The sequence below is a fragment of the Desmodus rotundus genome, chromosome 8 (assembly GCF_022682495.2).
Source record: "Desmodus rotundus isolate HL8 chromosome 8, HLdesRot8A.1, whole genome shotgun sequence".
In the NCBI taxonomy this organism is placed as follows: domain Eukaryota; kingdom Metazoa; phylum Chordata; class Mammalia; order Chiroptera; family Phyllostomidae; genus Desmodus; species Desmodus rotundus.
The window spans coordinates 93,671,902-93,743,513 of NC_071394.1; the positions used below are offsets into that span (position 1 = coordinate 93,671,902).

At 46.8% G+C, this 71,612-nt stretch overlaps 2 protein-coding genes across 2 annotated transcripts; one reads left to right on the top strand and one right to left on the bottom strand.

Moving 5' to 3' along the window:
* Positions 1-14,380: 14,380 nt before the first annotated feature.
* CAV3 (caveolin 3) lies at positions 14,381-27,148 on the top strand. Its single transcript, XM_024556760.3, has 2 exons — positions 14,381-14,606; positions 25,666-27,148. Exons 1-2 carry the CDS (start codon positions 14,493-14,495, stop codon positions 26,005-26,007), a joined length of 456 nt encoding a protein of 151 aa, XP_024412528.2. The 5' UTR covers positions 14,381-14,492; the 3' UTR covers positions 26,008-27,148.
* A 6,006-nt stretch (positions 27,149-33,154) lies between these two features.
* On the bottom strand, positions 33,155-53,063 carry OXTR (oxytocin receptor). Its single transcript, XM_024556752.3, has 3 exons — positions 52,932-53,063; positions 50,979-52,047; positions 33,155-33,454 (listed from the first exon to the last, which is right to left on the bottom strand). The coding sequence occupies exons 2-3, from the start codon at positions 51,895-51,897 to the stop codon at positions 33,213-33,215; spliced, it is 1,161 nt and encodes a 386-aa protein (XP_024412520.1). The 5' UTR covers positions 51,898-52,047; positions 52,932-53,063; the 3' UTR covers positions 33,155-33,212.
* Between the last annotated feature and the right edge of the window lie 18,549 nt (positions 53,064-71,612).

The window sequence follows — 71,612 nt, forward strand, 5'->3', positions numbered from 1 at the left end:
ATCTCATTGTGGTTTTAATTTGCATCTCTCTGATGGCTAGTGATGCTGAGCATCCTTTCATATGTCTCTGGGCCCTCTGTATGTCCTCCTTGGAGAAGTGTCTGTTCAAGTCCTTTGCCCATTTTTTAATTGGATTGCTTGCCTTCTGAGTCATGTGGGTTCTTTATATATTTTAGAGATCAAACCCTTGTCCAAGTTATCATTGTAAAATTTATTTTCCCATATGGTTTGTTCCTTTTTCATTTTGCTGATGTTTTCTTCAGCCCTGCAGAACCTTTTTAATTTGATGAGGTCCCATTTGTTTATTCTTTACTTTATGTCCCTTGCTCTAGGGGACAAATCAGTGAAAATATTGCTGCATGGAATATCTGAAATTTTCCTGCTTATGTTCTACTCTAGGACTTTTATAGTGTCATGACTTATATTTAAGTCTTTCATCCATCTTGAGTTTCTTTTTGTGTATGGTGTAAGTTGGTGGTCAAGTTTCATTTTTTTTGCATGTAGCTGTCCAGATCTCCCAACACCATTTGTTGAAGGGGCTATTTTTATTCCATTTTATGCTTCTGCCCCCTTTGTCAAATATTAATTGACCATAGATACATGACTTTATCTCTGGGCTCTCTATTCTGTTCCATTGATCTATGTGTCTGGTCTTATGCCGGTACCAGACTGTTTTGATTACATTGGCTTTGTAATATAGTTTGACATCAGGTTTGTGATCCCTCCTACTTTGTTCTTCTTTCTCAAAATTGCTGAGGTTACTTGGGGTCATTTATGGTTCCATATAAATTTTTGAAATGTTTGTTCTATGTCTGTGAAATATGTCATTGGTATTTAAATAGGGATTGCATTGAATCTGTAAATTGCTTTGGGTAGTATGGACATTTTGATGATGTTAAATCTTCTAATCTATGAATATGGTATATGCTTCCATTTATTTGTGTCTTCCTTAATTTCTTTTTTCAGTGTTGTGTAGTTTTCTGAGTACAGGTGTTTTACCTCCTTGGTTAGGTTTATTTCTAAGTACTTTATTTTCTTGATGTTATATAGCAAATGGGATTTTTTTCCTGACTTGTTTCTCCTATTTTGTTCTTCATCTACAAAAATGCCTTCGATTTCTGAATATTGACTTCGTATCCTACTATTTTGCCAAATTCACTTATTAGATCAAGTAATTTTTTTGGTGGAGTCTATAGGATTTTCTATGTATACTATGATGTCATCTGCAAACAATGACAGTTTTACTTCCACCTTTCCAATTCAGATGCCTTTTCTTTTCTTGTCTGATTGCTGTGGCTAGGACTTCCTATACTATGTCAAATAGAAGTGGTAAATGCAGACATCCTTCTCTTGTTCCTGATCTTAGTTTTTGCCTGTTTAGTATGATGTTGGCTGTAGGTTTCTCCTATATGGCCTTTATTATGTTCAGGTATGCTCCCTGTACTCCCACTTTGCTGACTGTTTTTATCATAAATGGGTGCTGTACCTTATCAAATGCTTTTTCCACATCTATTAATATGATCATGTGGTTTTTGTCTTTGCTGTTGTTTATGTAACGTATTATGTTTATTGATTTGCAAATATTGCACTACCCTTTCATCCCTGGGATGAATCCCACCTGATTATGGTGTATGATCTTTTTAATGTATTGCTGAATGTGGTTTGCCAATATTTTGTTGAGGATTTTAGCATCTATGTTTATCAGCAATATTGGCCTGTAGTTTTCTTTCTTAATTGTGTCTTTATCTGGTTTGGGGATTAGGATGATGCTGGCCTCATAAAAGGAGTTTGGGAGTCTTCCCTCCTTTTGTATTTCCTGGAATAGTCTGAGAAGGATAGGGGTTAGCTCTTCCTTAAATGTTTTGTAAAATTCTCCTGTGAAACCATCTGGTCCAGAGCTTTTGTGTGCCTGAAGTTTTTTGAACTGTGTATCTGATAGGTGGCTATCTCTTTGTTCCTTAGTTGTATTTTTTCTGGAACTCTGATCTGTTCTTTCATTTGGGCCAGTTTTTTTCTTGTCTTGGTGTGCTTGTTACATAGTAAGGGGCAGAGCTTTAGGTATTCACCAGGGCAGGGCAACCCATATTGCTGCGTTGTGGCGCTGTATGTGGGGGAAGGGTTTGCGTGGGAACAAGGCCACTTGCTCCACTCTCTACCGGTTTTCAGTCACTTCCCCTGCTACCCACAATCAACTTGGGCCCTTCTGGTGCTGATTCCTGGGTGGGTGGGTTTGTGTGCATTCTAGGACCCTGTTGGTATCTCCAATGAACTCTCTTGTGAGTCTTGGAGCTTCTCCCATTGCTGCCTCAACCCCCACAGGTGTTTTCAATCAGAGGTTTGAGGCTTTATTTCCTTGCACTTGAACTCTGGGTTGGGCAGTCTGTCTTTCTCCCCAGTTGTTCCTCCCAGTTTATCTGCATGCAAATGTGGGACTGCCCAGTCTGCAATCCACCACCTTGCTGGGTCCTCCAGCCACCACCTTGCCGTGAGTCCTCTCTGCCTGGCTGCCTTTCTCCACCCCTCCTACCAGTCTGGAGGAATGTTTCTTCTTTAACTCCTTGGTTGTCGGACTTCCATACAGTTCGATTTTCTGTCAGTTCTGGTTGTTTTTGGTTTTTAAATTTGTTGTAGTCCTTCTTTTGGTTGTACAAGGAGGCAAAGTGTGTCTACCTATGCCTCCATGTTGGCCGGAAGTCTGTTTACGTCTTCTTGACGGTTCTTCCCTTGAGTATTATGAAGTGTCCTCTGTGTCTCTTTTTATGACCTTTGTTTTGAAGTCTATTTTGTCAGATATAAGTATTGCTACCCCAGCTTTTTTTTTCTGTCCATTTACTTGCAATATTTTTTTTTTCAATCCTTCACTTTCAGTCTGTATAGGTCTTTGTTCTGAGGTGGGTCTCTTATAGGCAGCATATCTGTGGGTCATGTTTTCTTATCCATTCAGCTACCCTATATCTTTTGATTGGTGCACTTAATCCATTTACACTTAAGGTTATTATTGATAGGTATTTATTCATTGACATTTTTCCCCTTCGTACCTGTGTTCCTCTCCCACTCTTTTTCTTCATCTTCTTAAAACAGTCCTTTAGCATGTCTTGCAGTGCTGGTTTGGTGGATGTGTGTTCTTTCAGCCTTCTTCTGTCTGGGACACTCTTTATTTTGCCTTCCATTTTAACTGAGAGCCTTGCTGAATAGAGTAGTCTTGGTTACAGGCCTTTGCTTTTCATTACTTGGAATATGTCTGTCATTTCCTTCTGGTGTGTAGTGTTTCTGTTGAGAAGTCAGCTGCTAGCCTTATCAGAGTTCCCTTGTATTTTACTTCCTGTTTCTCCCTCACTTCCTTTAAGATTCTCTTTTTGTCTTTAAATTTTCCCACTTTAATTATGATGTGTCTTGGAGTGGGCCTCTTTGGGTTAATCTGGATTGGGACCATCTGTGCTTCCTGGACTTTTGTGACTTTTTACCTCATCAAATTAGGGAAGTTTTCCATCATTACTTTTTCAAGCAGGTTTTCTAACCCTTGCTCCTCTTCTTCTTCTGGTATCCCTATTATACAGATATTATTATGTTTCATGTTGTCCTGCGTTTCCCTTAACCCCTCTTCATTCTTTCTGAGTCTCTTTTCCTTTTCTTGCTCTTTTGGGGAGTTTTTTTCTACCTTGTGCTCCAGCTTGCTGATTCAATCCTCTGCTTCATCTAGCCTGATTTTGATTACTCTGCTGTGTTCTTCAGTTAAATTGTATTCTTCATTTCCTCTTGGCTCTTGTTGATAGTTTCTATGTCCTTTTTAATACTGATGTAATTCACAGTTAGTTCCTTGTAGCTTCCCTGTAGGTTTTGGTAATTCTCACTGAGCTCATTGAGCTGCCTTACAACCATTGTTTTGAACTCAATATCTGATAGTTTACTTCCCTCTATTTCATTTAGCTCTCTTTCAGGGGATTCCTTTTTTCCTTTCAGTTGGGGGTTGTTTCTTTGTCTTCCCATTTTTGGGGAGACTCTTCTTGTTTGCTTCCGCTTCTTAAGTTGATCCATTTTGACTCCCTGTCTTTGTGGTGTGAACGTCTATGATAGGAGACCTATGAGATTCAGTGGTGCAGTCTCCTTGATCTCCTGGAGTTGATGCTCTTGGGATATCCTTTATGCCATTTATGTTGGCTCTCTGGATGTAATTGGGTTTGGGTTGTTGTTGGGTCATTCTTTGGAGGGTCCTTCCCTCCAGCTGATTGACTGAGGGTCACTCTGCCCACCACGTCTTGTATGCTGCTGTGCAGGTGCTGCCAGAACAAAACCACAAAGCCAAGGCAACAAATCCACACCCACAATAATAACTCCCCTCCCCAGCAATCCCACTATCAACAGCAAATGAACCATTATTAATAAGAGTGTAAAGGAATTAAGACTATTATGAGAAAAGAGAGTGAATATGAGATGACCTACTGAAAGAAAAATGATTTTGAGAGGGTAGAGGGAGGAGCACTAATAAGTGTTGGGAATTGGAGCAATGCAAAGAAAGTAAAATTTACATCATAAATAAAAAAGGGTATGAAAAAGATGGGGTGGAGTAAGAAAAGGGAAGCATATAGTGTTAGGTTTAAATGGAATAAAATAAAATTTAAAATAAGACAAAAAAATAAATAAATAATTTTAAAAATAGGAGCCAAATTGGAGAGAAAGATCCACCACAGCACTATCAATAACACATGAGCTAAAATTAATATAGGTTGGATGGGAATAAGAGGGAAGGAAGGAACGAAGGAAGGAAGGACGGAAGGAAGGAAGGAAGGAAGGAAGGAAGGAAGGAAGGAAGGAATAAGATATGTCTTTACAAATGGGAAGTAGTTTTGAGATTATAGAGGGAGAGGGAATACTAAGAGTAAGGAACATAAACTAGGCTAAGACAGGAAAAATTAAAATCTGAGATAAAAAGAGAAAAGGGTAAAAGGAGAAAAGAGAAAGGGCAGGATGAAAGAGAAAAAATAAAAACAGACTAAGACAAGGGAAAATTAAAATTTGAGACAAAAAAAGAGTAGGAGAGGGAAACAATAAAATTTGAGATTTGAAATACAAAATAAGTGAAGATCTAGAGATACAATTGAAAAAAATGCAACAACAACCACCCTATCCACAACCAACAAGCAAAGACTGCTAAAGGTAGAAAGAGAGCATGGGTATTTTAAGACTGGGAAAGAGGATGTGAGATGGCCATTGACAAGAAAATTGGTTTTGAGAGGCTAGACAGGGGAGAAATAGTAAGAGTGTGAAATGAAAACAAGTTGTAGCAAGAGAGAAAACAAAATTTAAAACAAAAATAATGAGAAGAAAGAAGGTAAAATGGGGTAAGAGAAGGGAGGGGGAAATATGTGAATTGAAATAAACTATAGTATAAAATCTAGTGACTTAATATGCATAAAGCTGACGGACAAGAAATGAATGTTAAAAAGCTATACAGGAAATAAAGTATAGCAAATCATGGAGAAGACCACTGTGGATTTTGTCTCAGTAGCATCTAGTATTTACCAGTGTTTTTCCTCTCTGGATCCACCTCCGGTGATGTCAGATGTTGACCCCATCTGACCTTAGGCAGCCTGTTTGAGCCTTCCAGGGATCTGTTGTCTGGCTGTCTCCTTCAGTTGTTAATCTAGTCACTCTGCACTAAACAATCAGGCATAAGCACCATAGGGCAGGGCAGAGTTCCTCCTGGGGTGGGGGCTATTGTTTCCCCTCAGGCTGCTGCTGCTCAAAGGGGAGTGGTCTGCCTGAGCACAATGGCTACTGACATGTGGGGTTAACTCCGCACTGGGATCCCTGAGTATACTCTCTCAGCTCTCTCAACAAAGCTTCTGTCCCCAGTCTCTCCTCAGGTATCTCTACCCCACTCTGCCCCCAACTTTGCCTGAGCCCCGGGGAAATAGCTACAAACAAAAATTTGTGCATTGGCCCTTTAAATGTCTCTTTGCCTCTCCAGCCCTCCATCTCTGGCAGAGAGTAACCCTGCCGCTTTTCACCACTGGATGTTATCTATGTACTTTTGGGGCTCTGGTGCTCTAGGCTGGGGATCCCAGTTTAGGGCTTAGACCCCACACTTCCCAGGGGGATGCAACAGGTTGCTTGATTATCCCACCAGCGCCGCCGCCTGTGGGCATCCAGCCAGCCCGCTCACATCTCCACCACACTCTCTACCAGTCAGGTTGTGCCGAAGCTGATTATTCTGTCTGTCTGAGGTTATAAGGCTTCTCTCTTGCCATCGTTCAATTGTTTGTTCTGGGTGATTTCTCCACAATTTAGTTGTAATTCCAGATTGGTCCTGACCTCCATTAGCATGACCTCCATTCACTCCTCTGCCATCCTCTCCCCAAATTCCCATTCACAGAATTTTCTGGCTGTTTCTACTCTTATTTTCTTCCCAGATACAAATCAATGTGGCATTACCTCCACATTGTGTGGGGTAATTTATTCACTCAACAAATAACTAGAGTGCCCTAAGGGTGCCAGACACTAGTCTCCAAAAAGCTAAATTCAAAGGAACAACTTATTCCCAGTTCTTATTCATTTTCCCTGAAGTAATTCCTTCCCAAAGTCTCTTTTGTTCTCTGAAAGAATCAGTACAGTTAATTCCCCAGAACATACTGTCAGAAACCTTGAAAGGCTGAGTACCTCCCAGGTAACCTGAATTTTTTAAAAGGAAAGACTCTCCTGTTCAAATCCCTTTAGATAAATCCACCCCCATCCACCAAGCCTGCCCTGGGGCAGCACAGAAGGCCACTAGTTTTCCCTCCACATGCCCTCTCCTTTAATGCTTCCGTCCTCCTTTCTCAGTTTGCAGGCTGACTTCCTCCCACCTCCCTTGGTCTCCTTGCCTCAACTCCAAAGCTACTTTCTCCTCACTACCTCTCCCAGGCAAGGTGACTATGCCCTGCCTCCATTGTGTTTTTCCCCACACCACTACACCAAGCAATTCTGTGACTCCAGCTGAGTGTCCTATAATTCAACTTAATTCTGACACTACCTACCTGGAGTTAGCCTCAGACCCCACAGGTTAAGGGCTCAGTCCTACAAGACTGTCCCCCCACATACATTTCAGATGCTGATCACAAATCTGGGTTGTCACCTGGGCTTCTGACCAACTGCCTAGAGATTGGAGGTCCCCACAACCCCTTCATTGGGTTCCAGTAGTTTGCCAGAGCAGCTCACAGAGCTCAGAGAAGCAGTTTACTTACTAGATCACCAGTTTATTACAAAAGGATATAACTTAGGAACAGCCAGATGGAAAAGATGCACTGAGCAGGGTGTGGAGGAAGGGAATGGAGTGTCCTTGCCCTCTCTAAGTACACTACCCTCCCTGAATCTCCACACTTTAACCAACCAGGATGCTCTCAGATCTTTGTCCTTTGGGGTTTTAATGGAGGCTTCATTACATAAGCAGGTTGATTAAATCACTGGCCACTGGAGACAGAACTCAATGTCCAGGAGGTTGGGGTGTGGGACTATGCCAGGAAAGAGGACAAAGACCAAATTATTTATTATTATAAGTCACAGTATCATACCGCCCCTTCCCCACATCCTTAACACATCCTTCTTCCTCAACTTCCTTGGCTCCAGAGAACCAACCAACTGGACCACTCTTTGCCTGGTCCACTAAATGGGGATAAAATCAAGGTCTGTCCAAAGGGTATCCTATTTCCCCTAAGAAAATTAGTCCCTCCTATGCAAAAGCACACAAACAGCAGGTGTATACATGCATGTTGGTAACAAAACAACTTAATGTCAGCTCTGTAGCATATTAAAATGAAATATTACAGTGATATCCTCACCTATCTGAGCAAAACAAAGACTTCCTATATATCTGAACAAAATAATGACCAACTGCAAACCACAAAAATTATCTTTCAAAAAGAATGGCTTTTATGTATTGGGCAGAGGTGCCAAGTCCCTCAGATAAATGCCACCTAAGGAATCAGTCTCCTTTGCTGCCTGGGTTTAATGATACTACTGAGTGTCTCATAATGTTTCCTCCTGGCTGAGCAAGGACTATTCTTTTCTAACCTTCTGACAGTGATTTCCTACACAACCTATATCTTCATTTCCTTTGAGCTGGGGTTAAATATAAACTAGTAACGGTTGGGACATTTTATTTCCTTCCAGCCCCTCTGCAGCTAACCCTGCACTTCTCATCTGGACACCAGCCTCAGTAACTACCAAAGGCCATCCCCCTAATTTCCGATCTGTCAAGATTCCTTCACATTGAAAATATACATCGTGTAACTCTTCTTGTCTGAGTTCCGGAAAGGATGTGCTATTCCCCATGAAAGAACTAGCACAACTAAGCAATTTCACAAAAATATTGGCCTTTTTGTTCTCAGGAAGTCAGCTGTTCTTCTTACTCACACTAGCTGTTTTAGCCCCTGTCATTTTTAATACTAAACTTGGCCCCTTCTTCTCCATGACAACAGGCACGCTGGGACACACAAAGCTTTATGAAGAGGATGAGGGGTCGGTCATAGGCAGGAGTCACACTGCATAGTAGATGGCACTCCCCCTCCACCCCGAATCCCCACCACAAATCCCTTCACTCCCTCAGTCGGTCCCCCAGCCCCAATCCATGCCCCTTGATTCCCACGCTGTCTGCGACTGCTCTCATGCTACAATGGTAGAGCTGAATCACTGTGACAGAGACAGCACAGCCTGCAGAGCCTAAAACCTGGGTCAACTTCATGGGCGTGCAACCCACAGGCCCCCCCAGCTTAGAAGACGTCCACGAGCTTGGTTAAATGCTCTGCCGCTGACGTCTTGAAACTCTTAATCGTTTTTTACCAGGGCCCTGCATTTTCATTTTTCACCAGATCCTGTAAATTATGTAGCCAGATCTGCCTAATATATTTACTGTCTGACACCAAAGTTTGCCTGTCCCTTGGCTTTTTCAATCCTAGACTGCCTTTCACTCTCTGCCTTAATAAATCTGGCCTCAGGAAGCTCACCCCTTCCTGAAGCAACCTGTTACACCTCTGGAACACTGAGAGTCAGTTTCTCTGGTACCATAAACAGTAATCCTACTAGCTATCACTATCTAAAGAGCCTACTATGACCCAGGCGTTAAGTGAGTGAAGCCAGACTTCCATTTAATCACCAGTCCTTGGAACCATCCAGAATAAATCTCATCCCTAAAACCTTAAGGGATTTCAGTTAAATTCTTCTGTTCCTCCTCCCTGAATCTTCTCTTTCCAGCCCAAAATTGTTCTGTTTCTCCTAAGATGTTTCAAGTTCCTGCCCCATCTTTCCCTCTTTCATTAGGATCTAGTTTCCCAAGACCCCTCTTAAACCATGGAGCTCAAACAAGGCTCCAAGCCTAGTCTGGCCAGTGCAGAGTTGAGCAATACAGCCACCTCCCTCATTCTAGGTGATATATCTCTCTTAACATATCCTGACATCGCATTGTCCTTTTGGGAAAGCATTCCAAAAATCTCCAAAATATCTGGTAGGAATTGGTTACCAAACTCTGGAAAGAAGAGATATTTTCTTATCTTCATTAAATAGATGAGTAAAGCAAAACCTAGGGGAGAATGACCTGCTGACTGGCATGTGGCCAATTGCTCCCAGTTCTCTCTCCAAATCCCCAGCTCCCCCCTCCACCAACCAAGATACTTTAACAGTCAGTTTCTTCATCTGTAAATGCAGAAAATGTGTCGTCCAGGTGCGTAATGCTGTGACTTGTCTTCTAAATGCAAGCTCTGAAAGCCAGATAGTGAACAGAAAATAGAAGCTCTCTGCCTAGATCTAAAACTCCTAGGGGGAAAAAAAGGTTCTTTCTCTACTGCTCACCCTAGTCTTACCTTTTCATAAGTGATAGATCTTGCTGGTTAATGGCAGCTCTAAATATGACAGTTAATTGAGACTTTAGATTGAAGGGCTACGACTTTCTCAGTGATTTGGACTATATCATCTTTCCTATCATTTCCTCTTTTCACACTCCACAAATTTGCATCTTCTTGCACATCCTATTTTTAAAGATTTTTCTCTCTTCCCCAAACAACAACAACAACAACTGCCTTTAAAATAAGCAGCAGAGTCCTCCACAAAACCGCAGGCACAAAGTGGGCTTTGGGAAGTCACTGCCCCTCCTTTACGGTGTTCTCGTGTCAGGAGGGCCACCCGAGGGTGGACTCGAGAGCTCCCTCTTTCAGTGTATTCTTCACACCATTTTGTCCACTGGCACATGGGCCTGTCCATGCCCTGTTGGGTTTGCTCCCTGTGTGTGAGAAATGTGGCAGGTTTGCCATCCACACCTGACAGGTGAGAACACCAAGCACAGAGAAGGTAAACACCTGACCAAGGTCACAAAGCTGGTTAGGAAAGACCTCAGGATTTCCTTGGCCTCAGGATGTTCCTGGGTTAAGTGCACTTTCCACTACCGTATTTTTCAGGCTATAAGACACACACCCCCAAATATGGGAGGAAAATGGAGATGTGTCTTATGGTCCAAATGTAGTTTACCTGGCTCGCTGTGGGAGGGGAGGCGGTGGTGGAGCAGGGGTTTTTTTCCTATTTTCCTCCTCTAAAACCTGGGTATGTCTTATGGTCCGGTGCATCTTATAGTCTGAAAAATATGGTACATCATCTTTAGATTGTTGTAAGGAAATGAGAGACAGCCCTGCCTGTGGTGTTTTCCTCTGTTCACTCTGCCTCTCTGATTCCAATGATTCTTCTGGTCCAGCTGAAGTGCCACTACCTTCAGAAAGCACTCCCTGGTCACCTCAGGCCACAGCAGTTCCTTCCTCTGAAATGCAAAATCTGCATGAGCCGCCCCACAACTGTGGCCCTCATCACTGGTCCTCAGCTCAAAGCTGCAACACTGTCATGTGACAAATGAACCAACCTCCACACACCATGGTGTTTGAGCATGACCCCAGCACTCGGGGAACCTCATCAGACAGTAGTAGCTTTGACTGCTAGCGTCCTGGTCCCTATCACTATTGTGACTATGAAACAAGCTGCCTCCAAATTTAATGACATTTTTTTAAAAGTCTAATGCTCAATAAATACAAAATAGAATAATAATTATATGTATACAAGAGTTAGAAACTAAAATATTAAATATCAAACAGTACTAACTCTTCTATGTTATACTGAGTTTATTTTATTACATTATTTTAGAGAGGGAGGGAAGGGGGGAGGGAGGGAGAGAGAGAGAGAGAGAGAGAAAAACATTGATTTATTCACTGGTTGCTTCTTGTATGTGCCCTGACTGGAAATTGAACTCGCAACCTTGACTATCAGGATGATACTCTAATCAACTGATCTACTTGGCCAGGGCATGTATACATATATTTCAATCTTAATGACATATAATTTAAAGATATTTTTTAAAAATCTTTAATGTCTAATACATCATTGCCAGTTCTCACTACCTGTGCATAATAAAAGACTGGAGTAAAATAAAGATTACAAATAACATCAATCATAAAAAAAAAAGTCTAATGCTCATGGACACTGTGGTCTATATATTTTTTAAAGGCACAGGGGAAAAAAAACAGCTTGTCTCTGTTCCATGACGTCTGGGCTGCAGCTAGAAAATGCGCAGGTTTAGGGGTGACTTGAAGACAGGACTGGAGTCCTCCAAAGCCTCATTCACTCACACGTTTGAAGGTTGATGCTGGCTGACTGCTGTGGCGTCTCCACATGGGCAAGTTTGGGCTTCCTCACGATGTGGCAGCTGAGTTCCAAGGGCAAGAGTCCTGAGAGGACAGAGCAGGAAGCTGTATCCTTCTATGGCCTGGCCCAAAGTCACATCATGTCAGTTCTGCTGAAGTCTGGAAGTCAGAGTAATCTGCACCCCTGTCCAGGTTAAAGGGGAGGAATGCAGGCCCATCTCTTGGTGGAAGGAGTGTCGGTCCCATTGTAAGTGCTTAGATGAAGCCATCTTTGAAAAATACAATCTTCTGTAATCATTACTATTATCAGCTACCCTCACCTGCCCTTTAGGGTGAGCCTCTTCTAGGTAGCTCCCCACCCCTTGGGACAATACCATTGGCCCCAGATTTGGTTGCCCTAGATTTTCCCATGTCTGGTCCAGCAGCGGACAAAGCTCAAGCTCAGGCAGATCCCTGCCATGTTCCACCTGAACACAAGCAACAACACTTTCTTTGTCCCAATTGCTCTGTAGGAGGAAGTACAAAGCCCTAGGGCAACGCCCAGACAGAGGGAGGGAAAGAAACAAACAAACAGGCAATTCCTAAGACATTTAGCAACAGGGTTTTCTACTTGCCAATCATTTATCCCCAGTGACACTGTGGGGACTGACAATGTGCTTAGTCAAAAATCTACGTTTCTAGCCTCCTTTGCCAAGATGGGGGACCAGTGAGAAATAAACAGAAGTTGTCAAGGGGACTTCTGGAAAAGGTTTCTAATGAAGCTGACTCAACTGGCAGATGCCTTATCCTCCCCCTGCCCTTTCCTTTATTGTCTAGACTCAGATATGATGGCTGGAAGAGCAGCAGTTTCCTCTGCCTGTGAGGTGGCTTTGAGAATGGCATGACAGAAAGATGGAGGTCTGGGTGCCTAACGGCGTTCATGGAGGCACCACAAAAGTTCTGAACTACCTATATGTACTGAGAGAGAGAGAGCAAGTATGTACCTTGTATAAGCCACTGTTATTTTGCATCTTTATTATTAGGAAGTAGCTAAACACAATTACTGATAGAGTGCTTACTGCCTCCAGATTTTGATTAGTCTTCCTGCCTCAAAACTCACCCACTTCCAATTGCCAGTGATGTTCCTCACACACACATCTGATAAAGACCCTCTGCTGCTCTGAAGCCTTCAATGGCTTCCCAGCACCTCTAGATCAAATCCATACTCTTTAGTACGACACTCAGGATCCTTCACACCCAGGCCCCAGAGCAGCCATGTCTCTGGCCCTGCCCCCAGACAACCCATGCTCCAGCCACCACACACTTATCAGCATTCTAGTTCACACCAGCCCTCTGATATCTATAGTCTTCCTGCCTGAAATGTTCTATTTGATGAACTCCTGCTTGTTCTTCACATCTAATTCTAAAGTCACCTCCTCCAGGAAGCCTTCCCTGATGACTTCAGTGTAAGCCATTGCCTCCTATGGACTTCTCAGGCAAGTTCTTTGTAAAATACCTCTTATCTGAAGCACTTACTGCACTGTATTATAATTACTTATTTTTTATCAGTCTGTCCCCCTACCAGGGGTGTCCAACTTTTTGGTATCTCTGGGCCACACTGGAAGAAGAAGAGTTGTCCTGGGCCATACATTAAATACATTGCAGTGCATAATCACAAAAACAATCTCATAATGTTTTAAGTAAATTTACAATTTTATGTTGGGTCACATTCACAGCCATCCTGGGCTGCACGCGGCCCATGGGCCAAAGGTTGGACACCCCTGCTGGACTATGAGTTCCTTATGGCAGGGACAGAGCCTGATGGGTATGCTTAGCCCCGGCTGTTAGCAAATCCTGAATGAATGAGTAGGTGGGTGGATGACAACTGGGGACTCAGAGTCTTCACTTTTCATGCCGTGGAGGCTTTGAGTGATGGCTGAGTCAGAAGAGGATACAGAAACACTGAGCAGACACCTAAGCGATGTGCACCCCAGTGGTGCCCGTGGTCCAGGAGTACCCTGGAAGCTATCACTAGGGGTAGTACAAAGGGCAGCATAAACATGGGCTTCACATCTTCTCCATGTGGCGAGAGGAAGGCAGAACAGGGTGGGCAACCCCATCAGTGGTCTCCTTCCCTGTCTCACCCTCAGGCCCCACCCCATGCCACAGCCCATCAACTCTGTCCAGGGAAAAACCCCAGAAGTGGGAAAATCTCAGCCCTGCTCCAGGATACCAAATAGTAGGGCCAGGCACAAACTACTCTAACACAAGTCCCTCCCGGCCAACATTTCAGGTCCTTTGTGAAGCCCTTTCTCACACATGAGCTTGTCTCCTCCTCTCCACAAAGGTAAGCAGAGCCCCGATTATTATTGTTAAGGCCCCATTTTACAGGTGTGGGGACATGGTGGCTCAGAGAGGAGAGGTGTGTCCAGCTCAGACAGCCAGCAAGAGGCAAAGCTTGGGCCCTACCCTCACCCCCACCCCCAGGAGCTCAAATGCTGACGCAGTGGGACAAATTCCAGGACCTCACATTAACAGGCAAGCTATGCTGCCTGGTGGCAGTAGGGGATGCCAGGGCCCCTGCTCCTCGCGTGAGGCTCAGTGCCCGCAACAGCCCCCTTTAAGGGCTGCTGGGCCATCCGGCAGAACTCCGGTCTTAATTTTAGCTTGGAGGCCTGCCACAGAGGCTTTAGTGAGAGGCAGGCTGAAGTTATGTGGGACAGCTGTCAGCTGGCATGCTGGGTGGGGCCTATTTAGCCAGCAGGGGCACAAGTCTGGGGACACTGAACTGGTGTCCCTGCCCTGAGTCTTTCCCACCCGACCAGCCACACGGCTCACATCGCCCACGGGTCTCCCAGCTCCACAATGATGTCCGAAGAGCACACAGACCTGGAGGCCCAGATCGTCAAGGACATTCACTGTAAGGAGATCGACCTGGTGAACCGAGACCCCAAGAACATTAATGAGGACATAGTGAAGGTAGGCTTGGCGGCCCTGCCCAGGCGCCGCCTGCCCACAGTGGGTCGGGTTTGCAGAGCTTTGGGCACTGGATGAGGGAGGGCTCCACTCCACACACAATCAGCTTCCTCTGTCTTCTCCAATCCCTCCCTGACAATCCAGCTTGTACAGCCCCAAAGAACCTGTACATAAACAAGACCAAAGAGTTAGCCGCACATGCGTGCCCCAAGCATTGACTGGGGCAGGGAAGGCACGTCATAGGGTCTGTACTACTCTGAAGCTCTTCCCATTAGCTCCTGGCCCTTGTCCCAGGATAAAGACAAGGCAGCCAACTTGGGCTCTTTTCTGTACCAGGGGGCATTTCTGTGGCCTCCCCAGCGGGCACTGGGTTCATCCCTGGAGGCCGGGTTCTAGCAGGGATGGTGGCCCTCCCAGGGGAACTCACCACTTCTGCCCCCTGTAGCACTGCCCAATGTCTCGCCCCCCGGTGTGGGGGCCATGCCCAGAGCTCATGCCAGCTCCCTGCCTGACCCCTAGTCCAGTGGCCAGGCCAGGGCAGAGGCCTCTCAGAGGGCACCCATGGCCCTGAAAGGAAATGCTTAGATGAGGGCTGGGTGGGCAGCATTCAGGGAGTCCCCCCGCCCACAGCCACTGCCCGAGTCAGGCCCCTTTCCTCGCGTGACTGCCTCCAGGCCCACACCCTCACTCCACCCTCCACTCAGTACCCACAGGGATCTTCCTACAGCAGAATTGCTGGACGCAGGGTGCCCACCACAGCATTGGAGTCACTGGAAGGGCTGTTAGAAGGACGGGTGCCTGGGGCCTCCTGGGTCCTACTGAATGCCTCAAACTCCAGAGAAGCACTCTGTGGTGGAAACACAATGCAACCCATTACACAGTCATCCAGTGCCACTGTGCATTTTCTAGCAGCCATGATTTTAAAAAAGGAAAACCAAACAGGTGACATTCATTTTTTTTCATATTTTTCATTTAACCCAATACATCCACAATAGTATCATGTCAACATGTAATCTATATAAAATAATTATCAGTGAACTACTGCCCAGTCTTGCTTCATCTTCAAAATCCAGTATGTATGTTAGACTTGGGGTACATCTCAGTTCAGACTCTAAATTTTTATTGGGAATTCTTGTTCTATATTTAATTGCATAGAATGTACAGTTGAAATGCCCATATTGATTCACTTGCCCAAAATGTTCCAAACTTTCTTAATAGTTTGCCAATCCTAGAACTGCGTATCAGCTTTCATGTGGCCACTGATTACACAGCGTGGCTAAGGACTTGTCCTAGGGCGGCCCTGCACTGCCATCCTTCAATAGGACACTTCTCATGCTGGAGAAAGTCTGACTTCTCCCATGGCTTTCAGACCTCAGCATGATCTTGGCCCAAACCTTCTTCTCCCACCTTCCAGCCCCCATGCTAGGAGCTAGCCACACCAACCAGAATACACTCCGGGGTCTATGCCAGGAGCACCCGCCTCCTCACCTCCACATGGTAAAGGCCCTACTTAGCCTTCAAAACCCAACTCAACTGTCACCTCCTCCAGGGAGCCTTCCCCAACTCTTCCAGGCAGTTGGTAGCTGGCTTTTCTGTGCCCTCACTTTAACTCAGGGCATTTCTCTAGAACAGCTCATACAACGCTATTATTGCATATGTGTATGTGTGTGTATGTGTGTATATGTATTTGTATATGTATGTGTATATGTGTAAATATGTATATGTGTGTATATACAATCATTAATGGTAGAGATAGAATAATTACAGCACAATGTGAAAAGTGCTATGAATTGGAAGATTAGGGAGCAAACTTTGCAAGCTGAAAAGTACTATATAAAAGGAAAACAGTTTTTGTCATGGCTTGCACAGTGTGGTCTCGAAGGAATAGTCCTGAACTTGACTTACGATCTTGTTTCAAATCTAGGCTCTTCTACCTAAAAACAATGACCCTGGGCAAGATATCTAGGTTTTCTGAGTCTGAGTCACCTCTGTAAAATTAGCATAATATCATTCGCCTCCACCAGATAAAGGAACTCAGAGCAGCTCTGTGCGATAGAAATACACTGTGAGGACTAAATGAAACAAGGAATTTGAAAGTGCCTGACACAGTCCCCAGCTCAAAGCAAAGATGAGATCAATGTGAGCTGAGTGGGAGCCTGGAGGAGCTTGCAGGGTAAGAGAACTAGGCCAGAACCAGTTTTACACCCAGACTCTCCTGTGGTGGTCCCCAGCTGGCTGCTGGGAATGGAGAAGAGGACCCCAAGGGAGAATGTTGTTTTCAAAGGAGACCCACAATAGGTGACAAGTGGAGAGAAGCTCTAGGGTCCTACTGAACCAGGAGTGAGCCGGCGCCAGGCACTAGGCCCAGATTATAAGCCAAGGGAGGGATGGGGGACCCCACAGATGTAGCTGCTCATGTATCTCCTCTGGTGGTGAGCCCCAGAAATATGTCTCTCACAGGTGAAGAAAGAGGTCCCACAAATAATCTCATCAATATTATTTGGTATGGTTACTGGACGTTCCCTGGCTTGGTTTATTTAATTTTTTCTTTCATTCTTAATGAGAAATGAAAATGTTTTGAAATTTAGAATGGGTATCTTAAAATGAAATCAGATAAATACCACAAAACAGGCTCAATCACACTTCAGGGTGGTGCAGTGGTCTGTGAAAGAATCCAAGGAAGGAAAGGGGGAGAGAAGAGCACGTATCACCTGGGTGTGTTTCATCGATTGGGAAAAGGTAAGCTGGGAGGAGGAGAAAGGAAAGGGGAGTGAGGGTGTGAGGGTGACAGGAGGAGATGAAGGCTAGGGAGGCACCTTTCAGGGGTGGTTTCATGAGTGGTGACAGGCTCCACGAGGCCTACGATGAGTGATACAGTAAGATGACGAAATAAGACTAGGCTACCGAGACCCACGTTCTGTTCCCAGCTCTGACACTAACTTGCTGTGTGATTCTTGGCAAACTCCTTTCCCTCTTTGGGCCTGAGTCCCTGGTGTAGATAGAGGCTGGGTGGAAAAGAGGGAGACCATCCTCTCTACCAGCCGCTGAGGTTTCATACAGAAAAGCCAACAATGAAAAGTAGGGAAGAGATCCAATGTGTCCGTGGATTTGCTCCCCAGCAGATGAGAGGTGCTCCCTTTTGAGTTTCCAGAGTTGAAACCTCCCTAAACTTCCCCAAGCAAGACCTGGTGCTGCCCTTGAACCAGATTGGAAAACAAGTACTAAAGACAGAGGGGAGCCCTGTACAGCCCAACAGACTTGAACTGCAGTCTCCAAGGTTCCGGGCTAGGCCTAGGGTAGAGGGTGGGCTGATAGAGGACTAGAGCTGAGGAGCTAGGAAAGCACACCCCATTCCCTTTGCTGCCCACCATCACCACCATTCATGGAATGTTGATTCCACGGTTCCTTACTGAGTGCCTGCTGTGTGCCAGGCACTGTGCTGTCTCAGAGGAGACAGTGAGGGGCAGCAAAGCCCCCCTGCCAGGCTCTGGTGGGGGATGAATGTGTGCCAGTGGTCCTAGGGGGTCTCCAGCTCACCAGTGAGGACACCTTTCCTTTCAGACCTAAGTTGTAAAGCCTCCAGCCCTCTTCCCCATGAATTCCCGCAGGACTCCAGACCCACCCTAAAGTCCAGAGCTATTTCTGAGAGGGCTCAGGGTTGTCTCATCAGTGCCATGCTCTCTCCCTATCTCACACACCGGCTCCCAGGTGCTATCGCAGTGACACTTGAGCCCAGAGGGTCACACAGGCCCTTCAGTTTCTAGCTCCAACCTCTCTCTCCTGAGGCACTCAAAGTCAGCCCTTCCAACAGGCCCAGGGACAGACATGATCCCAGCCCACACCTGCCACCAAACACCCTCCTCCTGCAGAAAAAACACAACAGCTTTTGCTGTAAACACCCAGAGGACCCAGCAGCCCACCAGTTCTACAAGCTCTGCTCCCAATATGGGCCCATCTGGACATCTTGTTCCAGAAAGATCAAACTGACCTGTACTTCCTCCTTTTTCTTGAGAAGAATCCAATCCAGCATATAAGATGAGACTGAACTAATGAAAATATAGAGGAGTTGCTAAACGCCATAAATTAGTGCCAACTGAAGTGTCACGGGAGGGTAAGGGAGGAAGACATTACTTTCATCTGGGAAAATCAGGAGCCAGCTTCATGAAGTGGGGGGAGGGGAGGAATGTTATCCAGATGCATTAAAAAATGGGAAAAATTTTAAATGTAAAATGGGGAAATAAGGCTTTCCCAGAAGAGGAAACAAAATAAGCAAAGGCCACATCATTGAAAAGAATGTTGGGCAGAGTAAGCACATGTGAGGGATGGGTATTGCTCCTCCCCAACATGTGTCCACAGCAGACATGACTAATGGATCACAGCACTTTTCCAGGAAGCCATGGGCCATAAGCTAAGCAGAGTTGGCACACAGATTAAACCTCTTTGCTACCCTGTCTGCAGGAGAACAAGGGAACTAAGGCAAAGCATCTGAAAGGGAGTTTGTAGGAGAGAAGACAGAAGGGGCAGGTTGAAGTTGAATTATGGAAGTTCACCCAACCTGCCAGTCATTCCATGTTGGCAATTCTTTCTTTTCAGAAACGTCTTGCCCTCTGTCAAGTACCTCTAGGAAGGGCTGCATTGGACTAACTCGCACTGAGGTATTTGTAATTTAGTGTTATGGGGAGTTCTGTATATCAACTAGTCTAGAGTTCTTCAAAATATGGTCCACTTTCTTGGGGAGCTTGTTAAAATGCAGATTTCTGGGACCAGCCACCAGAAATTCTTGTTCAACAGAACTGGTAAATGGTTTACATTTTCAAGTGCAAACAAGTTCCCCTTATCCTATAGAAGATAAACATGGAGTCCAGAGTTATCAATAGATTTCCCTAAAGACACACTGTATCAGTTATCTATAGCTGTGTAACTAATCACCCCAAAACTTGATGGCTGAAAGTAACCATCGTTTGATGATCTCTCACAGTTCTGTGGGTTGACTACACTCCGCTGGGCAGTCTGCTGGTATTCCTGGCAGCAGCTCCCGCAGCTGCAGTCAGATGCTAGCTGGGGCTGCAATCACCTGGGGCCTCTACTGAGCTGGGATGCCCAGGATGGCTCTCTCCTATGCCTGGTGCCTTGGCAAATACGACTGGGAGGCAGGGCTCAGTACTGATGCTGGGATGGCCGGGCCTCAATCTCTGTGTGGTTTGTGGCCTCTCCCTTAACATGGCCTCTCCACCACTCTCTAGAACAGGGTATAGCAATGGACTTCTAACCCCACTGATGTCTAGATTAGGGTATAAAAAATGAACTTCTCATATGATGGCTCAGAGCTCCCAAAAGCGGAAGCTGCCAGACTTCCTTAAGGCTTCATTCTGGAAACAGCACAGCATCCCCTCTCCCTTGTTCTGGTAGTTAAAGCATGTCACAGAGCAAGCTCACACTCAATAAGGATGAGGCTATGCAAGAACATAAATGCTCAGTCATGACTAATTGGAGGTCTCATCTTTGGAGACTAGCTAATCACCCACCAAACACTGGTGCACAGCCAAGCCTAGAACTCAACCCAGGGCTATTTCTACTTGCTCTTCATTCTACCTGCACCAACTTTCCTGCAGGCAGAGGGCACAAGAGATGATAGGAAGAGATGGGCAGGAAGGAAAGGACAGGGCTCATGAGATCTGGTGGGAGTTCTTCTGACAGGGTCCTTTCTCTTGTCCTGAAGCCCTCTGTTATCTCAGTCTCTTGACAGCTCTTTTACATGAACCCACATCTCTTTACCACCCAGCCCAGGTGCCCTAGATCCCCCTTGTAGGGTGGTCTGGACCTCAAGCTCCAGTGAATCCCTAACCCATCCTCCTGCCCTCAGAACTAGCCTGTGCCTCTTTCTGTGCCTCAGCTCCTACTGGTGTGCCCAGTCCCACGATGACTGTGGTCAGGGAGATGGCAGAGGAAGTCCAGGATTTGATGTCAGGCCAACTTGGGCTCCACCCATGCCTGTCCATTGCATACTAGGTGAAATACTCAATATAAGATACATGGCCAGAAACCAACATCTACAAGGGCCAAACTGTGGGTGTTGCTATGGTTATCCCAGATTGTACAGAATTCTGTTGTTGTTAGTACCAATTATAACACAAGAAGCAAAGCTTTGCCATTTTCAGCTGTCTTGCTGCATTCCCCTCATTTTAGCTTCCTACTTTCTAGGCCAGTGTTCCTCAAACTGTCTCAGTGAGGGCTAGCTTTATTACTATTATTACAATCTGTTTACACACCAATACTTTTGTAAAATTTCATAAAAGTTAATTACTAGAAAAATCAAATGAAAAAAGGCATCCACAAGGTAAGCTTCAATTTTTAGTGGTATTAGAGTCAACAGACAAAATTACTGGGTCAAATTGCTGTGAATATTTCTAATTGCTCACCGTCAACTTCTGTGCCTGCCTTATTGTGGGGGGGTGACTGGCTGAGGACCACCCTTTAAGTAGCAAGGTAATGAGCGAGAAAACCAAGACATAGCAAAGCTAAACCACCCTCCTGTGTCTTCTGTCTCCAAAGCTAACTCTGTGTCACAAGGGCTCTTGGCCCAATCCTCTATGTGTAGAGTGAAGAACAAAAACAAACAAATCCCAGAGGCCCAGACAGGGAAAGCCCCGTGCCCAGAATCTCACAGTTACTCAGTGAGTAACTCAGTAGTAACTCAGGGGTTGAGTGGAGACTGGAACCAGAGGTCTACCCTCCTGCTAGGAGCTGTTTCTCCCACACAGATACCCCAGCAGAATTGTCCAGGGCCCTGGATGCCCAAGGCTGAGTCATATGGGAATGTGGGGGAGGTATTTTTGACAGGGGGTGGCTGCTGGCCTCTCCCGCATCCTCCAGGACACCCAGCCCTGCCGTCTGCACCACCCCTGCCCTCTTAGAGACTGCGGGGGCTGTGCTGGCTGGTTCTGATTAATCAACTGGCTCTCTTGCTGTTCCAAAAATAAATAAGCCAGAGAAGGGGACACCAACTGAATGAGCAGCCACATTCCCACCCTCCCACCCTTGACCCCTCCCTCCAGCTGTACACTGAGCCCTGGGGCTATGCTGATGGATCCAGCCCCCCATCCCACCACCCTCCCCAAAAAAGCCATCTCCCCATCTGCTTCTGAAAACAAATTAAGAAATGAAGTCACTGTGTGTTTCTGATACACGGGCACGACTGCCCTGGGCTGTCTGAGCCAGGCCTTATAAATACCTCCCCAAACTAGCCCACTGTGACCAACCCTGTCTCCGTGCCTAATCCCAGTTAGGGGAACAACAGCCTGCTCCCAACGCAGCCCACGTCTCTGAGGGCACGTTTTCTGAATCACAGAAAACAGGTTAGTTGTCCCGTGCATCAGGCCCAAAGGCAATTATTGGAAATAATTCAAATATCAGTACTAATGGCTTCTGCAATAAAATGATAATTCAAAGACACAACAGAGAGATCATTGGGGATAGAATTATTACCATAAGCAAAAAATTAGGGAAAAGAGGACCCATCCATTTTATCAGTGCAGGCCAAGGTACTTGTGCACACACATATTTATAACTAAGTAGGCTGAGAAATTGTTCTTATGATCTCAGGTATCAACAGATTTTCTGAAATGTGTTTGCATAGGAACTGCAAAGCAAGTGATCAAATAATTGATATCACTGAGCACAATACCATAGGCCAGGTATTGTGCTAAGCACCGCCCAAAAAGTGGAGTGCCTGGCACAGAGTGGATGCTAAACGAGTATTTGTTGGGATGGATGGATGTATAGATGGATGGATGAATAGATGAAAAGTTATTTTGATTCCTCATAGCAAGCTTGTAAGAAGTAGAAAACCCATTTTACAGATGAGAGAATGAAGCTCGAAGAGGTTAAATTATTTGCCAACGTCATTCATCCGATCAGCAACTGCACTGGTGTGCAAACCCAGGTTTGGGGCTCTAGCTTTCTGGTGAAGCAAGCCCTCTGTAACCACCACCACCAACAGCAGCTAACAGTTCTTAACCAGGTGTTCTGTGCTAGGCAGTGTTCTGGGTATTCAAGTAGTTAACTTATTGAAGCCTCTGACAAACTTTTTAAGTCCAGGAGAATGCGGCATAGAAAACTTCAGCCACTTGCTGAAGGTCACAGACCCAATAAGCAGCAGAGCTGCACTCAAACCGTAGTAGTGTGGCTTCAGTTGGGGCTCTTTTCCATTCTGGCGCCTCTTAGAGGCCAGACGCAAATGATCAAATGTGTTGAATGGAGGAATGTGCTGGGATAAATGAACAAAGCAGGCTGGGGACATTGCTGACTGCTGGGAGCAGGGCACATACCTGGGAAGAAGGGGCCGGGGTGCTGTGTTGGGGCAGGTCTCTGGCTGACAAGGACCAGACCCCAGAGGGGGCAGTTTCCTTCCCTGACAGCCAGCATCTACCTCGGGGTCTGACCCTGGCTGGAGCTGTGTGAGGCACTGAAATTAATCAGGATGCTTAGATTTAATCCAGGCCCTGCCTCTCTCCTCTGGGCTTGTCTGCCTACCTGTAAGGTAAGGAGGCACCGCTGGGTAATCCGTAAGTGGGGACGCACCCTCCTCAGGAGCAGCCACAAGAAAGGCAAGAGAGGTCACAGGTGCTCAGTGCGAGAGAGTAGGAAGGAGGGAGTGTTGGCTGGGACACAAGCAGGGAGGTGGGTCTACCCAAGTGCCTCCCCCTGCTGGCGAAGTCCCTGAGGCCACAGCCTGCTCCAGAAGCCAGCCTGCGTGCTAAGAGGCATGAGGCACAGGCTAGGGATTGGCCACAATGGAGGAGGGGCAGGCAGCAGAGAGCAGAGCACCTTGATCATCAGGTTCCTGGCCCCAGGAGTTTGACTGAACCTCAAAAATCATGGTGGGTGTACCCAGGTCAAGGCTGGAATGGTCCTGGGTCCATAGTCCCCAGCTCCCCTGAAAAGCAGCAACTGGATTTTTGCCACATATAACCAGATGTAGAAGATGCCAGCACTTTCTATCCACTCTTCAAAGCCATGAGACTTTACCCAACCAACTTGGGTTTTCTTTTCCAAATATCCAGCACACCACTTTTCCATCTCTGCCTCCCAGCTCCATAGTCCCCCACATTCCCAGCCAGCCTCCACCTCCTGGAAGCTCTCCAGGAATAAGTGCCATCCTTCCCATGAGATGAGGACCATATGCATATTTCCATCCAGGGGGCCTTATGAGGCTAAGACTAACTAGGGGTCCTGGCAGGCCTTACTGACTCCCTGAGTCAGCTTTTCCACTTTGCCTGCAGCCTGAAATCTCACCCTTCAAATTTTGTTCCCTGTTACCATGCCACCCTAGGTGGGGCCTCATCCAGAGCTGTCCCCAGGGGGCTCCAGGGACCTAAGGCATGGCACAGGAGCCCAGAATCTAGTCATGTGAGAAAATCAGGCCTCAACTTGTATGTACAACATGATTATGTCCACTCCCTCCCCCCAAAAAAGTTACACTGGAAAGAAAAACACCCAAGCAGTAACATTTTTAGTACCAGAGAAATACAAATTGGAGATGCTTTTGTTTTCTTTTTGCTATTCCCCTAATTTTCTGCAATGTGGCTATATTATTTTATAATGAAAAGTAATTGTAATAATACTATTGTGCATGAAGGAGAGAATTGCCTCCCCCCAAAAAAGTGGGGATGGGGACCCACCCTGGAAGACTGAAGTTTGAGCTCAGGCCCCACCAGCCCCCATGGGGGGCCCCGTCCCATTAGCCTATGCAATCATGTAGCCCACTTTTATTAAGTCATCCCGAGAACACTGAAGATGGTCACGATCCCCATTTTACAGACAAGATAGCTAAGGCTTAGTGATGCTAAATGACATCACACATGAGGAAGCAGCTAGAACAGTGCACAGTGCTTACTGCATAGCAGGGGCTCAAGAAATGTTAGTTAAGTGACTTAGCTGGAGGTCACCCTTTTTTTTTAAGTCCACTTATTATGCTCCCACTTCCCAAATGAGGTCTCAGTCCCCATTTTAGCAGGATGTGTGAATCGGATTCCCTGAGCACCCATGTTCCTTCCAGCTGCAAAGAGGAGGGACGTTGTGGGCAGTGGGGGGAGGAAACCCGAGGTCCCTGCAGAACTAGGTCAAGGAAAACAATTCTGCCTTCTTCACAAGGCCAGCTTGGCCACCCTAAGATGCCAGCCTCCCTCACTAGCCAGAACGGTGTGGCCCTCACTTTGACACGTGCCAGACCCTGAAATAGCTCTCAAACCCGTGCACCTCTCTTACTCACCACCACCACTCCAACCCAGGCCACTGCCCAGTCCTGCCTGGACTGCTACAACAGCTCCCGACTGGCCTCTATGTCCTTCCTCACCACTGCCCCACCTCAGTGGCCAGAACAAATACTCTCTGCTCACTGTATGGATGCTTGTCCTACTACCTCTCCAGCCTCACTCCAGTCACCTAGGCTTGTACTCAGCTTTCTGGAAGCACCTGCACCTCCCCAAGAGCACACACTGTCCCACCAGCTCCTGGCTCCTAGCAATTACTCTCCTTCTGCCCAAAACACTTTTTTCAGCCCACAATCTTTCCCTCTACCTGGCTACTTCAGGTATCAGCTTAGCTAGACATCTCTTCCTCCAGAAAGACTTCCCTTGCCACAGGCTGAGTTCAATGTCCTCCTGTGGGTGCACACAGCCCCCGTCCTTCCTTTACCAAAGCACTTATCACTGTGGCACAACTACCTGCCGTAAGCTCTAGGACAGAAGGAATCTTGGCCTGTCCATCGTCTTAACAGCAGGCACCCAGTGAATCTTTTCGGCATGACTATGACTGTCCAACTCCCTAGGACCACAAAATAATAGCATTTGAGAGTTGTGCCTCTAAGCCTGCCACTGGCTTAGCTTTGGAAGCAAGTCCTTCAGCTGCTCGTGCCTGCTTACCCAAACCCGTGAGGTGAGGGTTCCAGTCTCCATAGGGACCTGCTGGGTCAGGAGCCCTCCAGGGGTTTCTGAGGCTCACACACCAAAGTTTGAGAAGTGGGTGGGTACCGTGATTGAAGATCCCCTTCCTGCCCCTGCAGGTGGATTTCGAGGATGTGATTGCGGAGCCCGTAGGCACTTACAGCTTTGACGGCGTGTGGAAAGTAAGCTACACCACCTTCACTGTCTCCAAGTACTGGTGCTATCGCCTGCTGACCACGCTGCTGGGCATCCCACTGGCCCTGCTCTGGGGCTTCCTATTTGCCTGCATCTCCTTCTGCCACATCTGGGCAGTGGTGCCATGCATTAAGAGCTACCTGATCGAGATCCAGTGCATCAGCCACATCTATTCGCTCTGCATCCGCACCTTCTGCAACCCGCTCTTTGCCGCCCTGGGCCAGATGTGCAGCAGCATCAAGGTGATGCTGCGGAAGGAAGTATAAAGCCACGTGGAGCAAGGTGGGGGGTGGCCAGGCAGGGGGAGTCAGGCCAGGCTGGCCCCACGGTACTGCTCCACAGGAACTGCTGGCAAGCTCCTTCTCTGTAGGGACTGCTATTCCCCCCCACGACAGGAGCAGAGCGCTTTGGGAATACAGAAAGGAAAGACAGCCCTGCCACAGAAGCACAGTGGCTCACCACGATACCCCCATGACCAGGCATGTGAGAAGATCATTTGCTAAGAGGCAGCTACTGCAAGTCTTTGTGTTCACGTATACTGTAACAGCACAAACCAGCGCTCGGTTCCCACCGGGGGTCGACCTGTCCACATGTGCCACCCAGGAAATTCACCAGTGACTGTCGGCGTTGGGATGGTGGCTCCAATAAAGGGTTTTGGCTGCATTCAGAGAATGCTGTGTTTTGTGCGTGTCCATAAGGCATGTGCATGTCCTGATTGGTTCCAAAAATATGTTTTGCTGCCCTGAGAAACAGATGCAGGACAAGTTGGTTAGCCCTTCTTGGCCAAATCCAACAACCACAACAGAGTTTGGTTTCTACTGGGGTTCTTCTTGTTAGCTGGGTATCTACTCCCCTGTGTTCCTTAGGAGATTATTTCCTGCTGACTTATGTTGCCCCAGGACCAGCTGGTGGTCAACAATAGAGGAAAATAGCCTCTGGGGGCTAGAAGGGGTAGCAGACCCTCCCTGGCACCACTGAGGTGAGGGCCTGGGTTCAAACCTCTAGTAACCTCCCCCATGGCTCCCCCACAAGCCCCCGGCATTGCCAGATGTGATGAGGGCATCGTGTCCAGTGTGTGCGTGCGTGGACTCACAATGCCAATAAGAAGCAATAGAAAGGGCATGTCTCACCTCCTCCCCAGCCCCCAACAGGATAAAAAAACACACTCAGCAATCTAATATTCTTTAGGGATGCTTTTCCCAACTGTGTTACCAGAACTTAGTCCTCAAAAAAAGGAGGGGATGGCTTTTCTGGTTAAATTTGTTTAAAAAATGCTATGTATTTCTCTTAAAGATTTTCAGTAGACATCAGCATGTTAAAGGCTCTGAGAACTCCTGCAGTAAAGAATCTTGCTTAGGCCACTATCTCCTAATCCTATTTGACTTTTTTCTTACTGCGATGCCCACTTAGGTCTCATCAAATCCAGGTCCCACAGCACTTTTCTAATTTTCAGAGACATCACCTTTTTGGTGCCTGGCCATGAACCCAAGGGGTCATGGGGCAGTGTGGAGGAATGGACCCACATGGACGGGAGAGGAGGTACGGGCAGCCTGGTTCCCTGCCTCTCCCCCCATTGCCTTCTCTTGCCCCAGTTTTGTCATCCACAAAATGATCTCTAATGTCCATTTCAGCTCTCAAATTTTACCCATTTCTGTTTTTCCTAATATCATATGAAATTTTCAAACACAGAGGACATTTGGAAGGCTTTGTGGCGTCACCTACACACCCACCATTTAGGCTCCACAATGCACACTTTACGGCTCCAGTTTTGTCATATCTCTATCTGTCCACCTAGCTCGTCTTTCTCTATGCATTTTAATATCAGCTGCAGGAATCAGTATATTTTGCTCCTGAATACTTCATAATCCATTCCTTAGATTTTTCCCAGATGAGAAAGTTACAGCCCAGAGAGTTCAGCAGACTTCCCATAAGGTGCACAGCTAACCAGCATCTGCTCCCAGCCCGCTGCCCTTTGCTCTGCCCCGGGGACTCTGCGCATTTGCAAGTGGACTCAGAACCGTGAGCCCAGGCTCCCCCTGCTGAAAAGGACTGAAGCCAGTATTACCGACATCCTCCTCAAAGGGCTGGCCCTTCCAAACGCCTCTTGAAATCATTAGGCCATCAGTTTCAGACTTGGAATCCTGGGTTATGCAGAGAATTTTTTATCACCTTGGCATTTGCTGACACCTGATTTGACTACGACTCCAATTTTTCGAGCTCGCTGTCTTTCACTGGGAGTGGAGTGTGGCAGGTGCTCAATTACTGGTAAAGTTCACAGAACTAGAGAAAGGACACACACTCAGACACAGGGACGTCTGAGGAGTTCTGCTCCTCCCAGGAATCCCCTTGAGAAGCAGAACACAGAACTGCACAGCAGGGGTGTGATGTGAATGGGCCAGAGGAGGGAGGTGGAGTCCCTCTCCCTCTTTATGCTGCATCCAGGTCGGGAAGGACTCTTGCTTCAAAGGAAGGTTTGGGGCCCCAGCTCCAGAGTGTGTGTGCTTCAGCAGCGGTGCCCAGGAATGAACACAAATCCTTTTGTGATTTCACAGGCGGCCCCCACATCCCACTTGAGGAAACGCTCGTTAGAGTCCATTCAAGGTGACAATCTAGAATCCCATTAACTCCAGAGTTAAGACTGTGGCGCACTGTGGATGTGGCTGCATCATACGAGAGGTTTGTTTCTGGGATTCAGAGCATTTTCTCACAGAATTCTGATTACTGAGAGTACTTGTGCCCAGAGACCACAGGACCAGGACCCCCACTGCCCCTGCTGCGTCCACCATCCCCAGCAGCGGCCCAGGTGCTCCTCTCTAGTAATCAGACAGAGATGAGACGCCTGCAGCCCCACAAGGGAATTCAAGTCTGCCAGATATGGTCTCTGTTCTTGGGAGGGAGAGAACAGGCAAAACAATGTATGGAAGAAAAAAAAACAAGTTTATTCAGTGCCTTTTAAAAAGCAGCTAATGAAGCAGACATCTCATTACTGGCCACACTATTCACCAATGGGCGCAGTGAACTAGGGTACCACAGAAAGTCACCACAGTAGAACAAAATCAAGGAATTCACATTTCGCATTAAGTGGTGTTTCATTCCAATCAAATTCAAAAAGGTTAAGCAGTTTGAAACCAGGGTCTTCTTAAAGGAAGCCTCCTATAGTCTCAACCTGTAGACCCGGTCTCGAAAGGACACCAGGTTGTGTGACAGATTTTTTCAGGGCTGAAAGAAATACGGCTCAGAGTCTTCAAGTATTCACATTTCACTGTTGACCACCAGAACAATAAAACATTCCGGACGAAAATCAGTGTGCTCCGACTTACTGGCGCCTCCAGCCACACGCTGGGTTTGCAAACCGGAGGATGGAATCGACTGAAGCGTTCTGGGCCCCACACTCTTTCTTTCAGGCTATTGTTGAAGAAAGACTAAGGGACAGTGAAAATATTCTCCTGGAAGAGCCTGGAATGGAAGGGCTGTATGTGCAGGTGCGGTGCTGAAATCAAATGTCGCCGATTTGCTGCGCCATAGCGAGACCCGAGGTACCACCCGGAGCTTTCACAGAACTAGTCCAGTATCCCAGCTGGTTCCGGTGCCTAAGAACCTCGCAACCCTAGGGTTCTCAGGAAGGTTGTGCCTGGTCAGAAAAATCTATGCGTCGCTGTCTCCTTGATCCCCAGTGGCTTTTGTAGGCTGCGAGGATGGCAACCTCCCTGGGGACAGCAGGGACGGGGCATCCCTGGCTGGTGAACAGAGGCTCAAATGCCAACAGAGCCCACCGTAGCTACATGTGCCGCCAGAGCGCCCGCACAGCCCTGGATGTGGACGGTGAGACTCCCACCCCGCATGCTGGTAGCTTCCCAAGGAGCAAGGACTGGCCGGTGCCGGTCACAGCGACCCTGCTCCACGCCCCTGGGCCACAGATGACAGTCACTGAACCACAGATGGCAGATCTTGAACCAAATGCTGCGACTTTGAACGTTGGCATTTCAGTGCGTGTCTCTCTTCTCCCTGAACACCGAGACCCTGCTACCTCACCATCCTGTGCACACGGTGTGTGCGTGCGTGTGCACATACAGGTGTGCACTGCGGTGTGGAGGGGAGAGGAAAGCATGTAGGGAGAGAGTAGCCGTCAGGAAATGTCCTTACTGTGTCGCAATGAGTCCAAAAATGTGTGTAGAAATTTAAAGTTTTCAAACTGCCCCAGAGTGCCATTGAGCTGGCCAGTCTGCCTGAAAACACCTGATCTGTAATGTCCTGTATTTAACATCACGTCCTACCTCAAGGCTGAGAGGACATTTGAGAGCATGTTTACCAGGTGAGTTAAGCCTTTGAGACCCTTGGTGAATTGTTCTTCTAGATAAAACACACCACTCGCAGCCATGAGGCATCACTTGTGCCTTCTAGACCAGGATCGGCGTGTCATCACCGCTGGTCCTTTTGGCCAAACTGGAAATGCCGTCTCTTGCAGAAAAACTAAGTTAGGAAAACTGTGGGGTTCCTCAAAATGGTGAGTGATATACAGAAAGGAAAGTGCTAGGAGGTAAGAGATTCCGAGGAATTCATCCTTCAGGCTGAATTCGGCTGGTAAAAAATTTTTGTTTAAAGTGTTCAGTGCAGTGGTTTTAGAATATTCTCAAAAGTGTGCACCATTCACCACTGATTCCAGGATATTTGCATCACTGAAAAAAGAAACCCTGTATCTATTAGCAGTTACCCCCCATCCAGCCCCAGCCTCCAGCTCCTGGCCACCACTATTCCATAATCTCTCTTTGTAGAATTGCCTCCTCTGGATATTTCAATAGATGGAGTCGTGTAAGTAAGCGGCTATTTTCAAAGGCTTCTTTAACTTAGTGTAATGTTTTCAAAGTTCATCCATACTGTAGCATGTAACAGTACCTCATTTCTTCTTACTCTGAATAACATGCCATTACACAGGTACACCACATTTTACTTGTCCATTCACAGTTGATAGATATTTAGTTTATTGCCATTTTTTGGCAATTATAAATCGTGGTGCTGTGGACATTTATGGACAAGTTTTCATGTGTATGTATGCTTTAATTTCTCTTCAGTAAATACTATTTCTAGTGCTCCGACTTTGTGAGGAACTGTCAGACTATTTTCCAAAGTGGCTGCACTATCTTACATTCATTCTCACAGGCCCTGTACAAGCGTCCAGCTTCTCCACACCCTCGCCAACACCTGCTATCGCCCATCTCTTTTATGATAGCCGTCCTAGTGGGCATGAAGTAGGATTCCACTGTGGTTTTGATTTGCTTTTCCCTAATGAATAATAATGCTGGGTATCTTCTTATGTGCTGATTGGCCAGTTATATTATCTTCTTTGGAGAAGATATAAAAATATGACTATTCAAAAAATATGTCTATTCATTTGCTTATTCAAATACATAATTGTGTTCACTTTAAAAATTGGCTTATTTGTCTTTTTATTGTTACGTTGTAAGAGTTCTTGATACATTCTGGATACAAGTATATGATTTGCTAATATTTTCTTTCATTCTGTGAATTCTCTTTTCACTTTCCTGACAGTGTCCTTTGAAGCATAAAAGTTTTGTGCCCCATTTTTATGAGGTCCAGTTATCTCTTTTTCCTTTCCTTGTCTTTTGGGTGGCGTATCTGAGAAACCATTGACTAATCCAAGGTCACGAAGATTTATGCCTGTGTTTTCTTCTAACATTTCTGTAGTTTTAGCTCTTATGTTTAGGTCTCTGGTGCATTTTGAGTTAATATTTATATAGAGTGTGAGGCAGGGGTCTGGTTTCATTCACTGGCACGTGGCTAGGTAGTTGCCCTAGCACCACTTGTTGAAAACACTACCTTCCTATTAAATTCTCCTGTCACACTTGTCAAAAATCAATTGGCCATAAATATAAGGATTTATATGTATACTCTGTATTCTATTCCATTGGTCAATATGTTTATCCTTGTGCTAGTACCAAACTGTCCTTATTACAGTAGCTTTGTAGTAAGTTTTGGTAGCAGGAAGTATGGATCTTCTTTTTCAAGGTTTATTTGGCTGTTACAGATCCCTTGCATTTTCATATGAATTTTAGGATCACCTTATCAATTTGTACAAAGAAGCCAACTAGGATTTTGATAGGAGTTACAAAAAGTCGATAGACCAATTTGTACATTATTGTTATCTTAACAACATTTAAGTCTCTGACACATGAACACAGGATGTCTCTCCATTTATTTGTTTCCTTCAATTTCTTTCAATAATATTTTGTAGTTTTCAGTGTATAAGTCTTGTATCTCTTTCACTAAATTTATTCCTATTTTATTCTTTCTGATACTATTATAAATTAAATTATTTCTTTTTTAAAAATCTTCACCCAAGGATATGTATATTGATTTTGGAGAGAGGGGAAGGAAGAGAAAAAGAGAAAGAGAAAGAGAAAGAGAAACATCAATCAGCTGCTCCCTGCATGAGCCCGAATCAAGGATCAAACCAAATCCACAACCTAGTTACGTGCCCTGACTAGGAGTTGAACCCACAACCTTTTGATGTACAGGGTGATACTCCAACCAACTGAGCCACCCAGCCAGGGCTAAATTAAATTATTTCTTAATTTTATTTACATATTGTTAATTGCTAGTGGAAAGAAATACAGTTGATTTTTGCATATTGACCTTGTACTCTGCAATTTTGTTGAACTCATTAATTAGTTCTAATATAAGTGTGTGTGCAAATTCCATAGTATTTTATATACATAAAATTGTGTCATCTACAAACAGTTTTACTTCTTTTCCAATTTGGATGCTTTTTCTTTCTTTCTCTCTTTCTTTCTTTCTTTCTTTCTTTCTTTCTCACTTGCTACTTAGATATTAGTGTGTTAAACGTTTTTAATCCAGGTTTTAATTGACTTCCTAGACCAAAACATCTCATAAGAGGATTCCCTGCTCCTAGGACCATCCTCTGACAAGCTGGTACCCAACGATGCTGGGATAGATCCACTCAAAGGCAAACACAGACTGAGGAGTCAGGAGGATATGAGCACCACTTCCCCGTTTGAGGTCTCATTCCCACTTCTTACTCCCAGCTCAGGACACTGAGCTTCCAAACATAATTGGTCACCAATCCTATACCTAACCCTTTTGCAAAATCACAGAATAAAGGAGAAAAAGATACTGGAGTGAAATTACAAGTCCAGGGAACATAAACAACTCATCCAGCAGCCAGGGCAGCAGTGGAGTCAGGGGAGCAGAAGTGCCTGCAGGAACTCATGGGAGATCCAAGGACAGTCTGGTGGCTGAGTCACCCTACCATCTGCCCCCATGGAGACCACTTCCCCACCCCCTGTCAGCACCCCCCACCCCACGCAAACTGCTCCAAGGTGTGGAGCTGTACAAATGGAGAGGTACCTTATACACATACATACAAGGCCACCAAGGGACAGACTGTCCATGTCACACAACCTGATTGAAGGGAGGCAGTCCAGCCTGAAGCTGGTCACACGGAGGATAGCTGCGTGCAACTCCTCTGGCTGGAGCTGTGCCGGCTCAGGAAAAAGCTGGATGAGTTGCTCTTTTTGCTTGTCTCTCCTGGCCGGGAGCCCCTTAGGTAGCTGGAGGAGCAGCAGAGGAAGCGCTCTGCCAGCTCGTGGAACAGGTGGCCTGTGAAGAGCATGTAGATCCAGGGGTTGCAGCAGCTGTTGAGGCTGGCCAGAAGCATAGCGATGATGAAAGCCGAAGCTGCAGGGAGAAAGGAGAACAGGGCATCAGGACTGGAGTGTTAACACCATTTCCTGAGAGCTGCCTTCTTCCAGTACCAGGAGCCAGGCCACAAAGACTGAGTACTAAAGAGACAAAGTCTGCACATCCTTGCTCTGGTTGTGCACTCAGCCTGCCCCCCAACCCCTCCCAGGCTCAGCCAGCCCTGGAATGCTCCCGGTCTTTTCTCTCATCAAACGTTTCCACGCTGCGTGCTTCCAGCAGCAGGAGCTGTCCTCCTCACAGCCATTTATTCATTCATGGCTCACCCAGCAAGCATGAGTGCCTACTTCTCAGAGCCAAAGAGCACAGAGTCCGGCAGCTGTCAGACCGCATTCATATTCTAGCCCCATCAGGGACAAGTGATTTCAACTCCCCCCAAATTGCTGTTTCCTAATCTCTAAATGGGGACAAGAGTACACAAACCTATGGGAATGCTGCAAGGACTAAAGAGTGCCTGGAACACAGTGAATGCCCAATACATTGGTGGCTGCCATCACAGCCACATGCCAGGAACCAAGGCTAGGCGCTGGGAACACACATACAACCAAAAGAATGAGGAGCACCATGAGGTGAGCACACCAAGGAGGGGTGCCACTCTCTAAGAGCGAATCATGGCCAGCACCTCAGAAACCAGCACTGAAGCTGATGCCTAAAGGATGCTCATGAATTGTCAGGCAGAGAAGGGAGGAAGGGTGCTTTAGGCAGGAGGAACGGCACAGGCAAAGGCATGGTGGCCAGAAAGTGGATGCTATCTTCACAGCTGAGAACATTGCAGGAGTTTCTGTGAAGATGCCCCTAAGAGCACAGCTTCCACATGACAATGGATTTATACAAACAAACAAAAACAGTGGCATAGCCATGACTGATGTGACAGTGGAATGGACGTCCTTCCACAAACCAAAAGGTGGCTGGTTTGATTCCCAGTCAGGGCCCATGCCTGGGCTGCGGGCCAGGTCCCAGGTTGGGTTGTGTACAAGAGGCAAGATCATTATTTCTCTCACACATGGATGTTCTTCTCCCGCTCTTTTTCTCTCCCTTCTCCTATCTCTAAAAAATAAATAAATAAAATCTTAAATCTTAAATCTTAAATCACAAATTTAAGCTTCAAAGAAAACGAAAATTCCTAACCCCAAATACTTCTAAGTAGAAGGGAAAAAAATCTGGATTTCTTTCAATGGACTTAAATTGGACAAACTTCAGACATCTCCCACCAACAAAGGAGAGGCAACACCTCCAGAAACCCAAGAAAAACAACATTCCCAAGAATTCTGTTCACAACCACATCCTTATGAGTGCAGGCAACTGCGAAGGCTCGAAAACTCCAATAGCCTTTGGTGTTTTCTGAGAAAAAGTTCTCAAAAAATAGCTCCAGAATTCTAGAGCTAAATCCAGGAAAGGGCTTTTCATGGGGATGCTGGAGTTGCAAGATGTAGGTGCCGCTGTGGGTGAGAAGGGGCCACATACTAAACCTGACCATCTCGGGGGCAGCTGCCTGGTGGGCCTCGCAAACTCAGAGACCAAGAGGAAACACACAGGCTGGTCTGAACATAGAAATTCCCGACTAAAAGTGTGTCCTGGCGGTAGTCACATCCTAGGCCTGAGCTTCCTTGACGAAGGTCAGTCTTTACCTTAAGTGAGCCTATGTAGTCTTTTTGTATCCAAAAGCACACATCTTTGGAATGTCAGAGTAACCTCCTTCTCCAGACGACTTAGGGCACAACCTCCCACCGGGGCACAAGACCACAGAACCCCTCTCTGGTACCTTGTTCCCTGAATACCGTCTCTAGTGCTGCAAATTGAACTACCCTGTACCCACCAATGTACAATAAGTGTGTCCATTTTGCTTTTTATCCAATACTGGAGATTTCCCTGCTTTACTTTCTCTCACCCCCTTAATCTACCAACAGTGGACTTCATGTACGTCTCCTCCTTTGATTCTGATGTATAAAATAAACTGCAAAACGGCCATTCTCCAGAGCATTTTCTCAACCCATTGAGATTTTGCTTCCTAGCAACTGTGGTGAGTCTGGCTCAAATAAACTCATAACAATTCTCTATCAATATGGTATGGACGTGTCTTATGTCCACAGCACCATGAAGGCAGAGCAGAGTTGTTCGTCTGCAAAGTGCCCAGCACCAAAGGGAGGAGGGCTATTGTTTGTGAGACAAATTCGCTGGTTCTCAAAGTGGGGTCCCCAGATCACCTGGCACTTGATAGAAAAGCTGGTTCTTAGGCACCACCCTGAAACCACTGGATCAGACTCCTGGGGGCATGGTTGAGTGACTTGTTGTAAACAGCCCTTCAGGGGATTCCGATGCACACCCGGGTTTGAGAGCCACTGGTCTGATGACTCTGTATACACGTGGAACCAAAACAAATTACAACAGACCAAAAAATAAAAAAATCTTGTAAAAGAAAAAGTTTAGAGAGTAAAAGAGAGAAATCGAATCCTGAGACTCAAATTATTTTTAGAAGAAAAGAGAGCCCTGGCTGGTGGGGTTCAGCTGGTTGGACTGTCATCTGGTGCATGGAAGGGTTGCAGGTCTGATTACCGGGCAGGGCACATACCTGGGTTTCAGGTTTGATCCCTTCAGGGGCACATACAGGAGGCAACCAGTGAATGTTTCTCTCTCACATCGATGTTTCTCTTTCTCCCCCCGCCCCACCCCTCTCTACAAAGCAATGTAAAAATGTCCTCAGGTGATGATAAAAAAAATTAAAAGAGAAAGAGTAAAGGGGGGGAAAGCCAATAATACTGAATTCTTCACTTTCTACAAAACAGAATGAAAAAAAATTTGCTCTGATTTGAATGGGCAAGAAGAAGATGAATTTAAGTTTAGAAATTCTGGTGAAATATCACCAAGACTGCGAATAGGATGTCCTCAACATCATAATTAAACATATAAAATGTAAGAGGCAAAATCAACACATAAAAGCCAAAAATTTAAAAGGCATCGAAAAGTAAACTGTCAGACACTGGGGGAAGAATGCAGGTGTAAAAGGCTACCTAATGGGACAGAAGTTCAGGCTTGGACAGAAAGGCACTGGGTTTTACCTAGCTGTGTAGTTATAAAAAATCTGTGGTGTAATCTTAGTTGTTCATTTAAGCTTGCCTCACTCCTTACACTTGGATCTTTTAAATTTACGTATCCTACTTTAAAAAAAAAAAAAACATAAACAACAAAAAGGTAACGATTTCCCGATTTCCCGAGCTGCTAGCCAGCCTGAGTGGGAGGAGCTGGGACCATGGCCAGCACCTCTGCCCCCACCTGGTGGCCACAGACACAAATAACCTGCCTGGCCCCACTCCTGCAGAACGGATGACCCTCTCTAAGCTGAACCGCTCACATCAAGTTGCCAATGCTACGGACACATCTGGACTTTTTTTATGTGACAAATATATCCTGATCACCCAAGATTTGAGTCCCCAGTGGTGGGATTTCAAACCATCAGCAGCAAACAGAGCTATTTGGGAATAAAAACAGGGGCTTTGGAGGACATTTCAAAGGGAAAAAGCAGCAGGAATAAAGACATGTAAGTAAGAATGTCCGAGGGCATTCAGGGACTGCCAGGGCTGGGCAAGGGAAGTTTCATGGACGAAGAGACTGGAAAGAGCCAGGCTGAGGAGGACCCTGAGTCCAGGCTGAGTCTGGACTTTAATCTATAAGCACTGGGGAGCCACTGATGGTTTCCAAGCAGACGAGTGACTGCACGTCACCTGCCCTCTGCACTCACTGTGTCTTGTTTAGGCCACAACACTGCCCTTTCACAGGATTGCAGAGGAGCAGGAACAGAACAGGGCATGGAAAATACTGTCCTTGCATTTCACGGTTATGTGTCCAGGGAGCACATGACAATGTAGCAATGTCACCCATTTGAATTACCACTCAAGCTTACACAGAACAGGACAGCCTTATCCCCATTTTATAGCTAAGGTAAGGGAAGCTCAGAGAAGGGAAGTGACTTCCCCAAGGACACACAGTAAGTCACCCTATGTTCCTACCTGAATGTAACGAAGTCTGATTCCTCTTAAAACTAGGTCAGCAATCACACATGGCAGGTTGAGTCCAGGCAGCAAATCCTCTCCTGGGTGGGCAATCACCCTCAAGGTGTGATTTGAGGAATAGAGTCAGAGAGCAACTTCCCTCTTCCCACAACAGATGTAAGTCCCCTCCGAAGCCAAGCACTGCTTACTCCCCAAGGATGGTCTTTTAAAGTCCAACTGTGAGTGAAAAGAGAAACAACTGCCTCCTACAGAGCGCCATCCTTCCTGGCGGAAGTATCTCCTGGCCTAGACCAGGGGCCAGCGAACTACAGTCCAAGGGTCAAGCCCCGCCTGCAGCTTATTTTTGCAAATACAGTTTTTGTATTCATTCACATCTCGTCTACGGCAGCTTTTGCATTACAGGGGCAAGGCTAAGTAGCTGTTACAGAGACCTTATACCTGGCAAGCCTAAAATATTTACTGTTTGGCCTTTTACAGAAAAAGTTAGCCAATCTTGATGCCAATAGGAGGGGCAGATGTTTAAAGACATAGAAAAAGGTTCGGAAATGGGAGGGGTTCGGAAAAGGTTCGGAAAGTGTCATACTCAGCCCACTTCTCCCCACGTTACCAGGAGCAGAACTGCTTTCAAGCTACCCAGGCCTGGCTCTGCCACTTCACAACTGTGTGTTCTTGGACAAGTTACCTATTGTCATCTGTGAAATGGAAATAATAAAAAGAACTTCTTTACCAAATCATTGTCAAGTTTAATTAGACGGGATTCCAAGTGCTCACCATGATTCCTGGCACTCCACACTAGTGAGCACTTAATAAAGCTTAGCTGTTGTCATTATTACTAACTACAATGGTGTGTATGTGCACAGTAAATGTTAGTTTTCTTGTCAGCACCAGGGCCAGGGCCAATTCGCACCTGTGAAACAGTGGGGGCGGCTGCTGCTTTGGGCTGCTCTGTGTCCTAGAACCTGAGGCAGCCCAGGCTTGGACATGGAACACAGGATACTCACAAGGACTTTGGGAAAATTGAAAAAAAAAAGTGCAAAAGGGCTTTGTGAATGGCAAAGTGTTTATTCAAGTAATTAGCATTATTATTATTAATGGATATGAAACATTATTAACTGCATAATCTTTTTATTGATTTGAGATGGAGGTAGGAAGGAGGAGAGGGAGAGAGAGGGGGGCTAGTGGAGAGAGAGAGAGAAAGAGAAAGAGAGAAACATCATCAATGTGAGAAACATCGGTTAGCTGCCTCCCACATGAGACCCAACCAGGGATCTTACCCACAACCTAGGCATGTGCCCTGACCAGGAATCAAACCTTGGGATTTTTTTTTTGGTACACAGGACAACGGTCCATCCAACTGAGCCACACCGTCCAAGGCTGACTAACTACATAAGTTTTTAAAGCCCCAGGTCTGGCTCCTGGTCCCAGGCCAATTTTAAAAAACTGCCCTTTGCCCTTTTTTCAATGATTTCAAAATATTTTTAAAAAAGAAAAATCAAAACTCAGAGCCCTTAGATTGAGTTAAGTGTCACCAAAAGAACTTTAGATTTTGGAAAAATCTTACTCTGCCAGTGATGTAAGAAACCCAAAAGGGAAGGTGGCAGCAGCTCTCCAACTGACCCTCCATAAAAATAACACCTTTCCCCCAGGACCAGCCCTGAGTGTCTGCACACTGCCCTCTGGTTCCTGCCTAGAAGGGAAGGCAAGTGGGAGGCACTGATCCAGGGACTGGCCCTCACACCTGCCTGACCTTAAGCTCAGAGGAGGAGGGGGCGGATGACAATGTAGCAATGTCCTATACTACTCTATTGGGTGCCAGCCACTGAGCCAGCCCTGGGGACCGGCCCTCAAGGGATTTACAAATACCTGAGGGAAAGAGAGAGAAGTACAAGACAGACACTCTATTACAGGGAGTTGCAGCATCTGGGGGAGGGGCTGGTGGGCCCAAGACTGGGGACCACAGGTGATCTTCAAGGAGGGAACTCCAAGCAAGAAAGGTGAGTATAAATGGCCATACACCAAAAGCAGACATCCCACCCTGGGCGACTATATCCCAGGAGACAAAAACAACTCTATATGGCCACTCAGCACCGTGATTCACAGAGGGGTGGGCAGCTGAGGGCCATCCAGGGCTGTAAGCCCAAGCCTTCAATCTACCTACCAGCCCAACTTTACTCAAACCCCAAGAACTCCCCTGTTCAGGTCTCCAGGCACTCCCTCCACTCAAATTTTCAGTGAAGGCCCAAATTAGCTGAGAACAGCTGACATGCAGCTGCCCAAGGCCTCTCTGGGCTATGTTGTTCCTGAGGCATTTCACAAACAATTCAAAAGCATGACTCATCTGACATCTCTCATCTGAATCAAATCAAGCTCATCAACTTTTATACTCCAGAAACCATCAGTAGGTCCAAGGCCTCCCCACCTCTCCCAAATCAACACCATTTCCCCTCTTCCCCTCAATTCCTGCTACAGAAGATGAGGAATTCAGGTCTAAGTCCCTTGTTTCTATAGGGGCTGTGTAGAATTTGGGAGTTGTAGTCTAAGGAAAACTTTTTTTTTAATGTACACATATATAAAGATTGAAGACCAATATGTAGTACAGAGTGCCTTCTTTGAAAAGATTACTGAGGACTTCCAGTCAGGATGGTGGCATAGGCAGACAGGGCTCACCTCTTCGCATGACCACATCAAAATTACAACTAACATATAGAACAACCATCATTCAGAACCATCAGAAATAGAGTTGAATGGAAGTCTGACAACTACAGATTTAAAGAAACCACATCCATCCAGACTGGTAGGAGGGACACAGACACAAACAGGCTGGTCCCACATCCATGTGTGGTGCATAAAAATTCAGGAGGGATATCTTAGGAGTGAGGAGTCCCAGCCCCACACCAGGCCCACAGCCCAGGGTTCCAGTGCCAGGAAGATAAGTCCCCACAACTTCTGGATGCAAAAATCAGTGGGGACTGAGTCGGTGGAAGACACTGCTAGAGCCCCAAATACTTCCTCTTGAAGAACCCACACACAGACTCACCTACTCAGACTCACTCCCTCTGAGCTCCAGCACTGGGGTAACAACTTGAAAAGCACCAATGGCATACAGGGAGAAACTGAAATATCTGGCATCAAGGTGAGCAGAGGCCATTGATCCTTTTCTAAACCTTCCCCCTACAAAGTCAGCAAACTAGTGCCATATCTGAGACTACATCAACCTGGCTACACTGTTTGACCTGCCTTGGAGATCCCCAGAGACGCCACCCCACCCAAGCTGCTTTTCCATATGCATGGCTGGTCTTGGCTCATGCTGCACAGCTCCCTAAATCCTCTCAAACAAGCAACAGCTGGCCTCAGTGAGCCCCAGGCCTGGTTCTAGCAGTAGCCAACCTAGATTCACAGCTTGGCTTCACCTGAGAATCGCCAAGTCCAGCACAAGTAGCAGTCATCTCAGATTGCTTTATAGCTCAGGCAGTGTGGTCCTGGGCAAAACACACATTGGGGCTGACCTTGACATGCACAACCTTGGAAACCCCAGCGCCAGCATATCAGTGGACAGCTACAGACCACATCAGAGCACCACCACCCTGACCCTGAACAATTGATCCTCCATGGAGGGCAGAGGTTGGTGGTAAGTGGTCACAGCCAATCCCTGCAGCTGACTGCCAGCAACAGCCAAGGCTCAACTACAAGAGGAGAGTGTACTCAGCCCATATGAACAGTGCACCTCGAGTACCCAGCATGGGTGATAGGGGAGATTGTGCCACTGGACCTTACAGGACACCTACTACATTAGACTATACTACCAAGGCATGGAGTCAAAGCAGCTCTTCCTAATACATAGAAATAAACACAGGGACGCTGCCAAAACAGGAGACAAAGAAACATGGGCCAAATGAATGAACAGATCAAAACTCCAGAAAAAGAGCTAAACTAAATGGAGATAAGCAATCTATCAGATGCAGAGTTCAAAACACGGTTTATAAGGATGCTCAAGGAACTTAGTGATGACCTCAACAGCAAAAAATGATCCAGTCAGAAATGCAGGATACACTAATTGAAATAAAGAACAATTTACAGGCAAACAACAGTACAGTGGATGAAGCCAAGAATCAAATCAAGGATTTGGAATATAAGGAAGAAAAACAACTAATCAGAACAACAAGGAGAAAAAAAGAATCCAAGAAAATGAGGATAGGTTAAGCAACTTATGGGACAACTTCAAGCGTTCCAACATTCACATTATAGGGATGCCAGAAGGAGAAGAGAAAGAACAAGAAATTGGAAATCTATTTGAAACAATATGAAAGAAAACTTCCCTAAATTGATGAAGGAAATAGACATGCAAGTCCAGGAAGCACAGAGAATCCCAAACAAGATGGATGCAAAGAGGCCCACTCTAAGGCACCTCATAATTAAAATGCCAAAATTTAAAGATAAAGAGAGGATCTTAAAAACAGCAAGAGAAAAGCAGTTAGTTACCTACAAGGGAGTTCCCATAAGGCTGTCAGCTGATTTCTCAAAAGAAACTTTGCAGACTATAAGGGATTGGCAAGAAATATTCAAAGTCATGAAAAGCAGGGACCTTCAGCCAAGACTGCTCTACCCCACAAAGCTATCATTTAGAATCAAAGGGCAGAAAAGACTAAAGGAGCTCATTGTCACCAAACCATTATATATGAAATGTTAAAGAGACTTATTTAAGAAAAGGAAGATTAAAACTGTGATCAATAAAATGGCAAAAATACCTATCTATCAACAATTGAATCTAAAAAACAAACTAAGCAAACAAGAACAGAGATAGAATCATGGATACAGAGAGTGTTTTGATGGTTGCCAGATGGCATGGGGGAATGAGTGAAAAGGTGAGGGGATTAAAAAGTACAAATAGGTAGTTATAGAATAGCCATGGGGATGTAAAGTACAGTGCAGGAAATGGAGTAGCCAAAGAACTTACACACATGACCCATGAATGTGAACAATGGTGTGGGGATTGCCTGAGGGAGTGGGGGGTGCTGGGTGGAGGGGGGCAAAGAGGGAAAAATCAAGACAACTGTAATAGCATAATCAATAAAATATAAATATAAATATATATGTATGAAAAGATCACAATTTTATAGCATAGGAATTGTTTTAAAAATCACAAGTGTGATCATCTCATGTGTCAAAAAGTAAAGATTAACAGCCAAATGTGTGGACTGCAGAGTGTTAAATGGGCTTCTATTATGTCATTCTCAAACCTAGGGGACATGTCGGGTTCACTGGACTGAACCTAAGGAATAACCACATCCTGAAAACAGAAAAGCAGGGGCCTTTTTGCAAACGACCAGCCCTTCTCTACCCTAGGACAACATGGGGACAACAGGACCCTGCAGCCAATTTGTGCTATATGTGTAAAAGCAAACTGCACATTCTGGTAAAAGAGATAAGATATTAAATATTCACTATTCTGTGTGTTGTCAATGGGCCAGCTGCAGGGGCATTGCATAGATATCACCTGGATGCTTGTTAAGAATGCAAAGCCAACCAGACTTCCTGAATCAGAGTCTGCATTTTAACAAGACCCCCCACATGATTTGTGTGCACACTGAAGATTGAGAAGTATCCCTCCAATAGGGGTAAAGATAATAAAGTAACTGTCCAATGATCTTAACATGGAATGTACATCTACTTCATAGCATAACCAGCTCCTACTCATCCTTCAAAACCCTTTCCAAATGCTGCTTCCTCTCTGAAACCCTCCTGATTTTTTTCCCAGAGAATCAATGAATTCGTCTCAGGGCACTGACAGTACTTGATAAATAAATCTCTCTCTTACAGCATTATCCTTTCATACTGTCATTATTTATGTTTATAACCTGTGGCTAAAGACTGTCTTATTTGTGGGTCTGTCCTGGCCAGCAGAGACTGGAAAGTAGAAAGAGTTCAATAAGGGACAGAATTCAGCTAAGCATGAAATTAGCAGACAGAAGTCCTAATAAATCAGCCACCCCCACTAGCACTTTGGAAAGGCAAAAAGACGATTTCCCTGCTTGATGACAGGAGATGGCCTCAATTCCCTCTAGAAAAATTCAGTTCACACCCAGATACCAGGGTCAGGTGGGGAGAAAGAGAAAGAAACAAGGAGCAGGAGTGACCATGGCAGTGTGAGCACGGGCCCTGGGGGGCAGAGATGCGTGGTACTGGAGCATCTGGCAAACCGGTAGACAGCTTCCGGGGGAGCACAAAGGGAGGCTCTGGCAGAGGCTGCCCCTCAGTGGCCAGGAATCAGGATCACAGGAATCAGGGGCTGGAACACTGAAGACTGCCTGGTTATACCCACTCCTGCCCACCTGTCCTGTGCAGTCTCCTTGGATTTGCCAAACCCAAAGCTAGAACCTCCCCACCTCACTGCCTGCTGCCCCCTCCAGTGAGGCCTTCGTTCTTCTTTACTCGTGACACTCGCGTTCCCAGCTTCACTGGGCTTGACACCACTCCTCAGCTGAGACTGCAGCCCCCCTGCTAGAACGCTGCTCTTCAGCTCCAAACAATTCCCACCCCTCAACTGTACTGACTTACCCTAGGCCCTGGCCTGTCTTGAAATTTCTCTTTTAAAGCAAACATTTATTGAGCACTTACTATATGCCAGGCACTATGCCACTGGCACATTCCGCCCTCCCCTCAACCTCAAGTCTATTCCTAACCCCAGAAAACTGAGTTCCAGTTTTCTGTAGGGCACAGGTTTGGTCAACTGCCCAGGGTCACTGCTGCCACTCCATCCAGCTACCCCTTGGGGCATAAGACCCTGACAACAGCCCAGCAGCAACTGGGGGTGTCCCTCCCAGAGGTCTGTGGTGTGCCCAAAATTCTGTGACCAACCTTGGCCTGTCTGTCCCATGTTTATGAATATGGCAGCTGTTGGCCACGAGAGGGCAGGCGAAGGCCTAAGGAGGACTCCCTGAAATCTGCTCATCGGAGGTGGGACAGACCCAAGCAGAGGCAGTGTGGACAGGACCCTCGAGAGGCACTGAATAACTGTTTGTGGAATGAACGCATTGGCGTTCAGAGGAGGAAGGAGACCCCCGAGCTGGGGAAGACAGAATTTCATGAAAGGGCCACTAGAAGAGGCTGCCAGGCCCCGTGTTGGGACTGTCCCTGCACAGCTGCTGAGAGCATCCTTCTCGCAGAGCCTGAGGTAAACGGCACCCCCTGGAGTTGTGCACAACACAGCCCACACATGGGGCCTGGGCTCTGAAGGATGGGTCTCCATGGAAGAGACTGCGGTGGGCACTCCTGTGGGGAGAACAGTGTCGTCATGGGCACGTGGCAAAAGGACCTGTGGGAAGTGGCAAGTTGGCAGGCCTGGCAGGGGACACAAGGCCGACTGGCCATAGCCCAGAGCAGAAGTGACAAGGGTGCACTGGTCTGCTGGATGTTAGTTCAGGTCAGGTCTACACATGGCTCTAAACCAGTGCTTCTCGACCAGGGACATCTCTGCCCCTCAGGGGACACTGGGCACTGTCTAGAGACGGTGTGAGTGGTCACCACTGAGGGGAAGTGCTGGTGGCATCTAGTGGGCAGGGCCAGGGATGCTTCTGAGTCCTGTAGGGCACAGGACAGCAGCCCCTCCCCACGCCGCACTCGAAACAAAGATTATCTGGCCAATAATGCCAACAGCCAAAGTCAAAAACGGCTGCTATCAACCAGGAAGGTGGCAATGAAAGGAAAAGGGAGGTGCTGACACGAGAGGTGCAGCTAAGACGGTGGGATCACTGGACCGCAGGGGAAGTCAAATGACACAGGCTTAGAGCCCGGCATGCTGACAGGGCAGGGCCGTTAGCAGCCTTGAAGCTGGGTGTTGCTGGAAAGAGCCCAGGAGTTGGGGTGTCTGGGCCACAGAGAGGGTGCAGGGCTCTGGTACAGGGGTGGGGTCATCAAGTGGGCCTGCCCCTCGGGCAGCTGATAGGCCAACCCCTGACCCCAGGCCCAGCCCAGTCTTTCCAAAGAGCTGATCTCCTCCCACAGACCCTCCCACAACCACTGCTCCCCCTCATCACCCTCTCCCCAACCCACTCAACATCCATCAAATGGGAAAAAATAGGCAGCAAAAACTCACCCACCAGATTTTTATTTTTGCGTTATTAATCAAATCTTAAAAAAAAAAAAAAAAGTAAAGTCACCTTGGATCAAAAACCCAAAGGGAAAACACTAGCACTAGCCAAGAACATCAAAGAAGTCTCAATTGCTTAATCAGACAAGAGTGCAGTTATTAACTGTCCCTCTAATTACAGTTTATACCCAGAAGGGCAAAGCTGAGAGTTCTCCCAGGCCAAGAATGATCTGTCCGTTCTCCTCCTGCCCACCTTCTCCCACTGCTCTCCATATCTATGGTCACCTGAAAGCAGACCCCTCTCCAAGTTGCCAGCTCACCCACCCACACCTTCAGCAGTGTCCTTGTAAGGTGGGCAGGGCACACTGGAGAGGCTGCAGTTCCACAGAAACAGGGAGGAGCTGGGAAGCTCATTTTCAGATGCGAAAAAACTTAAAACCAAGCCTCCTGTGCATTTGAACCTTCCTTCTGGGACAACACCCCTGATAAATGTTTGGTTGCCCCCAATGATGGGGCACTCACTTCTTCAACAGGTAGCCAGTTCTACTGCTTAGAAAGCAGCCAGCTGGAAGGCTGCTTAGACAGTCCTTATTTCTGTGAGTCCAACTCTACACACTCATCCCTGTCTTTTCTCATGCACTTCCCTCCCCCCATATCCCACTTTTTGTTCGGCAAGCTCTGGTTGAGATCCCAGTGGGTGCCCAGCCCATGCTAGGCACCAGGCACATACCAGTGAACAGGACAGGCTGTGTCCCCAAAGGCTCCCAGTCCACCTCTCCAGCCTTAACAAGGGTCTCTCCACATACCAACTGCCTGGACACAGAGCCTACTGTCCAGCAGGCTCTGCTTGCTTCCCCTTCTCCCTCCACCCAGGCTCTCAAGAGAAAAATGTCCATCTCCTCCCTCAGAAATAACTGCCAAAATCTCAAAGTCAATCCCAAGAATGAAAACAAGAATTTTAGCATGTAGAATGGTGGAGGGGAGAAGAGCGACACAGTTCATGTCGCCCCCACAGGCCACAGGACACACCATGTCATCCTCATAACAACCCCGTGAGTAGGCTGTGCCGTCTGCATTACACAGAAGAAGCAGTGACTCACAGAGATGGAACAGCTTGCTCCAGGACACACAGGAGAAAATGGCCGGGCAGCCTCCAAACACAGGCCGGCCGTGTGGCCCTCTGCCCACACCGTGGAGTCTAGGGCCCTGCAGTGCCTGCCCGCTGTCCTGGCCTAGGCCGTGAGGTCCTCTCTGCTCTCTGGGCACTTGCTCGCTCCGATGGAAATCGGCAAGTTTGAGAGAAGAAGGGACTGTTCTGAAAGATAAATATGGCTCATCTACGCATGTGAGTGAGATTTCCTTTTCATCCAGAGGTTCTCCTCTAGCTGTCCAGCACCTGAGAATGGTGACTAGGCAGGAGCCACACTGCCTGCTTGGTGAGGACAGGCAGCACATCCCACCCCATGTGCCAACCTGCCCTCCCCCTCATCTCTGCCCACTGGAGGGGGCTCTGCACAAGGACACACTGGAAGGAGAAAACTAGGGACAGAGACTCAAAATCAGCTGCCCATCCCCAAACCCTGGGAAGATGAACTCAGCCCCTCTACCTCCCCCCTCAGAACGACCCCAGGGCCGGAGTTCTCGGGTCCAGCAGCAAAGCAAATTCCGTCGAGTTCAAGGGGAAATCTGGTGCCAAATCTTCGGCTGCGGAATTGGACCCCGAAGGGCACACGTGGGGCTTGTCAAAGCTGCACGAGAGTCTGGCCTCAGCCCCCTCCTGCCGTCTCACCAAGTCGGGGCTCCGATCGCCCTGGCTGCTTTAAGAGGGAAGCTGATTAGGTTACCATCATGCTCCTCCTCCTTTGGGGGGATTTGCCCAGTACCTCAGTGTTTGACAGGGGCAGCCAGCTATCACTCTTATCATTCATTGTTTTTTCTTCCAAACAGTAGAAATATTGAAATTGGGAGTTTTCCTCTGCTTTGGCTCTTATGAAAAGGACGCCCCATGTATACAGAAGCTCACCTCTACACAGAGACTTTATTTTTATTATTACTATTATTATAATTGTCTTAGTCTTTTCCCCCCCTTTATTGAAGTTTCCTTATGTCTACTTTATCTTGCCCCAGTACCTAGATGTTAGTGCCCCACGGCAAATTACTTTGGGAATAAGGTGAACTCTAAGCCCATAAAGGCAGCCCTTGGTGTGAATGAAGGTGTAGGGGGTTGGGAGCAGAAGTCATCTGAGGGAGAGCAATGGAAAAGGGGCACCTGGGTTTCGAGAGAACACCAGAGAGCGTGAGCCCCGATGGAAGCAGGGACTTGGCATCCTGCAAGAGGCCACGAGACCAGCTGCCAAGGCTAGTGTGATTTCTCCACCCACTTTGATCTATAGCCGGTGGTTAGAGCTTCTGGTTCTGTTTTCCAGGGATTTTCGCGAGGAAGCTATTTGCAGGGAGAGATCCCACATCTGCCCCACTCCTGCCTCCGTCTGAGCCTATCTGTCCAGGTGTTGCCCTGAAGAATGTCCGCTATTCACAACAAGCTCCCTGAGCTTCCAGTCTCCAATCCCCAGGAAATAAGCAGAGCAAGGAGCCCTGATCTAGATATTTTGCATCTCTTGTAAATCACTTTCCTCTTGGACAGAAAAGCAGGGGCTGCGCATTGATTCCACTTTGCTGATTAACATCTCCTGAGCTGGCCAATAGTTTCTAGATTGAGTCATATCTCCAAGGTGACTGTAAACATCATCATTTCTGATGGCCCAGCCTGCTACCTGCAATTATCCAGATTAATGCCAAGTGGGCACAGGACATGCATTCTGGCTGAGCCCACGGCCACTCGAACTTCTATATACCTTGGCCAGGCTGGTGGCCAGAGCCCACATCCCCTGTGCTCCATGGGCTTCTCACACGTGGACTGGCACCTGCTCCTGGCAACACACTGGAGGTGGGGGCGGAGAGGGCGCTGGCAGCAGCACAGTCATGGACCCCCTGTGCTCTGCATTTGTACTCTTCTCAAAGCACCCAGAACAGGATGCCCAGGAGGACCAGAAGGACCTGGGCTTTTCGTGTGAGACCCGCCCTTTTCTCTGAACTAATAAAAAGCAAAGGGGCAAAGGGAAAGAAGGCCTGAGGTTCTTAGAGTCCATTTCTTTCCCTGCTCCTGGAGCCTGAGCAGCCCATCTCCACTGCAGGCTTCACCCCGGGATATCCTCAGGGGACCACATGGACCCAGAAGGCCTCTGGCCCTCACTTACCTCAGAGTACTCTACAGCTCCTCTTTTCCTTTGTCTTGTTTTTAAGACAGACACATAAATTGCTTCGTGTACTTTTAAAGGGTAGAAAAGATATCCAGTCCACGAGTGATTGTAACATGAGTTAACCCCATACTCTCGATCTTTGGGGAGGAAAGTGAGAAAGAGGAGAGCGGGTGAATGGCATGGACAACAGGAAGTCATATGGGATGGGGGGAGAAAAATGAAAGGGAAAGGTGAGGGGCTACAAAGAGAGAAGAGTCAGAGTACCTGCTGAATGAATGAACTGATGCTGAAACATCCTCACTCTAAAAGTGAGACACTAAGGGTCAAGGGAAAGAGGGGACGCCTCACCCAAAGCCCCACAGCTAGTAACAGCTGGAGGGAAGACTGGATCCAAGGTCTCCTCGACATACTCCTGCTCTAAGGGAGTATCAGTCTCAATTCCTCAAGGGCTGGTGTTGGAGCTCCTGGGTCTGGTCTCTCTGGAGCCTGCCTGTGAAACAGGTTGGCTTAGTGTCTTCTCTTATTTATAACCCCCCTCCCACTTCTGGCTTTTGCCCAACCTAACTCCCTTGTCGTATGCCCCTCATAAGAAACATAGCACAGGAAGAAATGGGGGATGGACAGGAAACCTCAGCTCTAGTCTCTGCTCTGCCTCCAACTTGCTGGGTGACCTACAGCAAGTACCTTCCCCTCTCTGGATCCCTGAATCCCCTCCATAAGATGTGACCAGGGACTGCATGATGAAGCCAGGCTGGCTCTGCTGAGTCTTCACAGCAACCCTCACCCCTCACAGCTAAAGGGGCATACTGCAGTTGCTCAATAAATATTGAGTGACAATGGACTTAGGTAGTAATGCAAACGCTAGGTTAATTGGGAAAACTGGGAAAGCCAGGAGCCTGTGGTTTTGGGAAGAGAGCAAAGCAAAGTTATCCAGCTGAATGAAGGAAGATTTCAGCTTGCGCAGGATGATTGTGCTCAAGACTGTTGGAAGCAGTAATGACTACATCAGGAAATGGGACATTTTTGCTCTGTCACAGGCAGACCGGTAAAAGAAAATCCCTTGGTCTCTCCTTACAAACATTTGAGTCTCTGGCACCCCAGTGCAATTTTATGCACTTACCCTCAAACAAAAAGGTGTGAGTTATTTACCTCGACTGATCTTTGCAAACTGTGGGCAATGAGGCAGCCACTGCCTGGATCTCCTAACCACCCAGAGACAGCTACAAGCCTCCAGCCCCTGGAGCCTGCCACCCTGTCTGCTCCCCCAAACTCCCTCCCCACAGATCACCCCATACTATCCTCTCCTCCTCTCCTACCAGCCAAGCTTGAACAATGGGCCCTGGACACCCTCAGCCCTGACCTCCACCCTCCTCCAACTGGAGGGCAAGCTCCCTATAGAAATCACTCAAACCTCCAGGTCAAATCAGAAAATTTGCATCCCTGCTCCCTTCCCTTCCCCCAAACCCCTAGCATAAGCCACATTACCCAGCTCCCATGCCTGCCTGCAGTGCCCTGTGTTACCTCTGTACCACCTCCACCAAGCCAGGGTTCAGAGGCCCATCTTCACCTCCCCACAATGCCCCATCCAGCACCGTCTCGGCGCTTTGTGAGACAAATCTAATTGCCCATCTCCCACTACCCTTATCCAAACCAGACCTGGTGGGTTCAGGCTGGCTTGAACTTAAAATGGAAGTGCAATGCAAAGTGAACTTAAAATGGATAGATCTTGAACTTGGGCCTAGATTTGAAAGTTACCTCCCACACTTACTAACCATGCATAAACGCAAGTCACTTGAACCTCAGTTTCCTGGTCTGTAATAAGGAACCATAGACCGTATACACCCTATTGTAGCCTGAGGACTGGGCTAAGGACTTTACGTGCATTTTCTCATTTCATTCCCGCACTGCTTGGCGGGAGAGCTGGTACTTCTATCATTACTGCCATTTTACAACAGAGGAAGTAGAGGCTGGAGGAGGTCATGCCCCAAATCACTCTGCCAGTGGATGATGGAGTCATGACTCAAACCCAGCTCTGCAGGATTCTCCCCACAAGAGGCCCTCAGAACCCTGGATGTGTGCGGAGGCGGCAGTAGCACGGCCCTGCCACCTCCCGCCAGGCTCGCTCCTCCCAGTCTCCCGCCCAGAGCTACCTTCATTGGGCGGCTTGGTGTCCCAGACGCTCCACATCTGAACGAAGAAATATGGCGTCCAGCACACGATGAAGGCCAGCACGATGATGAAGGTCATCTTGACTGTGCGGATCTTGGCCCTGGAGATGAGTTTGACGCTGCTGACTCGTGCCAGGGCTTCGTGTTCCCTGCTGCCCGCCCCTGCACCCTCAGGTCCCTTGGCCGCCCCCGCTGCCACCGTCTTGATTCGAATGTTCTGCCAGATCTTAAAGCAGATGAGGCTGTAGCAGGTGGTAAGCACAATGACTGGCACAATGTAGACGGCGAGCGTGATCCATGTGACGTAGGCCTTGGGCCCCCAGGGCTGGATGAAGCTGGCCCAGCAGTCGAAGACACCGTCAGTCACCTCGCGCATGGAGAATATGTGCACCTGCGGCGCGCTGGCCACCAGGCAGCCCAGCCAGGTGATGAGCACAGCCAGGCGATCCGCCCGGCGGTGGAGGGTTCGCAGAGGCTGGCAGATGGCCAGGCAGCGGTCAAGCGACATGAGCAGCAGCAGGTAGGTGGAGGCGAACATGCCCACCACCTGTAGGTACTTTACCAGGCGGCACAGCAGGTCGGGCCCGTAGAAGCGGAAGGTTATGTCCCACAGCAGCTGTGGCAATACCTGGAACACCGCCACCACCAGGTCGGCGATGCTCAGGTGCTTCATGAAGAAGAAGAGGCGCGAGTGCTTGTGGCGCGTGGTGCGCAGTGCTAGCAGCACGCAAGCGTTGCCGCTCAGCGCCAGGAAGAGGATGAGGCCCAGCACCGCCACCTCCACTTGCGCCAGGGCCTCGTTGCGCTGCAGCCCGTGGGTGCGGTTGCCCTGCGCCGCTAGCGGAGCCGCACTCCCGTTGACCGCCTCGGTGCTCCAGTTGGCCTCAAGCACGCCCTCCATGACTGTAGCCACTGCTGTGAGACCCTGGCCTTGGTGCCTTTTAAGGCGTGGCGCGACAGGGCAGGGCCCGACGCGGCGACCCGGCGTGCCTGGGGGTGCGGCTCGGGTTCCACTCCCGGGGCTCCGCAGACCGATCTGCTGGGTGGGACCCTGAAACAAACCCCCAGGTCGTTTAACAGACCGCCGCGTTCTTCTCCCGACGCACGTGCAGCGCGGGTGTCCCCTTCCCAGGAACCCCAAATGATCCGAAACTCGGGCACAACTGCCTGCCCCGGGATTGCTCAGCCGCCACCCCAGAAATCCCCGTTTGAGCTACCTCCTCTGAGCCTCTGGAAATGAGCGCGAATCTACCGGACCGCCAGTTCCTGGAGGTATTCAGTCGCTTCGACTGAAGGAGAGGAGAGAGTCCTAATCAGTCACTTTGTACCAGGACTGGGACGGCTACTAAACCTGCCGCCTTCCCCAGGGATCCCCAAATTACCTACCCCCAGGGCCCTCAGCACTGCCACCTCCCTCCAGACCCCCCACACCAGTCATCTTTCCTAGTAAACTTTACTTCAATTACTTCCTCCGTAGATCCCCAGCAGCCCTTGCCTGAAAAACTCCAGCTCAGAACCAACCGCCAACCTCCCGTTTCTAAGACGCTTAATCAGCCCCCCACCCAGCCCCGAACTTCCACAGCAGCGGCTTGCCAATCCCACTCCTGCCTCAGGATGCCCAGGATGCACTACCCCAAGGATGCCCAGTCGCTGTCCCGAACACCCCACCCGCAGGGATCCTCCCAGGCTCAGACACCTCCCAAAGGGAGCCTCCCCAGCCCAGCAGCCTCGAAGGTTCAGGAACCCGACGCGCATCTTGGCTCCGATGATCAAGGGCTCTGAATCTCTATCCGGAGCAGTCACTTTACACTCTCTCGGAGCCCCCCATGCGCCTCCAGGAACCAGAAGCGCGAGGCACTCCACCACTTCCACTCGAGTCTGGATTGCCCCATCAGTCCCAGCCACCCCATCCACTGGTGGGCAGGACCCAGCTACCTGCACGGAGTCCACAAACGGGCCTTAAGTTGGCTCCCTGAGTTGCACCACCGCGAACGGCTCCAAAGAAGCGTGGGCTCCCAGCCCAGGTTGGGGTGGCTGTTGTTGGCACCGTCTGCCACTGTGCTGAGATCTCGGACTCTGGACCCTCGACTGGAATACCCTCTCCCGCAGCCTGGCAGGTCGCTGGATAGGGACAGATCGCTAACTAGGAGTGCAGCGGTGGCTGTGCGCGCGGGTAGCGTCAGCGTGCCGCGTTGTCTGCAGGTGCCCGGCTTTCCTGCAGCGAGTGGCAGGGGCTGCACCACCACAGGAATCCGCGGGGGGGCGCAGGAGCCAACAGCGCAAACCCCCGCAGAGCAGGGTTAAGTAGCCCAACTTTGGCCTCTGAGTAGTAATAAACAGGCGTATTTCACGGCTTAAAACTGCACGAGGGAAGGAGTTCGTAAATAACCCGGTTCGCTTCTTTCTTTCTTGGTTTAGAAGCTCCAGACTCTCCGACAATGGGAGGTTCGAATAGCAGTGTTTTCCCGAGTATATGGTGATGAAGTTGCAAAAGCATTTAACTGATACTTTTGAATGCCGGGTTAATTTCAGCGCCTTTTACCTCCCTCAGGAGTCTGAAGTGCTGGGTTTAGCAGTGAATTCAAGTAAGTCCTTGCTTTGGAATACTTTTGCTCATATTCCCATTCGTGAGGGATCAGAAATGCCTTCTGTTCTAATCAGTACTGGGAGAAGTCTTCATTCTTTAGGTAGTTTTACGGAGAGATCTCAAGGGCGGGGTGGGGGGGATTATATCTTCACTTTAAAGTGATTCTGCTCATGTGAGGCCCTAAATCATTTCTGCTTCCTTGCCATGCTTCAAAATTAAAATCCTAAATGGTGCCAACAGAAGGTTAAATGTTAAAGACCACTTCTCTGGCCCCTAGCTTCTTTTCTATTCTAAAATTGTTTTCTGGAGCAATTTACAGTGGCAAGAATTAAGGCAGAGAAAAAAAAAGTGAGGATGTGAAAATGAACAGAGCTCTTTAAAATTAATTAAATGTGTGTTTCCTCCTGACATTTCACTTCTTTTAATATGTGGATGGAGTTGAGTTGGCCAAGGACCCTGTTTCCTGATTCTGCAATTACAGTCCTGTGCCAAGGCACCCTGGGCACAGACTTTTAGGCAGCCCTGGTCTTACCGTTCTAGTTGATTGAGCCTTCCAGAGTGGGCATGGGGATTCCAATTCCTGCAGCATTGTGGAAGGGTGAGAGACAAGAGTTATCTTTTTCTTGCCCTTGGGATTTGTGTCAAAATATTGTTTAAAACAAACAAAAAAGGTCCTCGCTGGCCAGTAGGCTGAGTTGGTAATAGGCTCAGTTGGTTGGGGCATTGTGCGTACACCAAAAGGTTGCAGATTCGATCCCCAGTGGGGGTGCATACAGAAGGCAACCAATCCATATTTCTCCCCCCCCATGTGTGTGTGTGTGTGTGTCCCCACTCTTGCCCCCTTCTCTCTCTAAAATCAATAAACGTGTCCTCAAATGAGGATTTTACAAGATTTCAAATGAGTAAATTTTAAAGATTGTATTGGCTTTATTTAGTGATTTATGAATCAAGCAGCATCCAATCTAGCAAATAGAAAGCATCTCAGAGGAACTGTTACAAAATGACTTTTATAAGCAGAAGGGGGCGGGACCGAGGAAGTTATACTAGGCAAATAACAGATTGGTTATTGCAAGGTTAATTTTTCTGTAGGGGATGACAGGGGGTTATCAGGCAGATTACCTAATTATTGCTGATAAGGTTATTCCTGAATGGTTTAAGATTCCATCTCTGGGAGAGTGAAACTAATTCAGTTAAATCTCGGTTTGGCAATGTGGGGCTTCACATAAGTGATTCCACTTGGGGCCTGTTGCCTTGTTTTTAACAATATTAATTAATAATATCTGTCACGTGAATTACATATTAAAGTTACAGACCACTCAGGTGAGGATTAAGTGACCCTCACTTAATTAAATTAAATTAAATGAGGGCTGGTCAGAATTGCTAATCTCTGAGATCACATCCTCTGGTTTTCTGGAATTTTTTTAAGAGTATTTATTTATTTTTAGACAGAGGGGAGGGGGGGAGAAAGAAAGGGAGAGAAATATTAATGTGATTGCCTCTCATGCACCCCCCACTGGGGACCTGGCCTGCAACCCAGGCGTGTGCCCTGACTGGGAATCGAACCCATGACCCTTTGGTTCACAGGCCAGCAATCAATCCACTGAGCCACACCAGCCAGAGCAGGTTTTCTGCAGTTTTATGATCTATGCCACCTCAGAGCTTAATCCTAGGGGGTAAAATATCTGCCCCACTCCATGAACAAATGAGGAGGGGTTTTCCCTAAACACCCTGAGTGGTAAGTGCTGGAAGGAAAACACTGGGCCTGCAGACCCCAGGCTGCTCCCCACTCTCCAGGAAGAGAGCTGTCTGCCATGAACAGCTTTCCTGGGCCATTTCTCCAGGGCTGGGCTCTTCCAGTCCTGTGCCGAATTCTGGACACACTTAGCAGGACCATTTGGTTTCATGCAAAAGTTAAGTTCTCATTTAGCCTCCATCAAGAGAAAAAAAGTGAATAGTTTGATTCCCATTCCTCTCTTTTTTTATCTCTCAACACGTGCAAAAGCCAGACAGGAGACAGGGGTGCTGTTTACTGTGGGGTCCTCTTGAAGACTCCTCACAAGGAATAACACATGCCCCCACCTCCTGGACCTCCAGCCCAGGAGACAATCATTCCCATACCTGCAGTGGGAGGGTAAATGCTAACACAGGGTTGGGGCGAAGTGCGGGGGAACACTTGAGGGATGGTGCCACAAACACAGCAGCTGGATTTTGAAGCCCAAGAACGAGTTCTCCAGGAAGCAGAGAGAAAAGGTGCTCGTCTCAGAGCCACTCCAGGGTGTACATGGCATTTGGGGGCACTGACTGTTCTACAGCTGGGATAAGAATTTGATGCCACTAGTTAATAAATACTTCTTGGTGCTGGAGGACCCTGTAGACCGTGCCAAGGATGGGTTGTATTCTGTAAACCAACATCCCCCGATATGTGGGAGAGAATACTTTCTCTGCTGGTACTCAGTAAGTGGATTTAGTATTGAGAGATACTGAATAACAGGGTGAGGAAATTAGTTGTTTTTCAGTTGTTTTCATTACTTTTGATTTCAGCAAGGAGAATGTCTGATATAATAAAAATTGCTAAGGGGGTGCCAGAGGTTTGGGAGACAGTGGTGGGAAAGGTGAGACATGAGGAAAGATTGTAAATAGAATACAATGAGATCTGTCTAGAAAAAGTCCAGACATTATTCATAGAACGAGAACAGTTTGTGTGACATCCATGGAACTTGGCAGCCGAGAGGACTGAAATGTGCATGTGTGAACAATGACAACTCCACTGTACTAGTCAGTGGGGGTAGTAGATGCAGTTGAATGAGCTTGTGTACTGTGTGGCCGTCGCGTTCAAAATGTCTAAACAAGTAGAGGAACAAATCTGCATCAAAATTTGCATTAAGCTTGAACATTCCTCCATGGAAACGATTTGATGATTCAGAAGGCTTTTGGGGACAATGCAATGAGTGCAGCACAAATAAAAGTGTGGTACAAACACTTCAAAGATGGTTGAGAATCTGTTGAAAGTGATCCACGTTCTGGAAGGCCTGCAACAAGCAGAACACCCGAGAATGTTGAACATGTAGGGGCTGCAATCAACAAAGATCGGCGACTGACAGTGTGAGAACTAGAAGCTCATCTGGGGATTCCAAAAACTACTGTGTCTGAGATTTTGGTGCAGGATCTTGACATGAAACGTGTCATGGCAAAATTCACTCTGTGGCTTCTGCTACCAGAGTGGAAGGAATCTCATGCTGCAGTTGCTAATGACTTGATTCAAACTGCTACCAATGAACCAGATTTCCTCAAAAAGGTCGTAACTTTGAAGGGGACTGAAGCATCATTATCCTATGTACAATATTTCTTGTACCTTCTTCAATGAATATCTGCATTTTTCATATTATATGCCTGGATACTTTCTGTGCTTTAGCACGAATGACCCAGTGGTCACAGGGAAGATGGGAATGGAGATACTGGCATTAAGGTGACTCACAGGGGTCCAGGGAAGAAATGTTATAGCTGTGAACCAGGGGCCTGGCATTGGAGAGTATATAAGTCAGGATTCTCCAGAGAAAAATAATCAATAATAAACATGTGTCTTTGTCTGTTTGTCTATCTATCTACAGAGAGAGTTATTTTAAGGAATTGGCTCACGTGCTTATGGAAGCTAGCAAGTCTAAAATGTGCAGGATGGGCTAGTGGGCCAGAGGCCCAGAGGAGAACTGTAGTTAAAGACTGCCTGCTACAGAATTCACTCTTCCTCAGAGGAGGTCAACCTTTGCTTCTATTTAGGCCTTCACCGATTGGATGGGTCCCGACCACATTGAAGAGGACAATCTGCTTCACTCAAAGCCCATGGATGTAAATGTCACTCTCATCCAGGAGCACCCTTACACATCTGGTCTCTGTGGCCCAGTGAAGTTGACACACAAAATTAACCATCATAGAGGACATCTCAGCAATCACTGTCTTTATAAATTTCTCAGTTTCCCTCAGTGACCCAGCCTCTTGAAGGTAGGGCCATTGTCGTGTACACATGCATTTCAAAAGACCCAGGGCATTGCAGAGAAGGCACTTTACAGACATGTATTAAATATACAAGGATGGAGTCGGGGAATGCAGGGAGAGAAGAAACAAAGTCCCCGTGGACAGTTTTGTTCTCTTGGGAACAGTACCGCGCCACCTGAGGAAGGTTTCCTGCCCGGACAATGACCTGTCCACAGCCCACTCTCATCTCCTGGAACCGGGTCCCCAGTTTTAGTGTCTTGGGTGTTGTCCAGTTCTAGTACATTTCTTTAGACTTGGATGCAAACCCTGATGGCCTCACTCTTCAGGCACTCTTTAGGGTGGAAATGAGCCACAAACACATACAGTTCACTCCCACCCTGTGCCACCCCTCAACATCCCCTCATCCCCCCACCCCAAATGTGATCTCTCAGACTCTGCTGGGACCTCTAGCTCAAGAGGGCATTGGAGACACTCTCCAGCATGAAGGCAGAGAACACATTTTAGCAATAATCTTCCTGCCAGCAAACTTGGCCCCCGGCCTTCTTACATTTAGCGATGCTGCCCAGATGTAGGAACATCAGGGCACGTGGGGTAGCCTGGGAAGTTCATGAGGCTATACCAGGCTGTGTCAGGATGCCAGCTTAAAACTGACATTCTACTTCTAGCCTGTGTTATCTGGGGCCTTGCTCAGCCCATGCTTCATTCCCATGTTCCATGGAGGGTAAAGAGACAGGAGAAAGGTATCTTCATATTGGAAAGTGCTCTGAACGTTGCAGCAACAAGTTCTAGCATCTGGGTCTGCCCACATACTAACTGTGTGGCCTGTAAGTCTCTCTGCAGCTCAGTTTCCCCAGTGACGACCTCATGGGGCCATGTGAGTAAGATTTAATTCACACGAGGAGTGCTTTGTAAAGAGTTAAGAATTATACAACCAAATCTGTGTTCTCATGCTGACAATCCTCCCCCCAGGACCATCCATTGGATGAAAATAGTTTCTTATCCAATCAACTTCCATCTTATTAATCTTTCTAAATGGAGTTCACATGTCTTTCAAATTCAGTTAGACAAAGAGTGTGTATGTGTGTGTGTCCCTGTGTCAGGGAAGGAAAGTAACTCCTCTGAACCTAAACTGGTGTGATGGGAGTTCTTGATCTGCACCTCTTCAGGGAAGAGCCCACTCTGCCCACCCTGGCCCACTGAGACGTCCCCATTTTCTGAACCTCTGCTGCACGAGTGCAGATTTCACTTGTTAGGTGAATGTGCTCAGTCTCCCCCATTCAGCTGTAAGTGCCTAGAATTAGCCTCATACGTAAAAGTCCTTTACATATTACACACCATCTTTCCTATCATACATACGCATCAACAAAAATATGTTGAGAAAATGACCGAGGGATTACTCAAGAACATCCCTCAGCAAATTAATCAGTGGGGGCAGACCCATGCTTCCTGGAACAATGTTTCTGCGGAAATCAAGAAAAGGAGGGCTCTTGGTAAGAAAGCATGTTATTCATACATGTGTACCATTCCTCCAGAGAGGAGGTGATGACAGAGATAAAACCTGATGCTTCTAATTCCACAAACATGCCCGTTGACAATAGAGGCCACAGCACAACTGCTAAGGAATTGGCGATAAAAATGCATTCTCCATTGGTAGACACTGTTGGCCTAGGTTAAGACATAGCTACAGAGAAAAGCATTTTTCAGGAATAACAGACCTTGGAATAAAAACAGACTGTTCTTTTGCAGAAGAAAAGGTTTATTGAGAATCAGGATCTTTGGAATTTATGACTTATTTGGGGGAAATAGGGCCTAGAGGAGTAGAGAGTCATTTAAAAGTGGTTGTTATCTTCAAAACAAGAAGAATGGTTGGGATTCTCATATCTTTTTCACAGAGGAGGAAACTGAGGTTCAGAGAGGGGAGGGGCTTGCCCAAGGTCACACAGCTGGCTAGAGAAGGCCAGCATGGCTGGCATGGAGCATGAGACAAACAGAGAGAGGTCAGGGAACCAGGCCACCCAGTCTGGTAGCCATGGTGGGGACTCTGTGCTCTCTCTCTCTCTCTGACTGCCAGCAAGCTTTGGGGGTTTTAACTGAAGGAGAGCTGTGATCAGAGATAAATGTTTGCATTGTGGGGGTGGGGGCATGGATTGGACGCAGGCAAATTGGTCAAGAGGCTGTTGAGAATGGAGTTAACCTAAATAGGGTGGTGCCTGGGTCCACGAGGCAAGGACTTGCCCAAGGTCCCACTGCCATCAGAAGCGAAAGCACACCACAACCCTAGTTTGTCCATGGACCCAGCCACCCCCTGTGTCACGAACGGTCTGAGGTTCTTGAGATGAAAGCCAGAAAGACTTTTTGGTGAAGTAAGGTGAGAGCTTAGGAAAGGGGATAAGAGAAACAACTTGAGACAGGCCCCTGGAATCATCTGAGGTCAGTCTAGATTCACACAGGGCATGCAAAGAAAACAAAGCTCTCTTCTCCCTGCCCATTTCTATCAGTCCATCTCTGGTAGGGCGGAGAAGGAACCCAAGGGAAATTCCAGTGACCTGACAACTCTAAATACAAAATTGTCCCAAGCCTCAGGCAGACCCATCTCTTCTCCTCCATCAATTCCAACAGCCCACTCATTGTTCTTTTTCTATTTAAAAAGAAAGAAAGGAAGAAAGAAAAAAGACATTTCTTCCCAGAGGGGCAACCAACAGATGTCTGCCTTTCTTCCTGGGATGCTGACCGCATTTTTACAAAATGTACTATTTTCTATGCTCTGGTATGCACAAACATTCATTTAACACATATTTTCTAAGCACGTACTGGATGCCCAGTGAAGTGACCCTGAGTCACAGACAAAAAGGCAGTGGCGTGAGTCTGTCACAGGTGGGCACAGGTAGCCAGGTTCTTGGTGATCGTGAACAATGAATTGAACCAAACACACAGAGAGTTTATAGCAGGAAGAGAGAGCAGATTTATTCAGCGATAGCACACTCCACAGAATATAGGAGCAGGCCAACTCCAAGTAGAGATAGACTCTCAGTGGTCGGAGGGATTCTATTCTTATAGGGCGGATATTTCCTGGCCAGTTTTGACCGGCTTCTATTGTGCACGTACAAGCAGTTACATTACTTTAAGCTACTGCACATGTGATCTTCCATGAGTTTCCTTGATTGCCCCCGGGGGTGGGGTCGGCACAATGCAAATTTGTTATAATGCTCTTATAAGGAAGCAGGGGTCATGTGGCATCTTCTGTGCAGGTGCATTCACGAGTCACCATGATTCAGCACTTTTCCAGAAAGAGGGGACCCCCTGTCTTAGAACAGGGTCTCTGTTCTGTATCGATGTTCTTTGTCCTAGTCTTGGGGGTGCCTCCAGAGTTTCCTCACTCCTGACTATCTCCTGCCTCAAGTCCAAAGTTGAACTCCACCAACCAGGCCTCCCAAGCTGGGTGAGAAAATCAAGAAAAGCAGAGGGACCAGAATCTCTGCCTGAATTCAGAGTTACTATTCCACCAGGAACTCACTGCTCTGTATGACCGTGGGCAAGCCCCATGCCTGCCCAGCCTCAGTTTCCTCCCCCTAAAATGAGACAATCTCTAAGGTCCCTCAGAACTCTCACTTCCTATCTTTCTCTAAGGCTGGGCAGGAAAACACACACAGTGAAGGAGCAAGCACGAAACAGAGTGTCTGATGAAGCGTCCTCAGTACCAGTGAGGCTCAGGGACATCGCAGGTACTCAGTAAACACCCGCAGAAACAACGAGTGTGTGCTGTACAGGAAAGGCTAACATGCTCTAAAGGAAGAGTGAGTCCAACAAGTGAGATGCCATTTTTCACCCACTGGAATGGTGAAAATGAAAAAGGAAAATGCCTCTGGGGCCCGGGTATCCAATGCTCTCAAGCTTTGCTGACTAAAGGGAATGTAGTTTGAATGCCTCCTTAAGAGAAAACTGAACAATGTGTATCAAAAGCCTCAAAACATGGACACCTTTTGACACAGCAATGAATCCTTCTAAGCGATGTGACTTAAGGAAACAATTGGACGAAAAAGCAAAGAGAGGTATACAGATGTTAATCAAGTGTTGTTGGTAACAAGGAAAAGGGATAAGTGGAACAGGACTGTTACTGTGCACATCAGGTGGAAAGTTACATAGAGCTTAAGAATAATAGGGTGGATCTGTGTGAATTGGCATGGAAGGGTGATGTGTGAGAGAGAGAGAGAGGAGAAAAGGGGGCGAGGGAAGATGGGGAATGGGGAGGAGGTGAAGGGGGAGCAGGGGAGGCTGGTCTGTAAAGGATAGTATAAACAAATTAGCAGTTATCTCTGGATGGTAGCCTTAGATAAGACAGGGGTTTCAAGGCCTGGGCAGTTCTAAAGGTTATTCCTTGCTAAATGTTAAAACGCAGTATAGTGTTTTGCAGACACAGCGACAAACAGGATGAGCCGACAGGAACTGAACTGGATGAAAGGAGCCAACGCAAAGCAGAAGTCATCGTGCAATTGACCAAGCAGTGTAACAAGCAATGGCTAAGCCTCCCTTCGGGGGAGGCAGAGCTTTGGTTATGAATCCTCTGTCTCCTTTATTTATGCAAGTAAGTAAAACTACCTTGCAACAGCCCTGTCTCATTTTCTAATAGAGCAAACCTCTGGGCTTCAGTAACGGTAGAGTTATGGGTGGTTTAAGTATTTTTATTATTTGTATCTTCTTATTTTCATAGTGCTCGTGGATTATTTTTGCAATGCATAGAATCTAGTTCCAAAAAACCTCATGACAGACCAACTTATCTCTGTCCTCCACTTTCTGCTCTGCCCTCACTGTGGAAAATGTTTTCCCCAACACGCTGGAGAAGTCAGGGCATTTCTGACAAGTGTTCTCAAGCATCCTCAGCCAGCTCTGGCTTGAATGAGGCTGGGCAAGCAAGTGGGAGGCGCAGCTTTTCAGGGATCCTGGTCCTGGAGCAGGACACCCCTCCAAAGGCCGTGGAGAGAAGAGAGCAGCTGCTTTCTTACTCCCAGTTCTTCCTTGGTCGTCCAGCATTGTCAAGCAGACAGCGCATTCTTTCCACTAGCAGGGTGTTCGTGACACTTCATCAGCACTCTCCTAAAGGGCCACCTCCCGCAACATGTCCTCACGAGAAAGGTGCACCAAACCCAGATGGCCAAGGTGCCTGTGTTCCTGGGGCAGACCTTGCCTCTGGGAGCAACATCCCAGAGCTGAGCCAGGCTGTCTGACCTGAGGGCAGGACCCAGGATTCTAGAACATTAGGACTATGAGGAACACAGACACACATCTACATTCATTTCACACAGGGTGAAGCTGAGGTGTGGGAAGGAAGAAAGGCTTGTTCAGTGTCACCCAGGGAAATAGTGGCTGAGCCGGGTCCAGGATGCCAGACTCCGTACTGATTAAACTCCCCACTGTCCAAGCTGCCTCTCCGATACAGACTCCCACCCCTTAGCATACTCTTCTTAATTCCACTCCCAACCACTCTGAGCCCCTGGCCTATCCTATCTGCCTCCTCTCCACCCACACGGCTCAGTGCCCTGTACCAGGTGCAGCTACACAGCCAGGTCTCTGGATCCTCCTGCGCAATCCACCTCCATGCCCTTGCTCAGACCTCTAACTATTAAATCCCATACCTTGCCCACTTCACAGATGGAGAAACCAAGGCTCACTACATGAAGTGATTTGCCTAACATTGCCCTGCTAATTGGCATCGGATCAGATCTCTGACTCCCTCCTAGTCTGTTATCTTTCTTCTGGGAACTATGCATTCTGGAACTTTGGACTAGGGGCCTAGAGAGTGGGCATTCCCCTTGCTCTCTCCAAAATGGGTGATCCTGAAGCCCCAGCTCCCCAGAAGTCTCCTCCTTTCTGCCTTTGGGGACCCTTGCAAGTTCAAAGATGGCAGAGGAGGATTCAGCATCATGGCTCCTGCAGGCTCTCCCAGACAGATGCGCAGCGCCCGGAATCAGCGCGGCATGAAGGAGCCAGGCAGGCCAGGATTTAAATCTTGATGCGGTCACATACTAATGCTGTCACCTTGAGAGACATCGCCAGCCTCCCTGTGCCTCGTTAGCTAACGAGAGAGGCTGGTGATAATATCCACATGCTCCGGCTATTATGTCTGCAAAACAAACTGCCCTAAGTGTAGCGTTTTCAAACAGCATGTTGCTCATGAAACGACAGCTGGGGCGGGGCTCGGCAGGGACAGCTCACCTCTGCTCCACTCACCATAAGCCAAGGAACTCGAAGGCTGGGAGTTGGAATCATCCTTGGGCTTGTAAAGGATTATTGGATCTCTCACAGCCAGTGGTCAATTCTGACTGACTCTAGCTGGGGCTGTAGGTCAGAACACCTACCTGTGAGTCCCTGTGCTGCCTCACAGCGGGGTGGCTGCATTCCCAGGGCAAGCATCCTGAGAGACAGAGAGACAGAAAAACAGATAGAAATAGAGACAGCACTGGAGAAAGACAGGAAAAAAACAGACACGGAGAGGCAGAGATCCAAGAAAAAGCCATTATCTCCTCCTGGAGCTTAGCCTCGGGAGTCACACCGAGTCCCTCCACCACCACACTCGATTCCACAAGGCCGTCTCAGAGTGCCCCCAGGTTCAGGGGGAGGGGAAACAGACTGCCTCTCACAGAGAGTGGTGGGGTGTGAGACCAAGGGTACTGCTGTGCCATTTTGGAAAATACACAATCATGCCATGTCATTGAATTGTTCAGGAAGCCTCAACAAAACGAGAGCTGAGCTAGGTTGGTGCCTACTCATGGTCCCTACCCAGTAAGCAGTGGCTGTTCCATGGTTGCTGCCTGTAAGAATGCCCAGGAGTCTGAAGGCTACAAGTTAGGAACCAATGCCCATGCCCAGACGATCAAGCTGGAATTTGTCCTCTACACCCCAAGCCAAAAAGCTCAAGGTCCACTTCACAGTCATCCCAATTTGAGTGACCCAGGGGCCCATGACACAAGCACTGGAAGTCCATGTCAGTGAGTTTTCCACGTGCTCCTCCCCACACACCCATCACACCCCAACGTTATTGCCCAATGTCCCAGAGTAGAGGCCAAGGGTGTCAGTCCTAAAGAAACCACACAGTCCTAAACAGGATGCAAAGTACTGAGCAAATGAGAGCTTGGAAATGAGAACAGAAACCTCGCCAAGCTGCGGGGCCAGTGGAAACACAGCACAGCTTCCAGAAAGGGCCAGATGCCTTCCGGGCCAGCAAAAGCAGTCCTGGCAGCCCCTGGTACCCTGGCCCACCCAGCAGACCTGCGCTGCCCAGCCCCAGGCCAAACTGTGCCAGGGACAGAAGTAGCCTGAGAGTTGCTGGGCTTCTCATCTGGCCTTACCTTTGGTGTGTCCTCCCAGCTGGGGTTTGCAGCACCCAGAGTCCTGTCTGTCCTGGTGGCAGCTGGGCATTATGAGGTCCCCACTGACAGATGCTCAAGTTATCCAGAGAGGGGATGGCCACCCCTGGCCTCCAAATGAGGCTCTAGGCAGGGGCAATCGAATCTGGAAGCAAAGCCTGGCTTCTCTGAGTCTGCATAGTTCAGAGTCCACAGGGAGCCAAGTACCCTTTATAAAGAAGGCCAAACCAGAACAACCCCCAGTATTTATCCTGCTTTGTTCCTCCTCAAAGCACATTCTGTGGTCTATTATCTAGTTAGAGCTTCAAAAACAACCCAGTGAGGTCCACAGGCAGGAATCATTATCCCCATTCCTTCAAAAACACAGAGGTGTTTAATAAACTACAATGCTGGCTACAAGGAATTTATAGCCTAGTGAGAACTCCCAGGGATATGCAAGAACACTTCTCTGCAACACGTGTTAACACAACACAAATCCCACTATGCCACAGGCACTGTTTCAGGCCTTTGAGATTCAGCTATGAGCAAGGTAGACGAAGTCATTGCCCTCATGGAGCTTACACTGCAGTGGGGGAGACAGATCATTTACAAATATACACTTAAACATTAATGTAATAGCAGGAGGTGTTACATACCCCAAAGAAAAAAAATCAAGGTAAAGAGGTGGAAGGAGACTTGGGCTGCTATTTAAAATAAGGCAGCAACATTGAGCAAGGACTCAACTGAACAAGGATCAAGCTATGGAAAGACCTGGGATAAGAACATTTGAGGCAAAGGTAGCTTCAAATGCAAAGGTCCAGAGGGAGCAGCAGTCTGGGTTAGGAGGAAGGACACTGTAGCCAGAGTAGAGGGGACTCAGGGGAAAGTGGTAGGAAATGAGGTCATGAAGGTCAACAAGGGCCAGGTCTTGTAGGGACTTCACAGGCCCTATAAGAGTTTGGATTTCATTCTAAATGTAACGGAAAGCCATTGAACATGGTAATGACATAAACCAATGGATGTGGATGGAATATATATAAAATTTAAACAACAGAAATTTATTTTCTCACAGTTCTGGATAATATATATCCAAGATTAAGGTATTAGGTGTTGGCAGAGTTAGTTTTATTTCTACTTTCACTGTTATTGAGATATAACTAACATATAGCACTGTATGAGTTTAAGGTGTAGAGCAATATGATTTGACTTAACATACTTGTATATTGTGACCTTATCACAATAAATTTGGTTAACGTCCATCATCTCATGTCGATGGAAGGAAGGAAGGAAATGGTTTTTTTCCTCGTGATGAGAACTTTCTGGATTTACTCTTTCAAATACGCCATACAGTAGTGTTAATCATAGTCACTATGCTGTACATTCCATGCCCAGGATTTATTTATCGTATAGCCAGAAGCTTGTACCTTTTGACGACTTTCATCTAATCTCTCAGCCTCCCACCCCCTGCCTCTGGTAACGACAACTCTGATCTCTTTTTCTATGAGTTTTAGCTAGTTACTTTGTTTGTTTTAGATTCCACATATAAGTGAGATCATACAGTATTGGGTCTTTTTTTGACTTATTTCACTTAGCATAATGCATTCAAGGTCCAATTTTTTTTGCAAATGGCAAGATTTCCTTCCTTTATATGGCTGAATAGCATTCCCTTATATATACATACACCTAATTTTCTTTATCTCTTCCTCTGCGGATAGATCCAACAGATGTTTTTAAAAGATTACTATGCTAAGTGGACAAATGACCATAGGATAGTATTTAGATTAGCTATTGCTACATAACAACCACAAAAACCTCAGTGGCATATAATAACACAGCTATTCTCAAATGTCTTAATCTCAGGACACCTTTCTACTCTTAAAAATTACTGAGGACCCCAAAGAGCTTTTGTTTATGTCAGTTATATTTATCAATACTTACTGTATTAAAATGTTTAACTGTGAGTGATTTTAAAAAGTGATTAATTCCTTTTAAAATAACAATAAGGCAATTCCATGTTAACACACATAAATTTTCTTCTTTTTCTCTTTTTAAATTACATTCAATGCATAATATTATGTTTCAGGTGTATAACACCATGATTGGACATTTATATAACTTATGAAGAGATCACCTTGATAAATGTAGTGCCCATCTGGAACCAAACATGGCACATTACTGACTATATTTCCCATGCTCTGCTTTACATCCCTGTGACTATTCTGTAACTATCAATTTGTACTTCTTATTCCCTTCATCTTTTGATGCAGGGAGTTGGGTGCACCTCCCCAACTCCTCTCCCATCTGGCAATCATCAAAATGTTCTCTGTATCTGTGTCTGTTTCTTTTCTGTTTGTCTCTTGTGATTTTTAGATTCCACATATAAGTGAAATCACCTGGCATATGTCTTTCTCTGTCTTATTTCATTTAGCATAAGACCCTCTAGATCCATCCATGTTGTTGCAAATGACATGATTTCATTCTTCTCATGGATGAATCAAGTTCCATTGTATGTGTGCACCACGCCTTCTTTATCCACTCATCTGTTGATGGACCCTTAGGCTGCATCCATACCTTAGCTTTGTAAATAATGCTGCAATAAACATATGGATGTACATGTCCTTCTGATTTAGTGTGTTGGGTTTCTTTGGATAAACACCCAGAAATGGAGTTGCTGGGTCTCTCTTTGTCTCTTGTTATAGCTTTGTTTTAAAGCTTATTTTGTCTGTTATAAGCATTGCTACACCCAGCTTTTTTGTTTTGCTTTGTCTCCATTTTCATGAAATATCTTTTTCTATCTCTTTACTTTTCAGTCTGTATGTATCTTTCAATCTGAACTGAGTCTCTTCTAGACAGCATATGTAAAGGTCTTGTCCATTCAGTCATCATATGTCTTTTTATTGAAGCATTTAATCCATTTGAATTTAAAGTAATTGTTGATAGCTATGTATTTGTTGCCACTTTATTATTCATATCTTTTATTTCTCCTCCTCCTCCTGTCTTCCTCCTTCTTCTTTCTCTTCCTCCTCCTCTTCCTTTTCTTCTGCTGCTTCTTCTTCAAGAAAACCTTTTAACATTTCTTATAATACTGCTTTGGTGGTGATGAACTCCTTTACCTTTTTCTTGTCTGAAAAGCTCTATATCTGTCCTTCGATTCTAAATGACAGCTTTGCTGGGTCAGTAATCTTGGTTGTAGGTCTTTGCCATTTGTCACTTTGAATATTTCATGCCAATCCCTTCTGGGCTACAAAGTTTCTGTTGAGAAATTCACTGACAGTCTTATGGAAGCTCCCTTGTAGTTAACCAACTGCTTTTCTCTTGCTGCTTTTAAGATTCTCTCTTTGCCTTTAACCTTTGGCATTTTAATTATGATTTGTCTTCGTGTGGACCTCTTTGGGTTCACCTTGTTTGGGACTCTGTGCTTCCTGGACTTGTATGTCTATTTGCTTCTCCAGATTAGGGAAGTTTTTTGTCATTATTTTTTCAAATAGGTTTTCAATTTCTTGCTATCTCTCTTCTCTTTCCAGCATCTCCATGATGCAAATATTGGTATGCTTGAAGTTGTCCCAGAGGCTCCTTACACAATCCTCATTTTTATGGATTCCTTTTTCTTTTTGTTGTGCTGATTGGGTGTTTTGTTGTTGTTTTGCTTATATTCCAAATTGCTGTTTTGATTCTCAGCTTCATCTATTTTACTGTTGATTCCCTGTAAATTATTCTTCATTTCAGTTAGTATATTCTCATTTCTGACTGGTTCTTTTTCATGGTTTTCATGTCCTTTTTTATGCTGTTGAGCTTCTCACTAAGTTCATTAAGCCTCCTTATAGCCAGTATTTTGAACTCTGCATCTAGTAGATTGCTTGTCTCCATTTTGTTTAGTTCTTTTATTGGAGTTTTGTTTCCGTTCTTCCATTTGGGCCATGTTTCTTTGTCTCCTCATATTGTCTGCCTCCCTGTTTTTTGTTTCTATTTATTAGGTAGAATGCTACATCTCCCAGGTTTGGTAGAGTGACCTTATGTAGTAGGTGTTCTGTAGGGTTCAGTGGCACAGCCTCCATAATCACCAAAGCCAGACACTCCAGGTATGCCCCTGTGTGGGCAATGTGTACTGTCTCATTGTAGTTGAGCCTTGATAGCTATTTGCACATCACTGGTAGGAACTGACCCCCCAGGCTGCTCAGCCATGAGGACAGGCTTTGACTACAGTGGAGGAGCTGCTGTGCAGGGGCCAACCGCATGGAACAGAACTTGCTTCAATGGGGCTTTGGTGCCTGCTGACTTGTTCCTTGAGTGTATCACTTGTGTAGGTGGTTAGGTTGTAATCCAGTGTGGTCTGAAGCTAACCACCAGGTGCGCTGGCTCTGGGGCCTCCAGGGACATGCAAGGTCAGCCACCACCTGTGCCCTGCCTGGGGCCACCAGGCATGAGTTACATAGTGATCTGCAGATGGCTACTACTTATGCTGGGTTTGGAGGTGCCCAGAAGAAGCCAAGTTGTAAACCAAGGCAGGCTGCTGCTAGTGACAGGCCTGGGGCCACTTAGAAAAAGGCCATATGTGACTTGTTTGAGAGATTTTAGGAAAGTCTGAAGGATGACCCAAGAGCAGCCATTTGTATAGAAAAGCCACTGGAATCGGCTTGAGTGGGTCCACAAATTGGGTGGCGTGGGGTCTCAGGGAATCACCAGGGCAGAGTGAAGAGTGTTGGGCAAGTTGGTGGAGACTTAGATACAGCACTTGCCTGCCAGCTCTCTGGGGAGAGAACTCAATAACAGAATAACAGCCTCTGCCAGCACTTCTGTCTGCCCCTCCAGTCCTCACGCTGAAGCCAGACAATTCAGTTCCTCCTCTTGTGTCCCTGGCACCTCTCGAGCTATTGCCCCAGTGCTGGAGCTCAGAGCAAATGAGTCCAAGCAAGTCTGTGTGCAGGTCCTTTAAGAGGAACTCCTAAAACTCTAGGAACACTCCACCTCAGCCACAATCTGGTTTTTACAGCCAGAAGTTATGGACTTTTTATCCCAGCACTGGAATGCTTGGTTAGGGGTTCTGATGTGATGCTGGGATCCCTCATTCCTTAGGGGAGACCTCCAGAGCCAAGATAGCTTTCCTGGTTTTAACCACCACATGGACGTGGGAACAGCCTGTTCTGCATCTCCATCCCTCCATTGAAAGTGGCTTCTTCTTTATATCCTTAATTGTCAGACTTCTGTTCAACTGGATTTCAGACATTCTGAATGACAGTTGTTCTGTAATGTAATTGTAATTTCGATGTGGTTCTGGGAGGTTCCGAGTATTGCATTTACCTATGCTATCTTGACCAGAACTCCCAAACTTTTTAAAATTAAACCACTGCACCCCATAAGTTTTGTCATGCCATATCTTCATTTTGATTCACTTCAAAGTATTTGTAATTTCCTCTTTGATTCATTGGCTATTTGAAAATATTTTTTAATACTTTTCACATATTTGTGAATTTTCCAAATTTCCTTTTTACTGGCTTCTAATCTCATTCTATTGTGGCCAGAGAACATACTTTGTATTATTTCCATCCTTTTAAATTTATCAAGACTTATTTTATATCCTACCATAGTCTATTCTGGAGACTGTTCCATGTGCGTTTTGGAAGAATGTGTATTCTGCTGTTGTTGGGGAGGATATTCCAGAGATGTCTGTTAGGTCTAGTTTGTGTATAATGTTGTTCACGTCTTCTATTTCCTTGTTGATCTTATACCAAGTGATTTATCCATTATCCATTATTAAAAATAAGATATTAAAGTCACCAACTATTGTTGCTGAGTTGTCTATTTCTCCCTTCAGTTCTGTCAGTTTTTGCTTCATGTATTGTGAGGCCCCGTTATTCAGCACACATATGTTTATAGTTGGTTATTTTCCTGGTGGACTTACTCTTTCATCATTATAGAATGTCCCTCTTTCTCTAGTAACTTTTGTGTTTTAAAATCTATTTGTGTGATATCAGTATGGCCACCCCAGCTTTCTTATGGTTGCTGTTTGCATGATATATTTTTCATACCACTTTACTTTCAACATATTTAATCCTTGAATCTAAAATATGAGGGGGACCTCCAAGAAACCAGAATTACCTTCTGCAGGGTGAGCCCCTTGTAGTACAGGCTTTCACCACTAGGTGAGTGTTCCAGGAACCCATCTCTATCAGTGTACTAACTGGCATTGTTGTGAGAGGCTGCGTGGATTTTTTTGAAGACTCTTTCAATGTGTTTGCCCATTTCATGATGAGGTTTTTAGAGCACACCTGCCCACACCATGCTGAGTGTTCACCAGTTTTTGACCAAAAATAGCATGAGCTCTCTGCCCTACCCTCCCTGTTCACCTGATCTCACCCCAAGAGACTTTTTTTTATTTCCCCAGATAAAAAAGTCCTCGAAGGGAAACATTTTGCCAATGTGAAAGAGGTGAAACAAAAAACAGCAGAAGTACTAAAAGGCATGAAAATTGACAAGTCTAAAAACTGTTTTGAGCAGAGGAAAAAAACATTTCAATAGACGTATTGCATCAAATGGAGAGTACTTTGAAGGTGACTTAAGTTTAAACATGTAAGAATAAATACACAATTTTTAATAAATAAATTTTGGGGTTGGGGGGTCTCCCCTTATATGTCTCCTATAATCGGTATATAGTTGGTATTGTTTTTTCATATAGTCTGCCATGGCTTTTTAAAAATCAGT

What these genes read in the sequence shown, in the direction of transcription:
- CAV3 (XM_024556760.3), top strand. Translation starts at nt 14,493, where the DNA reads ATGATGTCCGAAGAGCACACAGACCTGGAGGCCCAGATCGTCAAGGAC. An exon ending in TTAATGAGGACATAGTGAAG is followed by an intron (nt 14,607 to 25,665) that starts GTAGGCTTGGCG and finishes CTGCCCCTGCAG; the next exon opens with GTGGATTTCGAGGATGTGAT.
- OXTR (XM_024556752.3), bottom strand. Translation starts at nt 51,897, where the DNA reads ATGGAGGGCGTGCTTGAGGCCAACTGGAGCACCGAGGCGGTCAACGGG. An exon ending in CACCAAGCCGCCCAATGAAG is followed by an intron (nt 33,455 to 50,978) that starts GTAGCTCTGGGC and finishes TTCTCCCTGCAG; the next exon opens with CTTCGGCTTTCATCATCGCT.